This window comes from Clytia hemisphaerica, unplaced genomic scaffold, assembly GCF_902728285.1.
Source record: "Clytia hemisphaerica strain Z4C2 unplaced genomic scaffold, Clytia hemisphaerica genome assembly, whole genome shotgun sequence".
Classification (NCBI taxonomy): Eukaryota; Metazoa; Cnidaria; class Hydrozoa; order Leptothecata; family Clytiidae; genus Clytia; species Clytia hemisphaerica.
This window is the reverse complement of record NW_027104233.1, coordinates 101,883-173,971: the sequence shown is the minus strand read 5'-3', so window position 1 is coordinate 173,971 and position 72,089 is coordinate 101,883. Positions and strand designations below refer to the sequence as shown.

General features: G+C 34.1%; 3 protein-coding genes, 1 long non-coding RNA gene and 1 pseudogene across 4 annotated transcripts; 2 read left to right on the top strand and 3 right to left on the bottom strand.

Annotated features, from left to right (window-relative positions):
- Positions 1-24,716: 24,716 nt before the first annotated feature.
- LOC136815953 (uncharacterized) lies at positions 24,717-29,164 on the bottom strand. Its single transcript, XR_010847784.1, has 3 exons — positions 29,018-29,164; positions 28,548-28,808; positions 24,717-24,927 (listed from the first exon to the last, which is right to left on the bottom strand). It is a non-coding gene; the product is annotated as an uncharacterized lncRNA (long non-coding RNA).
- A 7,297-nt stretch (positions 29,165-36,461) lies between these two features.
- On the bottom strand, positions 36,462-39,111 carry LOC136815952 (retinol dehydrogenase 11-like). Its single transcript, XM_067072378.1, has one exon. It carries the CDS (start codon positions 39,033-39,035, stop codon positions 38,049-38,051), a length of 987 nt encoding a protein of 328 aa, XP_066928479.1. The 5' UTR covers positions 39,036-39,111; the 3' UTR covers positions 36,462-38,048.
- A 261-nt stretch (positions 39,112-39,372) lies between these two features.
- On the bottom strand, positions 39,373-41,119 carry LOC136815951 (retinol dehydrogenase 12 pseudogene; annotated as a pseudogene).
- Positions 41,120-50,044: 8,925 nt separating this feature from the next.
- LOC136815950 (A disintegrin and metalloproteinase with thrombospondin motifs gon-1-like) lies at positions 50,045-67,971 on the top strand. The gene is made up of 21 exons (XM_067072377.1): positions 50,045-50,196; positions 50,504-50,713; positions 51,918-52,127; positions 52,791-52,900; positions 52,986-53,102; positions 54,391-54,463; positions 55,425-55,607; positions 56,393-56,584; positions 57,407-57,544; positions 58,099-58,275; positions 58,883-59,056; positions 59,503-59,706; positions 60,273-60,428; positions 60,896-61,069; positions 61,431-61,726; positions 61,884-62,051; positions 62,592-62,756; positions 63,141-63,314; positions 63,726-63,847; positions 64,147-64,214; positions 67,868-67,971. Exons 1-15 carry the CDS (start codon positions 50,127-50,129, stop codon positions 61,643-61,645), a joined length of 2,403 nt encoding a protein of 800 aa, XP_066928478.1. The 5' UTR covers positions 50,045-50,126; the 3' UTR covers positions 61,646-61,726; positions 61,884-62,051; positions 62,592-62,756; positions 63,141-63,314; positions 63,726-63,847; positions 64,147-64,214; positions 67,868-67,971.
- On the top strand, positions 61,705-67,919 carry LOC136815976 (properdin-like). Its single transcript, XM_067072398.1, has 7 exons — positions 61,705-61,726; positions 61,884-62,051; positions 62,592-62,756; positions 63,141-63,314; positions 63,726-63,847; positions 64,147-64,214; positions 67,868-67,919. Exons 1-7 carry the CDS (start codon positions 61,705-61,707, stop codon positions 67,917-67,919), a joined length of 771 nt encoding a protein of 256 aa, XP_066928499.1.
- Positions 67,972-72,089: the final 4,118 nt, after the last annotated feature.

The following is a 72,089-nucleotide window of genomic DNA, read 5'->3' as shown; positions in this document are numbered from 1 at the left end:
CTCAAAAAGATGGAAAAACATGCAGACAAGTAATATTCGAAACTCCGAAGAAATGTAGCGCCAAGATGATTCTTAAAAAGACGTTGCCGTCCAGCTGATGTTATAAATCAAAAAAATGTAGGGTAACCAAATGTCTCAAAGAATGGGAAGATATTAGTCCAGTAATTTAACAGCTAAAAGAATGTAGGCGTCACAAGAGATTCTCAAAAAAGATGGAAAAGACATTGCAGTCCAGCTGATATTCGAAACATCCGAAAGAAATGTAGGCGTCACAAGATGATTCTTAAAAAAGACGTTGCCGTCCAGCTGATGTTCGAAACATCAAAAAAATGTAGGTGTAACAAAATGATTCTCAAAAGAAATGGAAAAGATATTACGGTCCAGCTAATGTTCAAAACATCTAAAAGAAATGTAGGCGTCACATGAAGATTCTTAAAAAATATGGAAAAGACATTGCAGACCAGCTAATATTCGAAACATCCGAAAGAAATGTAGGCGTCACAAGATGATTCTTAAAAAAGACGTTGCCGTCCAGCTGATGTTCGAGACATCAAAAAAATGTAGGTGTAACAAATGAAAAAGAATGGGAAAGATATACAGTCCGTAGGTGTAAAACTCAAAAGAAATGGGAAAGATATTACAGTCCAGCTAATGTTCAAAACATCAAAAAGAAATGTAGGCGTCACAAGAAGATTCTTAAAAAAGATGGAAAAGACATTGCAGACCAGCTAATGTTCGAAACATCCGAAAGAAATGTAGGCGTCACAAGATGATTCTTAAAAAAGACGTTGCCGTCCAGCTGATGTTCGAAACATCAAAAAAATGTAGGTGTAACAAAATGATTCTCAAAAGAAATGGGAAAGACATTGCAGACCAGCTAATATTCGAAACATCCGAAAGAAATGTAGGCGTCACAAGATGATTCTTAAAAAACACGTTGCCGTCCAGCTGATATTCGAAACATCCGAAAGAAATGTAGGCGTCACAAGACGATTTACAAATAAGACGATGGAAATGTCCAGCTGATGTTCGGAACGTCAAAAAGAAATGTAGGTGTCACAAGAAGATTCTTAAAAAAGATGGAAAAGACATTGCAGTCCAGCTGATATTCGAAACATCCAAAAGAAATGTAGGCGTCACAAGACGATTTACAAATAAGACGATGGAAATGTCCAGCTGATGTTCGGAACGTCAAAAAGAAATGTAGGTGTCACAAGAAGATTCTTAAAAAAGATGGAAAAGACATTGCAGTCCAGCTGATGTTCGAAACATCAGAAAGAAATGTAGGCGTCACAAGATGATTCTTAAAAAAGAGGGCCGTCCAGCTGATGTTCGAAACATCAAAAAAATGTAGGTGTAACAATATGATTCTCAAAAGAAATTGGAAAGATATTGCAGTCCAGCTAATGTTCAAAACATCAAAAAAAAATGTAGGCGTCACAAGACGATTTTCAAAAAAGACGATGGAAAAGTCATTGCAGTCCAGCTGATGTTCGAAACATCAAAATGAAATGTAGGTGTCACAAGATGATTCTCAAAAAAGATGGAAAAGACATTACATTATGTCAAAAAGGGATGAAGATCAGGTAAAGTCCATGTACTCATAGTTATATATATTTCGAGGACTTGAAAGTTAAAGCCAAAGTTTTTATACAAAGAATGCGATGTCAAGGTGCTGAAAACGCAAAGTTAGATTGCAGTCTTCGACGGGTTATAGTTCGTCATTTTTCAGAATTTTCAAGATTTCAACTCTCTCAAGATTCACTCGTTCGCCAGCTCTTGCGGTGAGCGGTCACGGTGTACGGGGCTTCGAACCGGGTTATAGTCCGATTTTTTAAATTCTCATTCTTTCCCCACTCTTTCCATCTTATTCTTTGAACTGTAAAATGTGTGTGAGAGCCACAGGGTTGGATAGTGGCAATCCAATCCCAGTTCCTTCTCTTCTAGTATGCTTTCTTCAACGTTGTGGCAGAAACGTGTCAAAGGTGTGGCAACTTTGTCTAGTAGAAAGTATACTTCTTTTCTCATTGTAATTTTAGTTTCTTCGGCTGGTTCCGTGTTACGTTTTAGTTTATTTTATATTATGCGCGCGTTTTATACTTTCAATAAACACATCTTTTACTATCTTTTATCTGTGGTGGTGTCTATTAACACTGTTTGGCCTACCTACACAACCCTATTTCCATCATATAGGAGGATATTTTCACAAATGGCCGAAATCCTGTGTAGGTCGAAAACTGAGGAACAGATAATGTGTTTTCTTGAAATATTTTTTGACTCATATTGAGTTACTTCTTTCCATCTTAACTCATATTGAGTTACTTTCTTCCTTAAAGTCATTTTAGATCACTAGTTTTACATTGACGGATTTCTATGTCATCATATTTTCCTTTTCTACTCCAACCTGATTGATTTTCTGTGAATGTTCATTCTAGATTTTTGTTGTATTTGTATTGTCTTTTTGTTTTGTGGGTTTTTGTATTTATTGTTTCCATTTTGAGTAGTTGAAGGTTTTATACTTCTAGACTATATATATAGCTAAAGACTTGTGTTGGTGGTACACTTTGAATCAATAGTACAAATCAAAAAATGTGCACTAACCCTGTACCTATATTTTTTGAGTATACAATTATTCAACAGTTTCATCTACTTACTGTTTTATTTTTTATTAGAACCCAGTTTATAAGAACATTGAGGCTGAAATTTGTCGAAAATTAAGAACATCGTCAGAACATGCCCAGCCTCAGTTTGGAAAAAAATGACAAAAAAATACAAATTTTTCTTCTTTTCAAGCAGTTTTAACGAAATGGATTGGGACGGGATGGATTTTCTAAAATCGATAATCAAATACTGTATTGTCCAATTTTTACCAGTTTTAAGTGTTTCTTTTTTTGCATCTTATTGTCGATTTAGAGTAGTCTGGAAAATTAAGAACACAATTAAGAACATTTTGGGCTGAAAAATGCTTTAAAAAATAAGCACATCCAGACTTTAAGATTTTAAGTGTTCTAATAAAAAAATAGTGTAATTGATGATTCATATAAACTGAGAGTTAATTGATTATTAATCATTACACGTAATTATTTAATATTTATTACCAACATTTTATTATTTTATCATTTCCATATTCATACTATTTTCGATAGTTTTGACAAGATGAAGATTGGTGAAGGATCGTTTGGAGAGGTTATTTTAAATTTAAAGGAGGAAAGTGGAGAGACAAGCTCCACGCTAAGGTCTATACCAGCTATTTGATTTTATTTTTTATTGTATTTTATTTTATCTTATTTTATCATATTTTATTTTAATTTATTTAATATTTTGAGACAAGAACTAACACCTAATGTTTTTTCCTTTTTTTCTTTTTTTTTAACGCTCTATACATTGTTTATGATTAAGGCTGTCTTTCAAGTTCAATTACAATGATTTATTTTTATGAAGGTCTTTAAAAATACGAAAAACGGTGTGTTGTTGTAGAAAAGTATCTATCACTTTTTGATCGATATAATTCTTTGTTGACGATTTTTCAGAGCGATATAGTGCATATCGCAAATTCTTACCGTAAATAAAATTAAAGATGTAATCTATTTTAAACATAGTTTTCAGAGCGATACGGTGCATATCGGAAATTCCTACCAATAAATGAAATTCAAGATGTTGTATATTTTGTACATTCCAATAAAGGCAAAATTGAAACATACTTACAAGTATCAGAGATTTTATTTACTTGGTTTTGTTTGTAATTTTTATCGATAATTGATTAAAAGAAACAAAAATTATTATGAAAATGTAGCATGCCGAGAAACATTTGATATCAATTTCAATTTTATTTAAAGAGAAACTCTCAGTCATAATTTATAATGATTTTATAACCAATAGGTCTCGAATACTTTTTTTTTAGATAATCTCTTGCATTTCTTCTATTAAATAAGAAAATTCCAACATTTACTAGTTTTCTGATTTTACATTTAATCTGAATTTAGAACTAGATTTGAAATGATGTCGTTTTAAGACTTTTTAAAAAATACTAACAGGCCTGAGGTTTCCTTTCCTTGATGATTTACTAATTTACTAATCTCTATATTTATACTATTTTTAATAGGCTATACTAAAGGCCCTCAGTTGCTTGCCAAACTTTTCCTTTTTAGACATTGCATAAGTTACACGAGTGACTTCCGACCGAGTGACCTAGAACCGTAGTTATGTATGTGCGCTCGCAAAGAACAGCGTTAGACTATTATCGAAATGGTCGTTTTGACCGATTTACGTTGGCAGCTGAGTGAGACTAACATGTCTACAATGAGAATGATATGTCGATTTCTCAGCGTAATCTATTCAGTAGAGTCAAAGTTTCACTAGAGCCGTTTTTGATCGAAGATGGCAAAGAGAGACCTGAGGAGTCTGTTGAATGTAGAGAAAGCGTCCAGCGCCTTTCCTAATGTTCACTGTGATACTGTACATTCAACATATCACATTTCGGTATGTTGTGAAACTGCACCATCTATAAACTGGGCCTTGAGGAAGTACCACGTTTTACTCGTAGACGAGGTCACCCAAATTCAAACTGACTACCTAACTCACATTATGACCACTCGGGATAGCATGCCAAACGGACCGCTCCTTGTTCTTGCAGGTGACGGCTGCCAGTTAAGATCTTTGACAACGCGTGACGGTAAGACTACTATAACAAAATCAATTTTTGATAATGAGGGTCTTCGCAGCCACTTCAGAATGATTCATATGAGTGCTCAGTTCCGTGCAGATGAAGAATATTGTAAATTCTTAGAAAATTTTCGATACAGCCGGCCGAATAACGAAACGCTAGACACACTGAACGCTTGTCGAATTCATGACAGCTTTCCTGACACTTTTTCACATTAGGTTATTTCTGCTCACCTCAATGTCACTCCAACCACAACGTTCCTGCTCTTAAGCAGGTCAGTCGAGAAATGTGTAAAAAAAGTTTGCACGCAACATTTCTTTGAGTCGTAAAAGCCGTTTGAATTCTTAGACGAAGACCTAGGGTAGAAGAACTGCATCTTCATATCAGAATGCCGGTGTGCATTACAGAAAATAAATTCAAAACTACGAGGTACGTCAACGGCACAACAAGCACGGTTCATTCAATTACTAGATACACTGATCTGGATATGCCACTACAGTTCACATTAATACAAGGTCAAACGATGGGGCATGTTACTGTAGTCTTTGATACGCCAAGAATTTCGGCAGCGGTAGGATATGTTGCTATAACACGAGTGAAAAGTTTAGACTGTTTCATAACCATGTTAAAACTAACAAAATCACATTTTATACCTAACATGTGTGAAGATGTAAATTGAGCTTTACTAATTTATCAAAAATTTGAAAAAATATGATAAGTTACATAAAAGCAACAGCGATATGATAAGATTGGAACCAAAAGGGAGTTTTCCCTCTGAGTTCAGCAAAACAATTTTAAGTAGTCCGGGGTGGCGGGTGGGTTTCACCATTCATAGTCTGCCGGGCGGGTTTTAAATCAAAAATTCATATTTTTATTTAATAGATTATGGATGCCGAAGTTTTTTTAACTTGGAAAAGGCCGAACAGTATTGCTGAGTTCGATAAATGATGTCACTAAACGCCACCAACCACGTGTTGAGCGATTCCTATCCTATGGTAATATTATGTTCCAACATCTTTGTTTTATGATTAAGCAATGTAAGGATTTTAATTTATTAATTGACACATGCGAACCTCGTCAAAATCAAAAAAAAATAATAATTAAAATTTAATAAAATCCGGGAAAGTTAGTTGCAAGGATGTTAAGGTCTCAAATAAAGGCATGTTGGTGACGATTATCGATTTTACATTGCTCCGACTCTTAAGTGGTAGATTTCTCATCAGCCTTTACTATTATAAAATTGGATTTCCACATTAAATGCAAGCTTGATTTTTTAGTTTTATTTTTAATATCATGACCATGCAATTCCACAAGAACAAAATTGACTTAACATTAAAGCGTACAAATGTGGACCAACATATAAATATATAGCCCATTCACTTTAAGCATGCATACCTGGTTTAAAATTAATTGACATTGATTGAAATCTATTTACTTATTTATTCATTTGTGATTAAGGCTGTCATTCAGGTTCAATTAAAATGATTTATTTTTCTCAAGGTAGCTGAAGAATACGAAATACCATGTGTCGTGGTGGAAAATATCTCACTTTGTGATAGATGTAATCATTTACCAACGAGTGACAAATTCTTTATGGATTCGTTACATAGGAGTTTAACAACATCATTACAAGTGATTTTTTTATTTATTTGTATATTAATTTACCTATTTATCGACCATATTAATTTGTATTTTTTTTTCATTTTAGAAACCACTCTCCATCTGATATCAAGATAGAATGTTTTTCAACTTCTCGCTCTTACTTCTAACAAAAAATATCATAGGATAAATGAAAAACAAAGCAAAGACATGAAATTTATTAAAAAATAGCTCAGTTTTTTTAAATTAATTTAAAAGTTTTTTTATTTTTCAAAAACACTCAACCATCTCCGTCTGATATTAAGATAAAATGTTTAAAATTCATTTGGATTAGACAAAAGTGTTGGGTCGATCAGAAAGAGTTGCTGAGCAAGCTTAGCAATAGAACAAGAACTTCATTTTAACATATAAGTTAGTAGCAAGGATGTGAAGGTCCCAAATAAAGGCTTGTTGGTGACGATTATCGATTTTACATTGTTCCGATTCTGAAAGTGGTAAGTTTCGCAATAACTTTTACTTTTTTTGAATTAGATTTCCATATTAAATTCAAGCTCGATATTTCAAAATATGAATATATCAGAATATTTCTGGAATATTGTTGATTTTTTATTTTGTTGCCTCGTGTAATTACTTAATTCATAATGGCCACTTTTAGATAAGTTTTCCCGTTCCGTTTCATTTTCATTTAAAATCGAATTTAATGACAGAAATTCTCAAAATATTTTTTAATTAAACTGTAACCTCAACGCCAACCTCAACCTGTCCCTTTACAGATTGTTCCTGTTGGTAAAGAAAATCAAACAAAAATGAAAGATAATTTCCGAGATTGTGGTCAACAAACAGGTATATATCCTACTCCATTTACTATTTTTCATGAGACCAATTTTGAACGGACAATGAGACTCAAAGTAATACCATAATTTTACACAAATAATAAAATCGGAGGCGTAAAATTTAATTGCCGGGTGAGTGTGTGGGTTGGGGAGGGGGGCTGAAATTATACCTCTAATACCTACACGTTTTTTTTTTATTAGAACACCTAAAATTTGGCTGAGCCTGGATGTGCTTATTTTTTTTAGCAATTTTCAGCCTAAAATGTTCTTAAATGCGTTCTTAATTTTTCAGACTACTCTAAATCGACAATATGATACAAAATAAAGAGCACTTAAATTTGGCAAAATTTGGACAATATTTGACTCTCGACTTTTGAAGATCCACCCCTACTAAATTCGGTTAAAACTGCTTAAAAAGAGGAAAAAATTGTAGTTTCTTGTCATTTTTTTTCCAAACTGAGGCTGGGCATGTTCTAAAGATGTTCTTAATTTTTCGACGAATTTCAGCCTATACGTTCTTATAAACTAGGTTCTAATAAAAAAAAATCTGTATTATGTTCATTTCAAATATTAATAATCGGAGACACTTGGCACCTAGAGTACATTTCTTTTATTTTTCAAAAGGTTGGCAGCCCACCGGAAGAGTGTCTGAAAGGCTTCGTGGAATTGAAAAGGTAACGATTCAATATAAATGATCCAGTGGAGGAAATTCAATTGTGACTAAATTGAAAGGCGCAACGATAGGCTCAATCGATTCAACTAAAATCCATTCCAAAAATTGACAGTCCACACGTTTTGATACATTACTCTTGAAGGAGAAAAGACATAATTTAAAGTAACACATCGTTGAAAAGGTTCTCTTAAGCGGGTCATTTCACCCATTTTAAGCCTGCTTTAGAAGGCTCTAACTTTTTATCCAAAAAGATATAAAATATCTGAAAACACATTTGAAATCATTACTGTTCAAAGTTTCAGAAAATGTATAAATTCAACTTTTTCGATCAAATAGAAGGAATCATTTTTTAATCTTTATTATTATTCTTTAAACGGGAAACTCAAATTTGTTCGAATTAAGGTAATTTCGATATAAGGAGGTTTACATGACATTGTTATCTGAAGGCTTCACCGTGAAGGGACGAGAAAGCTTGTTCGAATTAAGGAGAGATTTCGAGTTGTAGAGGTTCAAATAAAAGAGACTCCGCTGTAGAAAGGATGGATAGAATTTTTTGATAAAGGATTAAGTTGATATTTGATTTTGATATGCTCAGCTCCTAAAAAAATTTGTATCGTATTTCTTTTTTATTCTTAGTGTTTGTTCACTTTGTAAAAGGAGAATTTCCAAAACACGTATGTTTGTTGCGGGAGGCATGGATAAATTCAAGGAAACGCAAAAATAAGTCCTTCACATAAGTCTTTATAAAAAAGCTTTAACCTGATTTTTTTAAGAATCCTACATCAAAGATCAAAAGTTCATTATTTTTGAATCTGGACACGGGGGAATCAGTTTCTCCGATTGGAAGGTTTCCCGGTAGGATGATGCTGTATCTGTGATAAAACAGGTTAGTGTATACTTCATCGAATTCAATTATTTATTGGATTACATAGACATACATGAATACTACTACTATCCCTACTTTTCAATATCTTTACAGAGATTCCTAATCCATTACGACTGAAGAGTTCCCTGATAATTTTCATTTTTAATACTCATGGTGCACTTTGTTTTTTCTATTTAGTTTTCAGGCAGTAACAATTATATTCGAATTAAATTTTTGTTTAGAAAATGTTGAAAAAATAATTGTGTTCGATTTCTTTATTTTAGCTCGTCCTCACATTAGCAGCAGCGGGAGAGGTCCTTGAATTTGAACATCGAGATCTCCACCCTGGTAATATTCTCATTGGGCACAACGATGAGTCAATTGGACAATAGATGGGAAAGAATATAAAGTTGGTTCTAATGGAATCTCCATAACTGTGATTGACTTTACACTCTCCCGTCTCCTAACTCGTAAGTAAACTCTTTTTCCTCAATCGCAAAATCATATCAAAATTACAGTTTCATAGTTGACATCAGACCAATCTTTATTACATAACAAAAACAAATGTTCTAAATTCATGAAATTTAACTTTATCGGTAATAGACAAGTCTTGTTTGAAAGAATTGTAATGTAGAGTACAGGGAGGTTGAGTCCCCCCCTGAAGGTTCAGCCCCCCCTGAGATTTAGCCCCACCATAACCTAGGTGTATACTTCATCGAATTCAATAGTTTGTTGGATTACATAGACGTACATAATAGCTCTGCTTTCACACCTTGTGCTATAAAAATGTACCAAATGTTGTTGAATATTTAACCGTAATTTTAATCAGCTACAACGCGGAGCAGAATGTCAATTTTAAAAGAATCATCTGAAGCTCAATTTGAATGCGAATCACCATTCGAATATCGAGATGCTTGTCCGTTTCCCGACGACCCATATTGGGAATTGGGATATTCTGTAATTTTTTTTTTTTTGAATCCTTGTCATTTACATTTAGAAGCAATTATTTTCTTTAGCATATATGATATGCACACTTCTTATTCTTAAATGACCATCATAAAATGCAAGTATTGTTTTTATCAACGACATCGTATACGATGAATCACTGGAATTAGGAGAAAATGTATTTATGAAATATTAAAACCTGTTCTATTGTGCCGTTTTATTTCTTGTAGAAAAATGTCAAACTGAAATGGTTTTGTGCAACTGAAAGCGTAAGGTTGTGATTGCAATATATTTCTATAGAGCATCAGTTTGGAGTGGAAAGTATCACCTTTTCTTGAGAAGGTTGTGGAGTGATTTGGCGGAGAACAATGAGTCGTATAATGTGGATCCGGGTATATTATATTCCATTCATTTTAAGTATTCGCTCGTTCTTTGCTACATATGGAGACCCCACTTCAGTTAAGTGACGCCAGTATATTCTGCACGTGGCAACAAAACGTGTGCATATTCAAAGCAAATGAATTTTAAATCACTTACAATATTTGGCTCATGGGTCAAAGTGTATAACAGTATAAATTTTAAATATATAACTTTGAACGAGAAAATTTGAACAGATTGGAAGTGAGAAAGCTAGTCGCAAGAAGAGTGTGTTTGCAACCGGGTGCCTGTTTAAGTGTAGTGAAACTTTCTTGAATGGTTGTCATACAATACGACTGGCACTCTTTTTTCATTCCATATCAACCATTTATTTTTCTTGAAACTGTTCAATACAAAAGATTATGTCTGATCTTGTTTTGTATTTTCCCATAGTCATTTCATCTACAGATTAAGATTATATTGTTATATTTTTGCTGCTTTATTTCAGAAATATATAATAACAGCGTGGAATACAGGAAGGGAATGGGAATATGAGTTTGATGTCTGTGGCGATGTGTATAAGGTTCCGAGTAATGCTTGGGTGATAGCCATTATCAATTTCACACTTTCATGGCTGCAAAGTGGTGAGTAAATTTTACTTATTTAATATTTTTTTTTAAGTTTATCCTTACTATTTTCAGAGGATTGTGTAATATTTACGGATCTTTCTAAAGAAAAGACGCTGTTTGATGGTGGTCACTCCATGACACAGCTGATGAGAGCTGTCCGCGACGATAACGGGTAGGGAAGTAGTTTCTTGTTGTTAGCAATAAATTCAACAGTTGTGCTATACCCTATGCCGGGTGTATAAATAATAACCTATAGTGGAGGAAACTTTTTGTAAAATTTGAAAAGTATTGTAAGTATTTTTTCGATGGTAAAAATGTTAAGAAAAAGTTAAAACTTCGTGGACTCTGAAACGTCTAATTGCTTAGGAAAATAGACAAAAATACTCAACAAATGGCGAAAATAAGAACATCCTGAAAGGTTTTTTAGGTTTAATACTCAAAAAATTTGAGAACATCTAAAGGCTTCAGAATTTTTGTATGTTCTTATAAAAAACGTGTACAATATGTGTCTTTGTTTCAATGCAACGAAGTAATCAGTTCCGACCAATTAGTTTCCATTATTGACGACTTCACAATTTCAGAGCATTTAAATGAACTCCTCCTTACCTCTTTAATTGTATTTTTGTTTACTTATTGATTTATTTACTTATTTCAAGTTTCGGTGAATTCTACTCGGGTAAGTTATGGCCTGTCTGAAAAACTGAAAATTACAATGTCAGAGCATTTGAATGAAATCCTCCTTACCAATTAAGAAAACTTAAAAAGCGTAGAAGCAGCAAAATGATAAGACAGAAGATTGAAGCTTCAGTAGAAATTTTCTTTATTTTACTTGACTTTATATGCACATCTTTTTTGCAACCAAGTAAAGATACCTTCAGATTATGGTCTTTTTAAAGCATATATTATTGTTGATTTCAATTCTTAACTTCTTCTTTTTGTCATTTCAGAAATGATTGGAAAACTTTCAACCCAAAATCAAACGTCAGGTGGATTTTGTTTTTATTGGAGGAGCTGATCAAACGGTGTGGCAATACGGTGAAGTTGAAAGGTCTTTTGAGCAGACTCTAGCTATACGATTTATGCTAACAGATTCATTTTTTAATTTGTTTACTTTTTTTTTCATTCTTTTATTTGTATTTTTATTTACTTATTGATTGATTTACTTATCTTAAGTTTCGGTACTCGGGTAAGTAATGGCAAAGTCATTTCATCTACAGATTTAAATTATATTTTTATATTTGCTGCTTTATTTCAGAAGTATAAAAACAGCCAAGAATATGTTGTCATTGAGCTGTGTCATGGAGGGGATATGCTGAAGGCAGTGAATAAGAAGTTTTACACAATGACAAACATTGTCAGTGCCAACAAACAGGTATTCTCCTTATAATTTCTTACAACTGAGTTTATTGGTACTTTTCAAATGGTTTGGGAAACTCGTCTTTGCAATTGAATCAGTGTCAAGTCGGTGTATAAATGTCAAATCGAGTCAGTGTATATTGTCAAATTATCAACATCTTTTAATCTCTTTAACGCTTTATATTTTCAGCTCGTCCTCACTTTGGCTGCAGTGGAAGACTACATCGAGTTTGAACATCGGGACCGTCACATGGGGAATGTGCTGGCAGGCCATGATCCCAACAAGCCAATTCTCGAGTTTGATGTCTGTGGCGATGTGTATCAGGTTCCGAGTAATGGTTGGGTGATAGCCATTATCGATTTCACACCTTGCTGGCTGCAAAGTGGTGAGTAAATTTTATCTATTTATATTATTTTTTAAAGTTTATCCTTACTATTTTCAGAGGATTGTGTAATATTTACGTATATTTACAGTTGTGCTATACCCTATACTGGGTGTATAAATAATAGCCTATAGTGGAGGAAACTTTTTGTAAAATTTGAAAAGTATTGCAAGTATTTTTTCGATGGTAGAAATGTTAAGAAAAAGTTAAAAGCTTCGTGGACTCTGAAACATCTAATTGCTTAGGAAAATAGACAAAAATACTCAACAAATGGCGATAATAAGAGCATGCTAAGAAGTTTTTTGAACTTAAAACTGAAAAAGTTAGGAATATCTGCAGGCTTCAGAGTTTTTGGATGTTCTTTTAAAAAACGTGTAAAATATTTGTCTTTGTTTCAATGCAATGAAGTAATCAGTTCCGACCAACTAGTTTTCATTGTATTATTGACAACTTCACAATTTCAAAGATTTAAATGAACTCCTCCTTACCTCGTTATTTGTATTTTTATTTACTCAATAATTTACTTGTTTTTACAATTTGTCATCTATTTGTATTTTTATTTACTTTTTGATTTATTTACTTGTTTCAAGTTTCGGTGAACTCTACTCGGGTAAGTTATGGCATGTCTGAAAAACTGAAAATTACAATTTCATTTAGAGAAGATTTTTTCAGAGACAAGATTCACGCTAAGGTATATACCTATTTTGTTTAATTTTATTTATTTTGATTTAATTTAAATCAATTTTTTATTTTAATTTTAAGACAATAACCAATACCTTTTAATTTCTCTTCTATAATTGGTTTAATGCCTTATAATTTTTTACGATTAGGGCTGTCATTCAGGTTCAATTACAATGATTCTTTTTCTCAAGATCTCAGAAGAATATGAAATTCCACGTGTTGTGGTGGAAAAGTACGTTTCCCTTTGCGATCGATGCAATTCTTTACCAACGAGTGGTAAATACTTCATGGATTCATTGCAAGTGCCTTTTACATCATCATTACTAGTTAATTGTCTTGTGTTCATTGAAAAGACCGGATTTGGTAGAAATACTAAATGCTATTTGGGCTTTTAAATTTTTGAATGGTGGTAGTCGGCCAACGGGAGATTCCTTACTACCCTTCTTAAAAGAAGAGATTGAGAGATGCATTTAAAAAACTTTGTGTGAGTATTAAGATTCTTCTTTTTTTAATTATTGATGATTAATGAATGATTACACACCATTTAAGTAAACATTGTCGGGTGATAGTGACTTATTCATAGAAATGAAAGATTTTTTGATTTGTTTAGTTCTAGGTTTCTTGCACTAAAAAAATTGACCAAATTGTACCCACTTCTGAGATGATACATTCTTTTGATGAGTTACAGAGAGGTAAAAAATTGAACGTTTGCACAATATAAATACATGTTTTCCTTTTTTATACTATATTCTAATTTTAAAAATTATTTTAAAAATCTAAAATGAATCTGTTCAAAAATCTTCCTAGGTACTACTTTCAATTTCGATTCTTATTTATCCTTCAAAATTTTAATTCTTATTTTAAACCAGCTTGTATGGAACACCCTAGAGGTCAAAATACAACATAAATCATAGAGGTCAAACTGTCAAAAGGTCATAGAGGGCATAGAGGTCAAAATACAACAATGATTGAAACCTTTAAGGATATAGGAAAAGCAAAATTCTTTATGATCAGCTTTAACTAATACCCGTCTTAAAATATTGGCAATTTTCCAAATTAGGGTGATGTCAAAACACCTTATGGAAAGTTTGGCTTGAAAGTTCCATTCCCTCCTTTTGGAAGTATAATCTTAAAATTCAGAAGCTGGTCTGAGGTGTCGTCTTCACCTATATAGGTGAACTTTACAAAATGCAGTCTTATTAAACATTCTTAACCTGTTATCATTTTCAGGTAAATTCCACTGAATAACTAGATGCGAGGTTGCTTACTCTATGTGAACAGGATATTTCAGCTAAACTCTCAAAAGTATTAACTAAGAAGTAAGTATAGGATAGTAAGTTTTCAACATTTTTTTATTGTCTGGTTTTACATTTAATTTTAATATAGATTTATAATGATGTCGTTTTAAGATTTAAATAATACTAACATGTTTCACATTTCCTTTCCGTGATAATTTTAGAATCTCCTTAAATCATACTAATTTTAATAGTTTTGTCAAAAAGAAGATTGGAGAGTGGTCCTTTGGGGAAGTCTTTATGAAAAGGAAAATGGGGAGAAAAGCGTTATCAAGATTATACCAATTGGTTCGGAAAACGGGAAGACGAAGAAGGATGTCCTCATAGCAGAGATTGCGATCAATAAGTAAAACATTTTCATCTGCCATAATGCTTCACTTCCACATATTTTACAACAAAGCTCAGAACCCTCTTTGATGGGGCTCAAAATTTTAACAAACCAATTTAGTAAACATTGCTTACGATGAATCGCTGGGATTAGGAAAAAATTTATTTATGAAATGTTAAAACCTGTTCTATTGTGCCGTTTTATTTCTTGTAGAAAAATGTCAAACTGGAATGGTTTTGTGCAACTGAAAGCGTAAGGTTGTGATTGCAATATATTTCTATAGAGCATCAGTTTGGAGTGGAAAGTATCACCTTTTTTTGAGAAGGTTGTGGAGTGATTTGGCGAAGAACAATGAGTCGTATAATGTGGATCCGGGTATATTATATTCCATTCATTTTAAGTATTCGCTCGTTCTTTGCTACATATGGAGACCGCACTTCAGTTAAGTTACGCCAGTATATTCTGCACGTGGCACCAAAAACGTGTGCATATTCAAAGCAAATGAATTTTAAATCACTTACAATATTTGGCTCATGAGTCAAATTCAGTATAGACAGTATAGATTTGAAATATATAAATTTGAACGAAAAAATTTGACAGTTAACATTCAAAAATCAGATTGGAAGCGAGAAAGCTAGTCGCAAGAAGAGTGTATTTGCAACCGGGTGCCTGTTTAAGTGTAGTGAAACTTTCTTGAATGGTTGTCATACAATACGACTGGCACTCTTTTTTTTCATTCCATTTCTACCATTTATTTTTTTTGAAACTATTCAATACAAAAGATTATTATGTCTGATCTTGTTTTGTATTTTCTCATATTCATTTCATCTACAGATTAAAATTATATTGTTATTTTTGCTGCTTTATTTCAGAAATATATAAAAAAGGCGTGGAACACAGGAAGGGAATATGCGAATGCAGTGATTAAGAAGTTTTACACAATGACAAACATTGCCAGTGCCATCAAACAGGTATCCTTCTTGTAATATCTTGTAACTCAGTTTATTGGTACTTTTCAAATGCTTTGGGAAACTCCTCTTTGCAATTGAGTCAGTGTCGAGTCGGTGTATAAATGTCAAATCGAGTCAGTGTATATTGTCATCAAATTATCAACATCTTTTAATCTCTTTAACGCTTTATATTTATAGCTCATCCTCACTTTGGCTGCAGTGGAAGACTACATCGAGTTTGAACATCAGGACTGTCACATGGGCAATGTGCTGGCAGGCCATGATCCCAACAAGCCAATTTTCGAGTTTGATGTCTGTGGCGATGTGTATAAGGTTCCGAGTAATGGTTGGGTGATAACCATTATAGATTTCACACTTTGCTGGCTGCAAAGTGGTGTGTAAATTTTATCTATTTATATTATTTTTTAAAGTTTATCCTTACTATTTTCAGAGGATTTTGTAATATTTACGTATACCGGGTGTATAAATAATAGCCTATAGTAGAGGAAACTTTTTATAAAATTTGAAAAGTATTGCAAGTATTTTTTCGATGATAAAAATGTTAAGAAAAAGTTCAAAGCTTCGTGGACTCTGAAACATCTAATTGCTTAGGAAAATAGACAAAAATACTCAACAAATGGCGAAAATAAGAGCATGCTAAGAAGTTTTTTGAACTTAAAACTGAAAAAGTTAAGCCTATCTACAGGCTTCAGAGTTTTTGGATGTTCTTATAAAAAGCGTGTACAGTATTTGTCTTTGTTTCAATGCAATGAAGTAATCAGTTTCGAACAACTAGTTTTCATTGTATTATTGACGACTTCACAATTTCAAAAATTTAAATGAACTCCTCCTTACCTCGTTATTTGTATTTTTATTTACCAAATAATTTACTTGTTTTTACAATCTGTCATGTATTTGTATTTTCATTTACTTATTAATTTATTTACGTGTTTTTACTTATTGATTTATTTACTTATTTCAAGTTTCGGTGAACTTTACTCGGATTAGTTATTGCATGTCTGAAAAACTGAAAATTACAATTTCAGAGCATTTGAATGAACTCCTCCTTACCCATTAAGTAAACTTAAAAAGCGTAGAAGCAGCAAAATGATAAGACAGAAGATCGAACCTTCAGTAGAAATTTTCGTTATTTTACTTGACTTTATCTGCACATCTTTTTTGCAACCAAGTAAAGATACCTTCAGATTATGGTCTTTTAAACCTTTCCGCCCCGAAAGACGTATCTGATACGTTCGCCATACGTTCCGAAAGACGTATCTGATACGTTTTTAAGGTGACCTTTATATTTGGTCGGATTACGCCCCAACCGTCAGAGGTACGGTAAAACTGATTAAAAAATCGGAATCAGCGTGAAATTTCCGATAAGAAACAATCGGGGTTTGTTTTGGTATGACGCAACATTTTTCAAAAATAGAAATGGTAGACCAAGCTGTGTTGCGTGATTTTGTGAAACTGGAGGAGGCAGAAAGTTAGCTATGAAAGAAAGGGTTTATAAAAGTGTTTTAGAGTTTTATTTGGCTTTTCAAAAGTATGGAATTGTATTACCTAACTATAAAGAAACCTTCTAAAGAAAAAAGTAAGTGTTTTTATCAATTTTTCAGTTCTCTATAATTTTTTGAAGTTTTGCACCAAAAAATGACTTTGTCGCGACATTGTTTTTTCATATACCTTTTGTATGGCTTCATAATTTCTGTCCAAAATTGTTTGAAGTACTCAGTTAAACATATTTAGAAAGGGAAAGGTAGGGCTTTCCAAAAATATAAGGGTTTTTTTCTGAAGTTAATTTTTCAAAAAGTTATAACGGTTATCGTGAAAATTGCATTTTCATCAAAAAACGTTGCGCGCAGACGGGCTGAAGATATAAAAATGTTGCGCGCTGGAAAGGTTAAGGCATAGTTTAAAATTGATTATTACTCTTAACTTCTTCTTTTTGTCATTTCATAAATGATTGGAAAACTTTCAATCCACAATCAAACGTGAGGTGGATTTTGTTTTTATTGGAGGAGCTGATCAAACGGTGTGGCAATACGGTGAAGTTGAAAGGTCTTTTGAGCAGACTCGAGCTATACGAATCGTGCTATCAGATTTATTTATTAATTTATTTACTTGTTTTTACATTCTTTTATTTGTATTTTTATTTACTTATTGATTTATTTACTTATTTCAAGTTTTGGTGAACTTTACTCGGGTAAGTTATTGAGTCTAGGTAATGTTCTAGTTGGTGAGTTGGGGAGTTGCTAGTTTCGAGTTGGGGAGTTCGTAAAACTTTACGGCGACCGAAAATCTTCTAATTTAAACTAATGTAGCCCAAAAGTACAAATTTTAAATTAGCCAGTGCCAAACATATTATTGACTTTAAGATCATGAAAATGGTAAGGTGCTGGCTAGCAAAGCCAAAATACTTAGTACTGTTATGTCATTGTCATAATGCTGACAACATGACACGTTCTTGTAAAAATATTGACAAAAACTTTAAATACAATGATTGTCAAACAAATTCCCCAAAAAATATTGATCATACTGCAAGTGATGCCTGTTGTATAAAACGATATAAGTTGACAGTCTTGACAGTCATCTTAGCCTCAAAAAATTCGTGGAGATAGCTTATAGAGCTAGAAAAATAATGACACTTTCTTTTGTCATTTTATCATTGGAATTGACACTTTTTAATAAAAATTTTGATCACATTATAAAATAAAATGGTTCTAAAGTCACTTTAATCAAGAATTATATTTATACTCAATGTGATGCAGGAAATATAAATGGATATGAATTGACAGTAGAAAATAGCTTTCCATGCTCTCAGCCCACGTGTTTAAGGCAAATAAGCATATTACAGGTGGTATATGTATTATACGTATTACATGTGTTATATATTACTCTCATATTACATTTACTTTCAAAATCGTACTTTTGATGTATGTTATTCTTTTTCGGTAGCCGGTAATTTTTAACTCCCCAACTCGCGACTAGAATAGTTTCCAAACTCTAAGTTATTGCATGTCTGAAAAACTGAAAATTACAATTTCAGAGCATATTTGAGTGAACTCCTCCTTACCCATTAAGTAAACTTAAAAAGCGTAGAAGCAGCAAAATGATAAGACAGAAGATTGAAGCTTCAGTAGAAATTTTCGTCATTTTATTTAGCATATCTTTTTGGAGGCCCGGAATTCCCGAGTTATTTTTTCCGAGTTAAAAAAACCGAGGTAAAAAAAACCGAGTTTTTTTTTTTTTTTTTTTTTTTTTTTTTTTTTTATTTTTTTTTTTTTTTTTTTTTTTTTTTTGGTTTTTGGCGAGTTACCCGATAGGGTTTTTCATTTTTTAACTCGGGAATTTTTGCTTCCTTTAACTTTCCGAGTTATTTTTCATTTTTTAACTCGGGAATTTTTGCTTCCTTTAACTTTCCGAGTTATTTTTCATTTTTTAACTCGGGAATTTTTTCTTCCTTTAACTTTCCGAGTTATTTTTCATTTTTTAACTCGGGAATTTTTTCTTCCTTTAGCTTTCCGAGTTATTTTTGAATTTTCAACTCGGGAATTTTTGCTTCCTTTAGCTTTCCGAGTTATTTTTCTTCATAAAAAAACACCAGCTTTAATCTATTGATCCCATACCAACCTAAATCAAAGACATAACCATCCATTACCAACTAGAAAAACCTTAACCTGCTTAATAAAATGAAAAATCAACAAACCAGTGAATAATTGAAAAGCAAGAACTGAAGTTAAAACCTGCTAGATAAACAAAGTGTAAGCCTTTCAAAAATGTTACAGCATAAATACTGTGTAAATCTCAAAAAATACAGCAGGTAAGTGATGAGATAAGGCTATTTCAAAATTTATATTTCCTCCCTATTTCATTAAAGAATACTGTAAGTGACATGACAAGATTCTCAGAAAAATTCACTGAGTCCTTCCCCCTTCGCTGTAAAAATTTTGAATGAATCACCAACAACGATTATTGAATCTTATTCACAGACTATTCGTAGATTTTTATGAGAGATGTTAAAAAATAAATAAATAAAACTGTCCAGAGTGCACACACTCACCAAATCAACTTACAGAAAAACATTCGAAAGTTTCCCGCGCGCGTGTGACCTTTGCAAAACATTCGAATTATGAATCGAATCTTTTTGTGTCATAAGGCTCTAATTAGACTTGCGGTTAAAAAACGTTCCGGGGGTCAAATACGCTACTTTTTCAAAGTGGAATGTCTTTAAATGTTGACCTGAGGGTATATTGTTATTCGAATGTTTGCCCCCGACTTTTTATAAAAACAATTCGAACGTCAAACCCCATTCTGCGCAATGTGAAGTGAAAGATACTGGACACTTGTTCGAAACTGAAAAACGTGCGATGCAAAAATAAGAAGAGAAAACGTGTTGTGTTCATTTCATAATCTTGACTTAAAGTTTGTCGCCATTGCACCATAAAGTTTGCCATGTCGATTGAAAAGAAATTTAAAGAGAGATGAAAAATAACTCGGAAAGCTAAAGGAAGCAAAAATTCCCGAGTTAAAAAATGGAAAATAACTCGGAATGTTAAAGGAAGCAAAAATTCCCGAGTTAAAAAATGGAAAAATACTCGGAAAGTTAAAGGAAAGCAAAAATTCCCGAGTTAAAAAGGAAAAAATGACTCGGAAAGTTAAAGGAAGCAAAAATTCCCGAGTTAAAAAATGAAAAATGACGTCACTAAATTCCAAAAATGACGTCATAACTCGGGATAACTCGGTTTTATTTTAACTCGGTTTTTTTAACTCGGAAAAAATAACTCGGGAATTCCGGGCCTCATCTTTTTGCGACTAAGTAAGGGTCTTTTTAAAGCATACGTTATAATTGACTATAATTCTTAACTTCTTCCTTTTGTCATTTCAGAAATGATTGGAAAACTTTTAACCCGAAATCAAACGTCAAGTGGATTGTGTTATTATTGGAGGAGCTGATTGAACGGTGTGGCAGTACGGTCAAGTCTTTTTAACAGACTCGAGCGATGCGAACCGTCGTTTACTTACTAGAAAAGTGCAAATTTGCTAGAAGCATTTAATATTTTATTTTAGGATTCATCTCTTTGGAGAAGGGTTATGAGATTTAGTGAGGTGAAAGGAGTCATTCAGCAGTATCATATGGAGAATAACAACCATTTAAAAAATAGAGACAAGCTGCACACAAAGGTGTAAAAACCAAATTTATCGTTTACTTCTGTAGAATGACATCCTTAATCATAAACAATATCTAGGGTGTTATATTCCTTATTTTCTTTTCTTGACTGTGTTTATTAATTTCTGTAACGTAATTTAAAATTACTTATATATTTATATCTACCTAGTAAATCACTTCAGTGTCGATTTAGGTATACGATCGGTTTTTCTTCTTTCTCTCGGATATATCTTGTCTTCTTTCTTGTTTGTCTGTTGGTTTATTTGTGAAGTATGTATACCCCAAGGTCAGCGTCTTCTCAAAAGTCTAAATTTGATGCCACGAAGATAGGAGTCCAGTTTTTCTGTTGGTTTTTTAAAGACATTATTAAGCCGTATGGGGCGGCAATGTTGGAGAACAGTACTTTTGATGCGAAGTTGCAACGGATAAATCATGAATTTTTTCATAGGCCGAGGATGGCGTTGTCCATGGTGAGCGAGACATATTTGGAGAATTTGGAAAACACAAAGAAGATTAGGGAGAGTATGCCATTGTTTGATGAGTTTTTTAGGATTATGAGTGACTATGAGGATGATTTTAGGCAGTTGAACAAAAATAATACGGAGAATGTGGATGATTTTGACGGTGCGGCTGAGAGAGTTTGTAAGTTTTTGGCGGATCCAGGGCAATTTATTACAGGATTTTTGGGATTGATTACTGAACAGGCTGTCTATGTGGACTAACTCTATGGTTTATTTGGTAGGAAATATTAAGGAGAAAAGGATTTTTCATATGTTTCATGAGAACGCACCTATTCCAAATTTAAGAAGGAAGCGTTCTCTGAAAAATTTGATTAAGGATGTTACCCAAGGTGTTGCCAGTATGTCTCTTAAGTCTAGACCGTCTTCGGGTTTAACTGCAAAGGATTTGTTACAGCTTGTGCGGAATGAGGGAAGTGAGAAGTCTGATGGTTGTGAAGCGGGTTTTAGTGGGTATACGGCCAAGAGAGAGTTGTATCCTAAGTCGCCTAAACGTAAAAGGAAATTGATGTTGTCCTTCTGATTCGGAGTCTGACTCTGACGAGCCATTGAAGAAGTTATTGAAGTTGAAGGAAGATTTGGACGTAGGGGCAAACGTAGAGGTTGAAAATGACGAGGACAGGGGAAAGAGAAAAAAGAAAAAGGCCTTCAGGGTTGTCAGTGCGAGTGAGTCTCCGATCGAGGAGATCAAAGACACTGCAAAAAAAAACAAAAAAGAAAAATAAACATATCTAATATTTCTTTTAACCTTTCACTAACCATTGTGTGTTTTCCTTAACGACTGTTCTATTGTACATTTTCTTAAAAGTTCTTATTCTTCGCGTTATGTTTTGATACTAATCATTGTGTGTTTTTCTAACCACTGTTCCATTGTACATTTTCTTAAAAGTTATTCTTCGCGTTAATTTTTGATACTAACCATTGCCTGTCTTTCTAACCACTAAATGTACATATTTTTATAGTTCTTATTCATTGCGTTATTTATCTTGTGTCTTATATTTCATTGTTATATATTACTAACAGTTCGTTGCTTCTAATAACGACTGTACATACGTTGTAGTTTCAGATTATTATATTACTAACTATTTGTTACATAAGCTAACCATCTGTATAAATATGTACATGATGTTTGTTAAATTACTAGTTATTAGAGCGAATTGTTACAATGCCGGACAAAAGGTTGTAGACAAATGAAATTTCAGTGAAAAATGATGAGAAATAGAGCAAAATGACTCTTCTATGTGTCTGAAAGGGGATGGAAGTTAAGAAAAACACTTCTGAAGTCGTTGCATTGCTTTTGAATTGCTTTTGAGGGAACCACAAGCAAAAAATCAGCGTTTTGATACTGGTGTAAGCCAGTTAATCAAGCCCTTGTGGTTTGCCCTTGCGGTTAGACTGCAGTGGGTGACTTTCAAAGACTGAACAGCTTTGAATGGGTTTGGAAAGCACCCAAAGCCTCTTGGGAACTTGTTTTTGATCGATATTGAAGTATTTTGCAAATATTGCAGAAGTCTACCAACCTTTTGTCCAGCATTGTATTTTATTCATTTGTATGTTTTACTTATTGAATCATTTGCTTAACTTTTAGTTTTCCGGCATTCTAATTGGCACTTAACATAGATTATGCGTTAAGTTGATAACGCTTTTTTAACATCAGCGAATGATGTTACATTACATTATGTTATATTATGGGTTATACACTGTCTGTAAAAAACACCGTCAAATTTGAATGTGACGTGCATTTGAAAATCCGACGATTTCGCTGGCCCATACATTGCGAGCTTCCCAAAGATTATCTCATTTATTTGTATTTTTATTTTTTTAATTTACTTGTTTTTAGTTTCGGTAAACTCTATCCATTCACCTACCCATAAATGAAATTCAAGATGTTATCTATTAAGACATAATTGAGAAGAAAGGAGAAAATAGATCACAAAGCTACGCAGCAGTTGCGCCGAGGCAAATCAAGAAGAACACAGAAAACGTATGGGAAGGGAAAAACAGGAGGAACAACAGATTCAATCCAAGACATGCAATTTAATTTTTCATGGTGTTGACGAATCCACTGAAGATTCAGGAGTCAGGAAACGTTATTGAAAAATAAAAGTCCGATTTGCAAACGAAGAAGACAAGAATTGAGTGTTAAAGGCAATCACTAAAAAAGGAAAATTGCCCTTCCGGTAAGAGGACTAACACCATATTATCTTTGAATTGATTTAGATGGTAAATGATTTAGATGGTGTGGGGGCAAATGTAGAAATAAAAATCCAAGAGGACAGGGGAATACGGAAAAAAAAGAAGGCCGCCAGAAAAGTGATTCAATGCCATTTAGAGGATCGGCAAAAAAACCTTCTTTATGAAAATATGTTTGTCCGAGAAAGAGTAGCTGAACTAGCTAAGCAATATGACCAGAACATGATCTTAGCATCAAAGATTTTGGCAAAGATGTGAGAGTCCCAAATTAAAGCTTGGTAACAATAATTGATTTTACATAGAGATGTGAAGTTCTCCTTCAATTAAACTATTTATAAATGGGATCTTTCACATCGAATCCAATGTTACTTTCTTAATTCAACTTTATTTTTCATATCATGACCACAAAATCAAATTTCAAAGCAATTCCAGATCAGAGTTGGAAAAATCATCCTAAAATATTCTTACAGCATTCTTAGGTTAATATCCTAATTCAGAATAGATTTAACATTTAGTACATACGTCTTAGGCATAAAATGGCATTTTTGTGAAAGGAGTGAGCCCTTTACTTGAGGGTAATTGGCGACTTATAATTGAAAATGCTCTAAAAATCCCATTCTTAGTTTGAGTAGCAAAATTCCATGATTGTGATATTCTTAGCATTGTTCTTAATTTTTTGGCCATCTTCATCATGGACATTCTTATAGCGTGTACACTCAAAAATTCATTACAAAATGTGAAGCATCAAATGAACCAAACTTCCTCTCCGGTCAAAATATTTTAAAAACAAATATCGAACAACGACCTACCGACTGTCATATTGTCAAACAAAATAGAGACTTCCGACTACAAAATTCCTTATCTTTCAATTTCGAATGTTCTGTCAGATCATCATTCAATAAAAATCTTTTCATCTTAAATACCCTCGCACAAATGATGTCCAAAGTCTACAAAGAACAGTCTCAATCTCAAAGATTTATTTCATGTAGTATTTTTGCCTTCTTAATGTAATAATTTAGTTTTTTTCTTCTAAATTTTCGTTTTCCATTCAATTCATTTTCAATGAACTTAATCTTCATGTTGTTTCAAATCTTTCTTAATGCTGATCTTTTACTGCCAACTGAAATTCCGGTTTAAAATATTCCAGTATCTGGACTACTGTGTAACCTTATCCTTGGTTTTTGCTTCAAGACTTAACCTAACCCTATCCTTGATTGAACTATATAGCCAAACATTAAAAATCAACTCACACGATCAAACAAAATAAATTAAAGATACCGGACTCCACATGACTTCTTCTGATTTCCGGACAGACAGTACGTTAAATTCAAGGACAATTATCAACCACTTATTAAGCAGGATACCAACTAAATCATCATTTTGTACGCCACGCTACGATACGTTCAATATAAATCCATTCAATCTCGAATTTTCGATTCAGTCTTCAGACTGGTGAAATCAGCGGGTCAATGGTTATTCACACAACCTGAAAAATGTAAAAAATAACTTTTTTGAAATATCAGCATAAAAGAAGTAATTGTTATAAGAGGCCCCCCCAGCGGTTGGCGTGATGGCGTGATGGAGGGTTTTTCGTGGCGTGATGGCGTGAAATTTTGAAAAAAACGGCGTGATGGCGTGAAAATGAAGTGCCGGCGTGATCGTGAAATCTAGTTTTTTTAGGCGTGATGGCGTGAAATTTGTAGTTCTGCGTGATCGTGAAAATTATATTTATTAGTTGAATCGTATTTCTATGTCCATTTTAGCCAATTTAGAGGGTTTAGATTTCAAAATTTTCTTGGTCGGCCCCAACTATGGTAGGCCTCCTATAGGGTCTCCTATAGATCTCATTTTAAAACATAAAAGAAACGGTGCAAACAGTTCTATTCATCTGCCATTTATCCTTGTAACTTCCGATTGTTTTTAGCAGTTGCTAGCTAGTCTTCAAAATGATAAAGTCGAATGCTATGAGAGGATCGAAACTTGAAAATTTTCCCCGTCAGCGCAAACCATGGTGCGCTTCCTCCCTAACTAACATTCTCCTCTCTTTCTTAGATGTTTATTCTTATAGATGCATCAAAGATATTAGGTCTTTTATTTCAGGAAAACATACATTTGTAGCAAATCCTTAAACACAAAGAAGCAACAGGTTTATTATGAGGTGTAATTTTAAGCAGATTGATCAAAGGAATTATGTAGTGTTTAAACCATATTTTGGAAAAAGAAAGTAAATGAGGGCGATTTTAGCCATACTAAATTGAAAATTTCTCCCGTCGGCGCAAACCATGGTTGTGCCTCCTCGTTCCCCTTTTGAAAACTATTCACGCTAATTCACAATTAATGCCCATGGAACCCGTCAACGGGGGGACCAGGGGGCATGGCCCATCATGTTGCTTGTACTTTTAAAATATTTCCATTATTTTTACATGAATTATTTTTCAAATTGAATTGAAATGGGTCCTAAAATAGCACTTTGAACCCTTCAAAATTCAAAGAATTTCTCCGTTACCCAACCATGGTGGGCTTTGTCAATTTACTCAAATATACCTCAGCCCTCAAACTGGTGCCCTTTGATGTGACCAGGTGTCCAACAATTTTTGATATGCATAAGTCAAGATTACGTCATTTTTCCTATCGAAAAGACCCCAAAAAACACCCCTGTGTCAAAAATAGAAAAACAGAGGTAAAATTTTATCTAGATTTTTCGGGTGTTTTCGATAGGAAAAATGATATAATCTTGACTTACGCATATGAGAATGCCAAAAAACTGATTGAAGACCAAACACACATATATGTGGGCAAAAATTAAGTTTATATAACAAAATATGAGCGTGAAAACTAAATATTCTAGGCGTAATGGCGTGAAATCGAAAAAAATTGGCGTGATGGCGTGAATTTTGGGTCCGCTGGGGGGGCCTCTTATAAATTGAGAAGACATGGTTTCGTAGATTGACAAAGTCTTATAAAATTATAAATAATATGCTCGAGTAAACAATTTCAAATTTCTTTATGTCTTCAGATCGATTCAACCCTTCAAAACTTTTGTGGGAGGCAATAGAACGGGGCCGTTAAATAACACAAAGATTTATGGTTAAAAAGCCTTCAAAATAAACATCATTGACTAGAATTTGCAGTAAATCATACTTTGGTAAGTTGACCGAATATAATATAACTGCCAGTCAATGTTTTTTGAATGGATATATCTCACATTTTAATCCCCTTATAGACCTTATAAGGTAAACAATGGTAAACAATAACCGGTTTCATTTATTTGAGTGACAAATTTTGATCCACTTTGCACCAGCAAATGATGGGCCGGCTTTTTCCCGCTACAGGTGAAACACGCAAGTTAAGAGCCATTTTTTTTTAAAGTCTTCAGGGTGTGATACCTCACCCTCTTGGATTTTGCTTAAATTTAGACCAAACGATCTATCAGACACAAGAAATTAAGACCCTGAAAATTTCACCTTGATATCTCAAGTAGTTTTGAAGATATATCGTCTCAAAGATAGGCTACTAAGCGAAAATTGACCCCTAAAAATCATGAACTCTGGTGGGAAGCAGATTTTGAAAGCCAATGAATTTTTATTCAAGTACATTAGAAAGCTAATTTACAGTGGATTTCAAGAACATTTTGTAGGGAATCAGAAAAAATCAAATTGAGTCTTCAAAATTTTCCCCGAAAATCTTTAGCACCTCCTGTAGAGGGCTTCAGACTTTGCGTAATTTGGGTTTGGAAGCACTTTTAGCTGGCTGCTGATGGTCCTTGGGACCTTTTTGAAGCAAACTTTTGACCTGGAGTGGTTTACTGGTGGTTCTTGTCCAGAAGATTTAAACAGCATTGTTTGCAATATCTCATAAATTATCACCCTAGTAATGTTGCTTAGTTATTTAAGAATCAACAAGTAAGACTGTCAGTGTACACTAATATAGACCTAAAAAGTTTTTGAATAGGAATTGAGTACTGTTAAACCCATTAAGTTGAAGTAATCTGCTTATATCTAAGATTAATATTCACCAAACTGTGAAAGGTTGAGGTTTTTCCTGGAAATATAGGCTCTGGAATGGTAGGAAAGGCCAGATGTCAGTCTCATTTTTTTTACATATTTTGTACTTAAAAATAAAGAAACTGTCTTAAAATGTCATCTGTTGATGGAAGTGACCTGAAATCTTTTTCAGTTGTTCCCCTAATGCCAATGATTAGTTGACTAGAGAAGATCAACCAATATTTTGACAAAAATTAACCTTTAGAGCCCTTAAGTGGGCCTGATTTAGCATTTTAGGAGGGAGAAAACAACAAAGTTAAGCAAATTTTCAATCGACCATAACTTTAAGAGACTTCAAAACCCCACTGAGATTTTTTGAGGCTATAAACTAAACCTACTAAGGAATCCTTGCTGAAAGTCTCAAAAAAATTTGGTGTTGCCTTAAAAAGATACGCCATCTTGAATTTTGCTCCAGGTCTGCCAAAATAGCAATTTTTTCGGTCATTTTTGACGGTTACGCAAAGATGGAAATCCTGAAAATGTTATTTTTGTGGCCAAAACCCACCATTAAACCACTCCAGGTCAAAAGTTTGCTTCAAAAAAGTCATAAGGACCATCAGCAGACAGCTAAAAGTGCTTCCAAACCCAGATTACGCAAAGTCTGAAGCCCTCTACAGGAGGTGCTAGAGATTTTCGGGGAGAATTTTGGAAACTCAATTTGATTTTTTCTGATTCCCTACAAAAAGTTCTTGAAATCCACTGTAAATCAGCTTTCTAATGTACTTGAATAAAAATTCATTGGCTTTCAAAATCTGCTCCCCACCAGAGTTCATGATTTTTAGGGGTCGATTTTCGCTTAGGTTCGCTTAGTAGCCTATCTTTGAGACACTATATCTGCAAAACTACTTGAGATATTTAGTCTTATTTTCTTGTGTGATAGATCATTTGGTCAAAATTTCATCAAAATCTAAGAGGGTGAGGTATCAGACTTTCTTTATTCTGAAGATTTTTAAAAAAAATGGCTCTTAAGGCATAAAAGGAATATCTTATTTTCTATTTAGAAACCCAATGCCCTCAATTATGAAAAAGGCAGCCGACTATTCAGTATTCAAATGGAACTTACCATTTAGTTAATGAGGTTTTGTACGCCAACAACGAGCTTCGCGTCTGCCATGATTTAAACATTCAGGAAATATTCAAGATTATAACGGATTAAGAACGTTAGTGCTTTGCCATGGACATAATTTTTGGTTGGACATAAGATTGAAAGTTTTATTACAAAATCGTGCATTTCTCCTGGATTCCAAAATAGAGTTTGCGAGTTCAGTCGTTGTTTGGAATAAATTGTATTGATGTCACTTGTAGTAAAGTAAGAGTCCAATATCTAAAAAAACAAAAGAAAAAAATTAGGATATTTCATAAAACTCACGTATTAACAAAAAAAGTCTGTTGCTGGAGAAATTCTGTCAATCAATTTTTCGAATCCGCAGCATGAATCTACATACTTAAGAAGAACGGCCCTATACTCTATATTATATATTTTTTACATCACGAAAGTTTGTAAAGAGATACCCTTTTCTTTTAAACACTTACCTTGAGAATATGAAGCTCGCTGTGGTTTAAAGTTTGAAGCAAAGTTTGATTCAATATACAAAGAATCAAATCTGAATTTCACTTGACAAGAATTCCGTCATTTTTCTCTTCTCAACACACCTCTTTCTACTGTTGATGTGTTTTGGAATGGAGAAATTCTTTCTGTCTTTTTATAATCGCTGAACGAAAGAATATGTTGACGCTTTAAATTCCCAAGGGAGAAAAAAACAAAACTATTTATGTATAGAATAAAAGAAACATTCGACGATTGATGCATCTCAAGAGAATTGATATAATTAGAACTTTCTTATAGCTCTCAAATGACTTTTTAATAACAAAAGAGGAGTCGATTGAAATTGATTTTCTATGGATATATTTCCCGCTGGAGCTTTGTAGGCATTAATGTTTTTGTTGTTCTCTGAGAGAAAGAGAACGCCCTATAAAATTATCAAAGGCATCAAAGCCGTAGATAATCAAGTGTTCATGAAACTTTTCTCAACTTTCAGAAATGCAAAAATTGTTTGGCGACCTCTAGGTTCTCTTTTAAAAGAAATACTATATAAAAGGGGTCCCAAAAATAGACTTTGACAACCTTTAGATTTCAGCTTTAAAATTAAGGTATTCTTTTCTGGTTAGTAGTCTTAATCTTGACCTTATCTGAAAAATATACGTGGCTTTGCGAAAGAGCTATACTAAAAATCACCAAATGTCCCATTTTTTGGTTACGGGTCGTTTAACCGTATTGGCATAGTGAGGAGGCTTCGTCTACATGAAACAGGGTCAATCTCAAAATTTATGCTAAGACAAACAGAAAAATTCTTAGTTTTCTCAGGCAATAATTTTGAGATTCCCTGTCCACGCAACACAAATTAGCCGAAAAATTTGTGATAAATTAAATACTATGTACGAATTATGGACAAAGACAATACACGTTTTTTTTTATAAGAACAAACTATATAAGAACATAAGGCTTCGAGGCCCAAAAATTTAAGAACATTCTAAGGCTTTGGAGACTTAAAAACATGCAATTTCTTGGGGGTAACCAGTTCAATTTGTAATCCCCACTCCTTAACTCCCACAAACTTCTATCCCAATGGTTCCTTGGTATGACGGAAATTTCAAGCATTTTGCCCCATTTTTGACGTTTTTCATGACCCTGTGAGGGGCTTATTTCTCATTTTTTTAGCAAAAATCTTCAAATTTTGGTCTACATAACGAGAATTAATGACCACGCTTGGAAGTAAATTTTTAATATTTAGTAATTTCAGAACTCATTCAATTGCTGTTTTGACCTTTCACCCCTGTGACAGACATTCGAAAGTGTAAAAAAGGGCCCCTTATGGCTTGGACGTACCCGCCCAGCCGGCACACAACGTTATTTCAACGTCCATACAACGTTCACAACGTCCATATAACGTTAGAAGAACGTTAAAACAGCGTTGTGTGCCAGCTGGACGTACCCATTTTGCTTATGTATCCCCCGGGGATAAAGGAAAAATTTAAGCAACAGTCTTTAAACATTTTTAGAAGAACAAGCTATATAAGTACATCATGAGGGTTCGATAGCCATTTTAAGGGGGGGTTTCATTGTTGGCGGAGGAGCGGAATCGGCCCTTTTTTCGGACGGAGTGGCGGAATTTGGCGAAAATTTTGACGCAATTACGGAAATTGGGTTCTCTGACGGAGACGGAAAATTAGACAATTTTAGTGCGGAAAAACGGAATTTAACAAAAAAATTTGCGGAATTTCGGAATTGGTAAAAGATATTCAAAATTTGCGGAATTTTCGACAAAAATATTGAATTTCAAAGGAATTTTCGGTGACGGAATTTTGGTTCAATTTAAGACGGTTTGACGGAAATTGGAGAAAAAATTGACGGAATTGCGGAATCGGGTACCCCCTGAACCCCCCCCCCTTTTAAGGCTTTGCGGACTCTAAAACACTTTATTTCTTAAAAAGATGGATATAGATACTCAGAAATTGGTGAAACTTTTGAGAACATTTTGAGAGCGTTTTCTTCAGGCATAAAACTCAAAAAAAATTAAGAACATTCGAAGGCTCCAAAAGAATTGGATGTATTTACAAAAAACGCGTGTATTAGGATCAAGGATTTATTATACACTGGATATACAAGTACCTGATTTTTGTTGATTTCTCATGTTCTAGCTATGTCCGCAGTAATGATATTATTGTTCACTCTCCTTCCCTCATTAAATGATTTTTCGACACATTTTAATTGCGTTTTATATCAAAAATCATTCATCCAATTCCCAAAAGGGACTTAAAACTTTCCCGTGAGAGTCAGATTCTTCTATTTAATTGCCAATTATAAGTCGTTATGACGTTTCAAATTGTGAGAAAGGTCAAAAAGATGTGTTGTGTATAAGAAATTTAATGTTGACACCGGAAATTTTCAAACTTTAACCACAAAAAAACCACCTTGCCACCACGTGCCTCCAAAAGATTTTCATACCACAGTGACACCAAGAAGCTCAGGTCTAATGTTTGTTAATTTAAGCTCTTGTGGTAACAGTTTTGGAAAGATATTCCGAATTGAATATCTCGTGTTACTATAAGCATTTTGTTTGATTTTCCTTGTCTAATGATGTTTTTCTCACATTAGATTTCACAAATTTATCCGACTTCGTATTCTAGCCTTACTTTCAGAGTTTTTTCCCTGCAAGGTACGAAAAGAAACACACTTTTTTAAAATGAGATTAATAAACATTTTTCAAAATCAGTTACATTTGAGCCGCCATGACAGTTGTCCTTTGCGGACATAGCTACAACATCAATTGTTTTCTGAAACAAAGAAAATACAATGGTCGCTCTCCATCGTTTTATGAGTCATTTATCCAGTGTCTCTTATAATTCCTTGTTAGGATTCGTGAAATAACAAAAAATCTGGGACAAATACAGTATCAGTGAAGATATCTAATATCTGTCATTTTGTAGTAAGAGAAAAATCAATACTTTTCTCTTACTACAATATACAGGGGGTGGTTTTCACTTTTACGGTATCACGGTATTGGGCCTTTTTACCCCCGGTAAATCGGTATTACGAGAAAAAAACGACGGGATTACGGTATTTCATTTTCTACCGGTATCGGTAAATTGCCTGTTTTTTTGTCGGTATTTCGATATTTTTATCAATAAAAAACGGTATTTCGATATAAAAAAATTTTCAAAAAAGATAAGTCTCTTCCGCTATTTTAACCAGTAAAATTTTCTTGCTCGCTTCGCTCGCACAATCTAGGATGTCCTATTGAGTTATTGTCATGGTGAGGTTATTCAAATTAAGCAAAACTTTACGATAACTAAACAATTTTTGTTATTTTTCTGCGGGCGCATTTTTTTAATGACAACTTTTGTGATGCAAATACTGCATCCAGTAGTTCTAAAAGCATCTTGTGCAGCATCGAACGATTAAAAAATAATTCACATCATGATGCACATGATGCGTTTTCAGGCAATCTAGGCATTCTAAATTTTAAATTTTTTCTTGGGCGAAACTCTTAGAACGCCGCACCGGGTACGGCAGGTACGTCGCTCTCCGTACCATATTTTTGCCAACAAATGGTCAGTGTTAAATAAAATCAAAAATTGTATGACCAAACAAGGCATACTTGGCTAACAATAGCGTATTAAGGCCGTTTTTCAATAACAAAGGAGAGCGAAAATTCTCGAAAATTTTTCGCGCTCGCTTCGCTCGCGTTCTTTTTTATATTTTTTTTCTTTCCTCCGATAGGGGGGGGGGTTAAACTTTAGAATTCGCGTCCTCTAGTTGCACCACAGCACCACCTCTATGAAGCCTGTGTTGAAGTCTACGGCTTCTCAGACCATGGTTGGCCCAAACCTCGATTTTGAATTAATTCTCAATATAATAAAAGACATCTTATGGGTCTGCGAAGAAGAAATTATTGGGGGAAAGGCTTATTTTTGCATTTGCCTCCCGTAACAAGCAAGTAACTTTGGCGCGGCAGACCTAAAATATTGCTTTATGAAAGCTCAAATAGCTGTAAAAGAGGCCTTAAAAAGTGGACGATATCGAGAATAAGGTCACGAAACTAGCAAAAAACTTTATTGGCGAAAATGTTTGGTATAAGAATGGGACAAGCTGGAGTTTTTACAAGCTCTCGTTTGATTTGGTTGGTCGTTAACCTGTAATAAAACAACTTTGTTACTTTTTCTAAAGAACGCGTCATCTCTATTACTTCAAATAACCAATTAGTGAAGTCTCTTGTAAAAACTCCAGCCCATCCCATAAGAATAGGTCAATCTGTTTAAAAGAGAAAATAAAATTTAAAATTTAGCCCAATAAGGTCACAATCGTTTAACCAAAGATGTAAAAGCAAAAATGGTTTTTTTCGCGCGTGAATACGTGAATTGGCAAAAATTTGTGCGTGAATACCTGAATTGAGGGTTGACTGGGGGGCCTCATACAGTACAAAACTTGTTTGTACAATTTCTCATTTGTTACTACACAATAGATTTGATAACTGAAAATTCATTATTTTCGAGAAAAAAAACATAAATATAATATCGGTATCGGTATTAGGCTTCCTTCACCGACGGTATTACGGTATTTGACCCAAAATCTTGTCGGTATGACGGTATTTAAGACCCCTGAAACCCTCCCCCCCTATACAGATAAATAACATGAATAACGTATAAATCACTGGAACTGATAAAAACGAAAAAAGTGAAGAATATTTTTGTTAATTAACTCGCTTTGAAAGACTTTATTAGGTTAAAATTTACAAAATATTAAGCATATTAGTACTAAGCATCGCAAACTTCATTTATTTTTGTAAAAGTTATATTTTAAAAACCGCGTTAAAAACTTTCAGTGTCTTCTGGTAGGGATCGTATTTAGAAATAACCGCTGCTTTGCTAAAATGCTGAGAAGAGTACAATGAATTGTCTACACAGAGAATAAGAGGGCATTACTTGTAGAAGCAATATTGGCCAGGGGCAAAAATCTTCAAAAATAATTAAATCTGGCGGGTACTTATTTTGGCAAGTAATAGTAATTTGTCAACCTTTGCGACAACTAACTGTGTCGCAACTGTTCTAATATTTGTGAATGACAGGATAAATACACCTCTCTCTCTCTCTCCCAGTCCCGGTGGAACTTTTTTCCTCAGTGGGGATAAAAATTCCTATTGAAATCCTAATGGGGATAAAACTTGTTCCAAGGTTAAAAAGCCTAGTGGGATGGATTTGGAGTGCAATTTTTAAACATGGAATTTCGAGTGGGGATGAATTCAAAGTCGATTTCCCAGTGGGGCTGAAATTCAAGGGTTTTTTTTCTCACCGGAGACGATATTTTTGCTTAACTTTCTAGTAGGGCTGGGGTCCCAGCGGGTCTGTGACACAGGGGTGTATAAATCAGTCCTTTTCTATGGTGTCATATACTGGACAAAATCGAATGGGCGAATCGGAAATGCAGAACACCAGCTTGAAATGCAGTTTTCGTTTTGAAATGGCGCATTTCAAGCTGAATTCTGGTATATCAAACTAGAGTATTCCATTTCAACCTGATACCATACCAACTTGATGCATTCGCAAACCTGAGATATTCCGACTTGACGCATTCCAACTTGACGCATTCCGACTTGACGCATTTCTACTTGATGCATTCCAAATTGACACATTCCAACTTGATGTATTCCAACTAAAAAGTCTGTCCAGATATAATTGGCAGTGGAAACAAGAATGCCTGTAACTTTTGACAGTCAAATATAATTATGGAAATTTTTTTTGCTTGTTTTAGAGAATCAAGAGCGCTATATTTCAATGTATTTTTTGTTGAAAAATTCGCGATTCTTAACGGTTAAATTTGCGATTGCAAAAATTAAGCATTTTTTCTACTTATGCTATAACGTTCATTTTTACACCAGTAATAGTTCAACCTTAGGTTAAGAAGTTTGTAAAATTTCAAGGCAAACAGACAAGTCCTTCGGAAGATATGGGACCCGAAATCCCCCTTGGTAGCACTTTTATGTGAAATATCAAATCTCCAACTTATTACTAAAAACGGGGGTTGTGTTATCTTTTTTTAACAGTGCAATTAAAAGTTGGAAAATGTTAAGTGTTGGTGCATTGGTATTATTGGTATCATTGAATATTTCGCAACGAAGTCACAGTATAATTGTTTTTATTGAAAAGATAAGTATGAACTTGTATTGCCTTTGTTATTTTTAAGTCATTAAAGAACTTTGCTAATTCCCAAAACACTAAACACAGTTTGGCTATGAGGTCATTAAAGAGATCGTAAAATGTTTTATGATCAAAAAACTGTTTTATCAATCATATCACTACCCCGTTTTTAGTAATAAGTTGGAGATTTGATATTTCACAGAAAAGTGCTACCAAGGGGTATTTCGGGTCCCATATCTTCCGAAGGACTTTTCTGTTTGCCTTGAAATTTTACAAACTTCTTAACCTAAGGTTGAACTACTACTGGTGTAAAAATGAACGTTATAGCATAAGTAGAAAAAATGCTCAATTTTTGCAATCGCAAATTTAACCGCTAAAAATCGCGAATTTTTCAACCAAAAATACATTGAAATATAGCGCTTTTGATTCTCTGAAACAAGCAAAAAAAATTTCCATAATTATACTTGACTGTCAAAAGTTACAGGCATTCTTGTTTCCACTGCCAATTATATCTGGACAGACTTTAAATGTATTCCGACTAGACGCATTCCAACTTGACACAGTAGAAAAACCAGGACCGGATTTTCAGGTCTGGAAAATTTTTTTGTACTGGTATTTTTGACATGTGCGTCTTATTTCATTTGAAGTGCGCAAAATTTTAAAAACATATAAAACGCAGACCAGATAAAAACGGAGGGAATCTATTTTGCGACCGTCAAGTAGAAAGTTTCAAATAGGAATGCGTCAAGTTGGAATACATCGATTTGAATTGTTTCAACTTGAAATGCATCGATTTGAAATGTTTCAAATTGAAATGTATCGATTTGGAATACATCAAGGTAGAATGCGTTAAGTCGGAATACACCGATTTGAAATACGTCAAGTTGATATATCAGAATTCGGCTTGAAATGCGCCATTCCAAAACGAAAACTGCATTTCAAGATGGCGTTCTGTATTTCCGATTCGCCCATTCGATTTTGTCCAGTATATGGCGCCATACTTTTCTGCCTATAGATGAGCGTTTAACAAGAATCAGGGAAGAACTTGGCAGAATACTTTTAAAAAATCACAGATGAGAAAAAAACAAATGATGATTTTAAGAAACTTGAAGCTGTAGATAATAAAATTTTAAATATCAAGCGTCAAAACCCTGTGTCTCCAACAAATGGATCTACTTTTTATACTGGCGTTTTTTCATTTAGCCTCCATTATCTTATCTTCAAATAGCTCAAGGTTTTCGCATCAGGTTACTGAAGCAGGGGTGCGACAACAAGAAACGAATTTGACTTTGATTATTTTTTATTTCTGAAATAGTAACATAAAGGGATGCACCGACACCTTCAATTGAATGAATGAATGAATGAATGAATGAATTCATAAATCTAAGTACACGTGATTTAAACTTGATGCTCTCTGAGTCAATTTCAATAAAGGAAAATGAATTTAATAGCAAATATCGAAAGTTTTCTTCCGAAGAACTTAAGTTTTCAGCAAGAACTTAGACATTTGTCCTGATTCGCGTTCAAACCAATCGAGTCTCGCTTATACTTTTCTTTCTCAGCTCCATAATTCGATATTTACCTCGTGTTTATCGGATTAGGGAGACTTCCTACTATTCGATACGCTCCCGTATTCGATGAAAATCCGATTCCCCTTGAAAATCGAATTAGAGAGCGTCAACTGTATAGAGTTATAGCAAGCCATGGTTTGCATGCCAACAACTAAAAATATCTTCTAGGTCTTGCGGGGTAAATTTCTGATATTTGAACGAACTTCAAAACACTTATTTTTGATCGTGAAAATCGCAAAATTTCAAAGTTCATAATGCTTTATACATACTTAGTCTTAAAGGTCTTTTAACAGGCTAGAAAACTCCGAAAGAGGGAGCTAAAAGATTTTAAGGTATCTTTGCTTATTATTGAAAACAAGAGTTTTTCGAATAAAAGAATGTCGAATTAGAGAGCGTTGTATATGGAAATATATAAATTTAAAGAATAAATATTTATCAAAATTACTGATACAATAAAAAATGAAGGACGAAAGAAATAGAAAGTTAAACTTTGTATTTTGAGTCTAAAATAGACCCTAAAAACTGTGCGACGATCTATTTACTAAATTTTTGTTAAGTTCTCATTTTTCAGCTAAAAATCAGCGAAATTTTAAAACAATTTGTAAATCTTTCGCACTGAAAATTTATTTTGTTTGTAACACCCAAGCAAAAATTAAAAATTTAACGTTTATTATCTCAAAATTAAATACCCTGACCAGGTTCAGAATCCCAAATAATTACTTAAATATTAAAAGAAACAATTTCAAGATAGAGCGAGAAATCATAGTTATAGAATGATACCAATATTACAGTCTAATATCATAGTCCTTATAAAAAACTCTTATATTTTTCCTTTTTCGTTGATATTAAAAGATAAAAATCGAATTGGTCAATTTTTGATCAACTCCTCCTCTTGGGATTGGTTCAAGTTTTAATCACATGATCAAAAACTAAATCCTCAACAAGTTCAAGTAAGAAACAATGGAAAGAAACAAAAGGCTTTCCGACCGGGATTTTTACGGACTATGATTGTATCTAAATATTTATAGCATCCCATCAAAGTGCTCTGATTGCGGATCGGCGGATGTGGCAGAAAAAGTTTAATCTTTATGAGTGAGTTAGTGAAAAAGCACGAGTATGGGCGGCAAGATTTTTCAGTCACAAAAACACGAACATAAAAAAGTTTTGTCTCTTGCAAGGTTCCTTTTTCAAAATTTCTTAATCCGACTTTTTGATCCATTTTTCAGATCTCGACAGCACACCCCGTCGCCACGTAAGTCCCACTTCTCTCTCCCCCCCAAAAAAGTATCAAAACTATTTTACAAAGGATAAGTAATTTTTGTTAAATCTTCACTGATTTTCCACAACTCCTTTTGCTTCTCTACATCATAAGCCCACTTATGACTATTGATGCGTGCACAATCTGCAAAATATTCACCAGACAAATTTTCGATACCTTCTTGAACTGAACAATAAATACTGGTTTGAGCTCCATCGTTGGGCGTCTTGATGAAATATTTGAAAATATAGGGATAACCAATTTTCAAGACGTATTCCAATCTAGGATAATGACGTGTTAGGTCAGTATTGACGACTCCAGGATGAACGGCGTACGTCGTGATATCAGTATCGGCCAACCTTTTGTGCAATTCCTTGGTGAAAAGAATGTTACACAGTTTGCTTTGGTTGTAGGCGTAACCATCAGAATATTTATTTTCCTTCCACAGCAAATCTTGCATGTTGTAGTATGCCAATTTGTGACCATTTGAAGATAACGTAACGATCCTGGTTTTAGGTCCTGATTCTTTGATTCTTGTTAATAAAAGATTGGTCAAAGCAAAATGACCGAGGTGATTGACACCAAAATGCTGCTCAAAACCATCTTCAGTTAAACTATAGGGACAGAGCATGACTCCAGCGTTGTTCACCAGGATATTAAGCTTTGGGAATTCTGCTAAGAAGCTTTCAGCAAACTTTCGGACGGACTTCAATGATCCTAAATCAAGTTGACGAACATGGATTTTGTCTGGAGAAGCTCCAGTATCAGCCACAATGTCCTTTTTAGCATCTTCACCTTTGGAGACAGTACGGCAAGCCAAAATAACAATTGCTCCACGATTGACAAAGTCTTTAACTGTTTCTTTTCCTATACCAGTATTGGCGCCAGTAACAATGGCAATTTTACCATCCAAACGTGCTTTTGAATTGCACCGTCCTGGTTGGAAATACTTGACCAAAAGAACAACAAGACCAACAAAAACAGCTGCCACAGCCCAACTATTCGAAATACAGCACATGATACCCATTTTTATGAAATATTTTTGTTTACTATGTTTTTGTCTCTAAATTTGTAAAAGAAAGAGAAAAGAAAATTACATGGTTAGATCAGCAGACTAAATCATTAGATTATTTATATCAGATTATTTTTTGAAGCAATGAAGTCCGCCTAAAAATCCATCCTTAAAATGACTGTTAAAAGAGTTTTGATTTCAAGTATTAGTGAAACCCTGAAGTATCAATTAACCCTAAAGTCTGGATTCTTTTTAATACAGGTACTATTTGTATGTCATACAGAGAATCTCAAAAACCATCTGGTTTTTCCTTTTGATAAGAAACCGTGATATTAAAAACGTAACTGCTACCTTACAAGTAATGACTCTACAATCTTAAACACAGTATTACAAGAAGTGATCTAAATGGATATCTATGTTTAATTGGGTTTTAATAAAACTTCTAAGGAATCTCATAAAAGAAAATGCTAAACATATCTAAAATATTTTGTAAAATACATTGAAATACAAACAAACAAAGGAAAACACCGAGAAACACAAATATTTGAATTGGAAATTTAACTTAACAGAGCCAGTACAATCCAAATGTTTACACAAGCATCTTGATTTTTAGGCTTTCCTGAACACGCGATTTTTTAAATTAAGTTGCACGAAAAAGTTATGAAAAACAGCACAAGGTCAAAATAATATTACCCAGCCCCAACAATATCCTCCAAAAAGAAATTCTAATTCCCTTTGTACCTGAATCGATAACAAATAATGACAAAATCGAAAAACTAATAAAAACGACACCCGAACCTTACCTTTGAGGTTCTTGGTACTCTTACCAATCTTTAGCAGTCAATAGCTCCTTATAAGGGACTAACTAGTCGATTCTAGAATCGATTATAGAAGAGTTGAATGACCTTTAAGCTAACACAATGATGCGTTTAAAAATACAATAAAATGACTTTTAAAAATTCGACCCTATAGTTAACCCGAGGCATTTCTAGGTGTATTTAAGATTAGAAGTCAACCAGAAAAAAAGACGTTTTTAAAAGACATATTAAAAGGGGTATGTAATGTTGGTCATTTCTTCACTGACTTTCCACAGCTCTTGTTGTTTACCAACATCATAAGACCATTTATGGCTTCTCTCACGCGCACAATCTGCAAAATATTCACCAGAGAGATTTTCAATACCTTCTTGTACTGAACAATAAATACTGGTTTGAGCCCCATCTTTTGGCATTTTAACAAACAAATTCAAACCATATGGATAGATTATACGTAAAACAGCTTGCAATTTAGGGTAGTGTCGCATTAAATCGGTGGCTACAGCTCCTGGATGAACAGCATAGACAGTGATGTCGGTATCAGCTAATCGTTTATGTAATTCCTTGGTGAAAAGGACATTACATAATTTGCTTTGACCATATGCGTACAAATCACTGTATTTATTCTCCTTCCACAGTAAATCGTTCATCTTGAAATAAGCGAACGATTTGTGACCGAGCGAAGACAAGTTCACAATTCTGGTTTTAGGGCCTGATTCTTTGATTCTTGGTAACAGCAGATTGGTCAAAGCAAAATGACCGAGATGATTGACTCCAAATTGCTGCTCAAACCCATCCTCGGTCAGTGAATAAGGACACATCATTACTCCAGCATTGTTTACCAGAATATGAAGCTTTGGAAATTCTGCAAGGAACTCTTCAGTAAACTTTCGGACAGACTTCAATGATCCTAAATCGAGTTGACGAACATGGATTTTGTCTGGAGAAGCTCCAGTATCAGCCAAAATGTCCTTTTTAGCATCTTCACCTTTGGAGATAGTACGGCAAGCCAAAATAACAGTTGCTCCACGATTGACAAAATCTTTAACTGTTTCTTTGCCTATACCAGTGTTGGCGCCAGTAACAATAGCAGTTCTGCCATCCAAACGTGCTTTAGAATCACATCTGCCAGGTCTGAAGTAATTCAAGATATAAATGATTGCTCCAACAACAACTGCAGTCAACATATAACAATTTGAGATACAGCAGAAAAAACCCATTTTCCAGAAACTATTTTATTTTTGAGTTATCCTAGAAATATAAGCAAATAAAGATACAATATGATACAAAAAAAACAGAAGACTCTTTCTTGAGACATAGGAAATGAACATCCCCCTAGCCTTGCCTTTTTAATCTGCACAAATTGAATTACCCACGTGGACATTACTTTTTATCTAAAGTAAATTGATTTTTAAGATGTGGTAATAATCGTGTCTTTCGACGTGCTGAAGCGTTGGCGACGCAGACAACACAGCTAAAAGGAGCATTAATTTTAAATTATCTCAAATCATTCTTGAATGGGGACATTTTCTTAGATGAGTCAAAATAATGGGAGTACAATTTCCATATATCATACTCTTAGGTTCCAAATAAACGGGGGGGGTCAAATAAACGGGGGGGTTGGAAAATTTTCTAGATTTTAATAAACGGGGGGACCTAATTGCCGGGGGGTTGGAAATTGTACTTCTGAAACCCAAAAATAAGGTAAAAATAGACTAAAATCAGGCTATTTAGAGCAAAATAAGGGGCCTTCTCTTTGACAGCTGAAAATATTCTTAGAGATTAATAAATGGGGGGTCCTAATAAGGTCCGGGGGGGTTGGAAAATTTTCGAAAAATTAACAAGCGGGGGGGCTGTTTATTTGGAACCTAAGAGTAAACCAAAAACCAGCTAGAAAAAAGGGATATATACCTTTCAAATAAATGAGAGATTGGCTTTTTAATCATTGCACGTTTATATAGTTGTCATTGATTAAAGATAATTTAATTAGACATAAAATTATTAGATTGTCGTTGACTTTTTTAAAGTAACTTTGATACAATAATGACCGGTTAGTGGGCGGAGTGAAAACAGATACAGTAAATTCTTGCTACCTATGAAGCCTAAATTATGGGGTTAAAGTTTGTAGATCTGAGGGTTCTTCCCTTGTGAGCATAATGGACCATGTAAGCAACTTAAACAAATGCCAAATCAGGCGCAAGATTGGCAAAGTATGGGCCCAACTGACAAAGTTTTGACCATTTCACAAGCAAAGTTAAGGTTGTAGAGGGCTCTTACCTTAGCAGAAGACAAGGAGGGGCTGAGAGTTTGCAAAATACACCCTGTCAGACATATTCATTACAGAAAAATGGACCCTGTCAGATTGTCCAAGTATGGACCGTACAGACAAAATTTTGACATTGTTAGATGGAAAATTTTAATATTTTTTAAACCCATCATAAAAGATATGCTGGGAAAGGCGAAAAGTAACCCTGTCAGATACAACTTACCACCCTATCAAACGCCTCTATAACCAGCCCTAGCCCATTCATTTTAAGATTGTATATAGTACTTTTTTATCTCATGAAAAGCACTCTTTTCAAATCAGCATGAAATAACCAGCGTTTTATTTTCAACCTGAACTGGAAAACTCATTGTTGAAATCCTTTTTTGCGCCCAAAAAACATGGCTTTACACATCATAATAATGACATCATAAAAAAGCAACAAATTATCCAGAATCATCAACCACCAAAAATCAATTAAATTTTCACCGAAAAACTGTATTGATAAAATTCAAAATTTCTGACATGACGTCATCGAAAATCTTTTTATTAATAATGTTTTAATAAAGACAAGTTTATATACAGTATTGCTCGTACAACTTTTAGCAGTTGATATTTGTGTATCTTTGTGAACAACTATATATGTACTCTATATACACTTTTTTTTAATAAGAACCAGTAAATTTTTCCTGAGGCTTGACTGTTCTTATTTTTTTGGCACTTTGAGCCTGGAATTGTTCTTACTTTGTTCTTATTTTTTCTAAGGTAAAAAAATAAGTTTTGGCTATTTACTTTACTATTTAGAGGATTTTAGAAACCAGTGATTCTTTTTGCTATAACTCTCTAACTTCAGCCTCTCCACTGTTCTTTAATTGTTCTTATTTTTGGCATTTTGAGCCTCATTATTCTTATAACATTGTTATAAAAAAAAAAAGTGTAAGCCTTTTCAGGCTAAACACAAATGAAAACCACTCCAATTGCAGTAAACGCAATTGACGGAGTTCCCTGACTAAGTCATTATATATGTAATATTTTGGATTGCTAATTTCTGGAGTCAACACTGACAGGGATTTTGATATTCTGAAATTTGCCAAAGTTGAGTTCCTGGTGGGATTCGAACCCACACATAAAAAGTACCCTTGATAAGCAAGCTCTGTACGCTACCACTAGACCATGGAGGCAAGGCTCAAATCTGAATTCACAATTTACTTATAGTGTGTAGGTATTTTGCAGACCTATATATTATATTAATATATTATACCAATGCTACTCCCCACCCTATTTTGACTCTCGAGCTCAAACCCTGACCCTAACTGATCTGAAAAAATCTACTTTCACCCGTACCTACAAAGAGGTTAGAACCGACTAGAAAGTGTTGTACCTCTGGAAACTCCCCTTTTATTCAAACACCAAAACTTTGAGAACAAAGGGCTAATTCCTTCACATCATAAAACCTGTATACCCAGTCAAACATATCTTGACAACGGGTCCATTTTAGATAGTTGTTTTGTTTGTCTGTAAAATTGTCTGTTACTAGCCAAGGTTCTAAGCTAATTCATGAAATACACCACTGGAGAGTTTTCTAATAAGTTTTAAAATTTTCCACCCAATACGTCACTTAAACAATAGAAACAGTAACATATTGGACGGAACAAACACAGAAAAGGTGCATAATATTGTGAAGTCATTACAGTGGTGCATAATCATGAATAGCATAAGTATATCAAAGGCAAAAATGATGTATAAGATCTATTTTATTCCCAAGAGCAATTTTTTAAATGACAAAACTGTTTCTCTTAGTTTGGAACACGTTATTTTATCAAAATAATCAGGAACAAGAAATTGTCAGAGAAAGTACAGGCCATTTCAATTTTTATCTGTGGAATTCTGTTACTGTAAAACTAAAAGAGATCATGGAATTGAAAATATCTTAATGCAAAATTAAGTAAAGTTCATGGAATTCCGAATCGCCTGGATTTTTGTGCTAAAATTTATTTTTAAAAATTGATGTTGCCCATTAGGGGAGGTTTTTTTTCTTCTGGAATGGCCCAATATGATTGAATGCGATAAAACAAGCTGCAACGGGAGTTGTTTGCAATCAGGCGTTTGCATAAGTGTAGTGAAAAGTCGTAAGGTTAAGTCGGAGGTTAGACATCACGTCTGACACTCTGCTCTGGCTAGGAGTGAGTTATATCGGATCGCCCAAAGTTACCTTCATTTATTTTTTTTCTTCTCTGGCTAGTCTGTGTTATAGACCCGTTTCATGTGACGTCACATGTTTACATCGGCTCGTTGTGACCTGCAAAACGGCCCGATTTTCAGAGGCAAAAAAGACAACAACATTAGCTGGAGGCACTCAGTTTATGTCAATTTTCTCAGGATCTAGAAGGAATTTTGAATATAAATTTTAGTATGTTATCTAATACACGTTTTTTTTTTATAAGGAACCTTAACTTTGCTCTGAGCCTGGAGTTCCTTATTTTTACAGAGAATTTCAGCCTAAAAGTTCCTTATCGAGTTCCTTATTTACATAGCTGCTAAGTTTGGATTCGCAAAAATTGGATTCCTTAAAACTGGTTTTCTTATTCTCAGCCTGAGCATTTCCTTAACAATTCCTTATTTTTTGGACCATTTTCAGCCTCGAGTATAAACGTGTTCCTTATAAAAAAAAAATGTGTAACTATATAGGATTCTTATACTAAAATTTCATGAATAGTAAAATCAAAACTGCCTTTTTCCAGCGAGCACTTCGTGTTTTCTGCCTCTGAAAAACCGTAACTATTTTGGCGCATGCGCATACAAACGTGAAAAATCAAAACATTGAAACGGGTCTATAGCCCAGGGGGACGTCAATCGAACACAATCGAAATCGATTGGCAATCGAATCAATCAAATTCAATCAAACTCAATCGAACTGATCGATCGAATCAATCAAACTCAATCAAACTTATCGATCGGAGAATCAAACTCAATCAAAGTTGAAAAAACTGTAAATATTCGATTGAGTTTGATTGTCAGATAGATCAGTTCGATTGGTTCATTTTGTCTTTTAAAACCGAAAGTGTAGCAAGAGCATTTAGAAAGGAGACGCACACATCGTTATCGTTCCTCGTTCGGACTTTAGTCATCTAGCACAAAAAGAAAACTTATATAATCAAAGTCAGTTGAAAAATCTGATTGTCGAATCAATCGAACTCAATCGAACTGATTGATCGAATCAATCGAACCCAATCAACTGTAAAAAAATGTAAATATTCGATCGAGTTCGATTGTCGCATCGATCAGTTCGATTGAGTTCGATCGATTCCATCGATCAGTTCGATTGAATTCGACTGAGTTTGATTGATCCGACAAGAATTGTTCGATTGACATCCCATCCCCTGGTAAAGCTTGTTAGCTAGCTAAGCAAGGCACAAAATTGTAAAATGTTAAAATTTTGTGGATGAGCTTACCAACCAGCAAAATTCAATTCTTGCTAAAACTTGAATGAATAACCATCAGCAAAGTATCATAAAAACACATTGCTGTTTCCCATGTTTTGATCCTTTTTATATTGCCTTTTTATCTTATGGACAAAGAATCACAACTAAAAAAGTTCAAAGTTCAAAAGTTCAAAAACAAAAGTGTTCTGAATCAATATTTCAAAAAGTAAACACTTATAACAGAATGTTCTCGATATCTTTGAGCTCGAGATACTTCTATGCTAATGGCTTTGTAAGCACACTATATTGTAAACATCAACAGTTGTACACGTTTTCAACCAAAATAAGAGTTAGTTCATGTAATGTTTCCAGCTCACCCAAATAGACACTAATACGCATGCGTAATTTGCCGTTCTTTTCAACCACAAGCAGTTAATTCCCGTGACAATCAAAGAGGAATGAATCTCTAGGGGTGGAACAGTCGGGGTTGTGGATGGCGTAATATGAAATTTGTCGTTCTTTAAAAATTTGTCGTTCTTTTTGTCGCCTTTTAATAGTTATTTGTCGTTCTTTTTAGATGATCTGGAAACGTTAGATGAACACTCGACATTCACTTTCGATTTCGTCGCCTACAAAATAAGAAAACTCATTTTTGTGGTGGAGCACGAACGATTGACATTCGTGCTTGCTTTGCTTTGACATCACACCACCCTAGGGTTTATTCTTGTGGGTTTCTTGTAATAGACCATGGCCAGGTACCTCAAAACGTTTCACTTTCTTTCAAAATGACGGTGAATAAACTTTTGATATCTTTCTTGGTCAATTTGAGGGTGCTGATTCGGAATTTGAATGTTATCAAGCTTGAAAAAAAGTTATGGGCGTTTTTGTGGTAAAAAAGTGCTATAATTTTGCATAAATTATGCAGATTGTGGGGAAATTCCCTGTTTTCAATCAATTTTTGACCATAAAATCGTCTATAACTTTTGATCTAAAAAAGTTGAGACTTTGATATAATACATTTTTTTGCTCAGTTTGAAGAGCTCTATCACGTGGTATAGGTCTTTTTTGATTTTGAAGACCCCCCCAAAAACGCAAAAAATCGCAAATTACGTAAAAACTGCGGGTTTTTTTCAAGCTTGATAACATTCAAATTCCGAATCAGCACCCTCAAAGTGACCAAGAAAGATATCAAAAGTTTATTCACTGTCATTTTGAAAAAAGTGAAACGTTTTGAGGTACCTGGCCATGGTCTATTAGCCTCCGTCTCAGAACGCGGTCAGAAAATTTTGCGGATAATTTCACAGCGAAAATGCATCCAGTGAAATGTGAGTAATGTATCATGATTCAAGTCGACTGACATAATTATACACATAATACATGTTACAAGTTCTGCCTACGGATTCTCAAGCTCGGCTATAATAAAACTATTACATGTTAGTAGCAGACCCGACTGACCAATGTTATGTAGCAGGTTGAAACATGAGTTTCTGCTGGAAAGATGCAGTTTGTTTTCAAGTTAAATCTTCAAAATAAAACAAACTGTGTGGGTTTCTTTACTTCCAAACAACCTACCAATAGTTTTGGAACACTCCATAATAAAGGAAGATGGCTCTTCTTGTGGATTGGCTTTCTGATACCCCATATAAACACGATGTGACATGAAAGTGAAGAGACATGATTTGTTGGTTTTTGTTTGATTTGTTGACTCATATATCTCATGGCAAATGGGATAGCAAATGACTTTTCATGTATTTCTTGGCTCTACATATGATACCTCTAACTTTGAACACCTCCAGAATGTTGAAAAAAGCATTTTACGAGATAAGTTTCAATTATAATTTTCATGGAAATTTTTAATCGACAGATTTGGCTTTGCGTCAGTTTTGTTTGGTTGATGTTTGGTATCGTGATCATTAAAAGCAATGAAATACCACACAGTCACTCTACACATGATGCCTCCAGCCATGATTGGTATCAGAATGTTGGAAAAAAAACATTTTACGAGAAATTGTTGATAGAAATTATATTGACTTATTTTTACAATTTTGGCGGTGTGGGTTTAGTTGGTTGATAATGTTTACACTGTGGGATGGTTTTCAAAAAACTGTTATATTGATTGTTGTTTGTTGGAATTGATTACCAAAAAAAAGAGAACCTTTTTTTGATAAATACTTTTTTTTTTTTCATGAATCGAAAAAACCGTGTGGATAGTATGTCTTGTAGTAATACCAATGCAGTGTCTGTTTTCAAATTTTGAAAGCTCTATACCTACTGAATTGAAGCTCTGACTAGCTCTGTTTTTAAAACTTTGAGCCATGTTTTTTTCTTTGTTGCTATTAAAGATAGATTTTTAAATTGTCGTAATGTAAATTTATGGTAAAGTTTTAGTTTTTGAGTTTAGTTCATCAGTAGTATTTTTTTCAGTAATCTTTTCTTGTAAATATAGTAACATTTAACCAGCAGACTCATTGCAATTTGTATTTTTTTAGGACTGATAAGTACATATTTTTAAACACCAAAACAAAGCAAACAACATGCCAGTTCTTTCTGAACAAATACATATGTATATACTTTATTGTGTGCTTTGAGTTCTATTCTAATCAACCCTCTCAACTGCTGATCTTTCAACTATCATTTAGGAGTATAGAATGGGCTTCCATAGTACCATTTTCTCTAAGTATTTTGTGCAAATTTTCAACAAAGTAGACTTCTTGACTGTCCTTGTCCATTATGTTAAAGTTGTTCTGATGGGGGACATTGCTATTTTTGGTAGCCTTCACATATCAATAAGGAGCTTTGGTGTAAATGTTTTTTCTGATGAAATCATACTTATCTGAAACTATTAGGCCTTTATGAACTTTCTAGAACAATAATCTTGCTCCAATCTTGAGAAACACTGGAAAAATAGGTTAGCATTCCCTGCCATAATTTCACAGATTTCCTCTGCTTTCTGCTTGAAAACGCTGTCGCATAGCCGAAAACGAAAGTGAAACTGTGAAAACGTCCGCAAATTCAGGCCCAGTCCTCTTCCGAGACGGAGGCTAATAAATGGCATTTTATTCCGAACCCTTATTTTTTCAAAATTTATCAAAATTTCTAGGTGATTGCGTAATCAGAGCAGGTAGACGATCTTATCGTCTACACATTATCACACTGAAAAAGGGAATAATTCAGGAGGCGGGATAAATTTAAAAACGAGTTTAGTTCGGGGCGGAGTAAACATACAGTGGTGGAGGTCTCGGTGGAGGTTGTTCCAAAACTCTACCTCCTCTATTATCCCTGTAAACCGCCCTAACACCCTGAATCTGCGCATATATATTTTCCCGCGTTTACTGACCCTCTAAACGGACGACGGACGATAGCATCGCATCGTCTAGATCAGAGGTCAAAACGTGATCGTGATTTGAAAGATTTTTGAAACTGAGGCTATCACTTTGTATTTCACTATCAATATGCCGACTGCGGAGGGGAAGGTTTGGATTACATTTTGCCGCAATGGACTGTGAGTACTTCCAAATAAAGTGTTAGAAAAGTTTGGTAATAGAGTCTCTACCTTCTTTTAATTGCTGATTAAATTTATAAAGGCTCCTGATACGCATTAATGTAAGATTGAAGTTACACAGGCGTCTTTTTGGTGTATTTTATTGTTTTAAAACACCCCCTTCTCACAGACCCGGTACCTTCAGCCAGTGGGGATGAAAATAACAGACTGAAAACTCAGTGGGGGTTGATATTTCTATTTATGGCTGGGGATTTCAATTATTTCGTTTTGAGTCAGAAAATTTAGTGGGGATAGAAAAAATATTTTGCAGTGAGGAATGGTTTATTTTCATTATTTTCAGTGACAAAAATCGGAGGCTAATTTTTCACCGGGGAGGATATTTTGGACAATTTTCCAGTGGGAAGGGTTCCCAGTGGGTCTGGGAGAAGGGGTGTTTTAAAAGTGTCTCACGGATACCGAAGAATGGGTAACTAGGTTTTGCAGGGTATTAGGTAACCAAACCCTTAAAAAACATACCTTTAGTCGGAAATAGCACGGCATATAACAAAAATTTCTTTGATTGTATAGGGATTCGATTTAAATATCTGAAAGTGTGAAAAAATGACCAGTGGTATAAAGGGATGGTGCAGAAATATATCTGTTAGACCTTGAATGAATCAAACCTAAAAAAATCATTGAAAACCCGTTAAGAGGGATCTTAATTTATTTATTCTTTATTTAAATATGTGTCTTCACATGATGAATACGAAGTAAAAAGTGTAATATATTAAAAATTGAAAAATAATCCTTCTCGAAATAGAAAATATTTTTGAAATGAATATTAACAGTTTGAAGTGAAAGATAAAATACGTATTAAAAAGTAGTTAACACAATAGAAAATAAAGTGAAAAAGAAGAAACAAACGTGAGAGGTAACTGGAAGTTCATAAGAGAGAAGAAAAACGGTTGAATATACGTCTTAATGTAGGCCTCTCACAACAGGCTACTTTCAACATCAAAAAATTTAAAATATTGTGACCTAAATAGTGGAAATTCAATTTTGCTGTAAGCTTGGTACTTAACAGACCCTATAAACACAAAAATGCATTGAATTATTTGTTTAAAAATGGATCGAAAGAATTTAGGAATTGAATGTAAAATAGGATTAGCTCTAATTATTCTGGTTTTCATTCAAGGTAAGTTGAAAATGTTCCGTTTTCCATTTAGAAGAAATAACTTTTAGACTTAACATCATCAATCCTGAATCATCTCGCTTGCTTAGGGCAACCTACCAAGGGGCCCCTACCAAGTCTTCTGGTTTCTTAAGAAATTTCCTCCTTAATTTAACAAAAATAGCAATATTATTAAAGATGTTCTACCTGCTTTAAGACTGAGGTAAAAACTAAGGGGAAGAAGTCCTACAGCAGATAAATAGATAACAAAGGTAGGGATTGTAAAGTATGTCTGACCGTAATAAACATTTTCTGTGCTATATTGACACAGCATCTTATGGTTTACAATACGAATGGAAGAATTGGTCTGGTTGGTCAGAATGTAATTGTTTCCAATCCACCAATACGGATTCAGTTTGTACAAAGAATGCATCTCGATGGAGAAGACAGCAGACCTGTGTTGATAAAGATACCAATGATGAACTGACAAACTGTTCTTACATACCGTATGAAGTTGAACAGTGTGATAAAATATGTAACAGTAAGTTTGTCTAAAGTCTTTTCTTTTTGGACCTACCCCGGTGGGGTGGAGGTCCTATAAATTAACCCATGTTCGTTCGTTCGTTAGTTAGTGTGTTAGTTACCAGCTTTTCTCGAGATTGGCTCATTAGTTTTTTCTGATTTTTGGCACAAAGGTGCATGACCATAAACCCTCGAATGTGACGGAGCCCGATTTTCGAAAAAAAAAATTTTTGGGCAAATTTGGGCCAAAAAACGGCTTAAAAACGGGTTTTTTGGACTTTGTGAAAAATTAGATCATTAATTTTTTCTGATTTTTTGCATGAAAGTAGGGTACAATCTTAGTTAAAGGATGGCTCAAGCAGATTTTTGCAAAAAAATTTTTTTGGCTCAAAAATCGCATTTTTATCTATAAGAACCACTTTTAATAAGAATACATCAATGTTCTTAGCCATATTATTATTATTATTATTTCTATTATTTTTTTTTACGATGAAAATGTCACGGTGGAGGGTAATGGTTAATCTATATCTATAAGAATCACTATTTATGAGCATATATCAAATGTTATTAGCCAAATTGTTTTTTTATTATTATTTTTTCTAATAGAAGAAAGTGTCACGGTAGAGTGCGACGGTTTGACTTTTCTGGAAACCTTATTTATTAAGCTGTGCATTTTTCTGATAGTGGTTTTTATAAAGAAAAGCGCTTAATAGCTTTTTTATTTCTTTTTCAAAAATCTTTTTCAATAATAGTTTCTCTCAATAGATATGCTTTCATTTTCTTTATTTTTTTGTATTTTGACCAGTTATGTCTTATGTGTTTCATTGTTTCAATGTTCACTGATTAGTTTGATAACCAGGTAGGTCCATAAAAGTATCGCTTGTTCTTACTTATATCTACATTATCTGAGTGATCCAAAGTACATGAAGTTTAGCGTTCAGAAAACTTTTGCAGGATTAATTTTTCGTTTCGGCTCTAGGATATGTTTGGGGTCACAAACCAGCAAAAGACCTTTTTATAATTTATGTCACGTTCCGATTTAGAACTAGCTTATCTAAAAAACCCTTATCACAATCATTTCCTGAAACTTTAAGGTACAGAACAACTAAAAATCCATAAGTAGATGGATAGCCCCTACCCCCCCCCCCCCCAGATGACTGCGGTACATAATGAAAAATGAGCAAAATATTTATTCTTGAAATAAACTTTTTGTTCAATAACAGTTCAAAATAAAACAGAAACATCACCAATATGTAAATGGAGTCGAGAATGGGGAAATTGGTCAGATTGTGATTATTTGTACGGTGATTGTGGATCAGGTTATCAATATCAGTACCCAGAAAATTGCAAATGCGAAGACAAAATAGTTCAGAATAAAACATTGTGTGGATTAACTCCTATTAAAGCAAGATTTTGTTTCGACGGATGTCAAGGTAACTAGCACGTTTTTTTTATACCAAAAGGTAAAACTTGGGGTCATCAGTCTTCGAGTCGAAACTTCTTTTCCGCAAGATGCTTATTTCCAAAGTCTCTTGTACCTGTTGTCCGTTCGTGTCATGTTAAGTAGACAACTTCGAAACCAATAAACCTTCTAAGCACTACTTAGTATAGGGCAAAGTTTCGAGCCATGTCTTCGCCATTATCTTCGGACTATTTCCGTATATTTACGCATGCGTGTTACATCACTGCAAAATCATGAATATTTTCCGAATAAGAAGGGATTGCCTCCTGGCTTTCCAAGATGACGTATATAACAAAAATATGATTTTAGTAATGGAGAGAACAAAAGTGAATCAGATATTTTTCATATATTTTGCATTTCCGAATGTTTATTCTCGCAGAAAGAAACCGTGCAGGCTGTTTACTTTTGACGACAACTGAGATTTTAGTGCTGGCTTGGTTTTTAGCCTTTTCATAGGTAAAGAAATTCGCGTTTAATTTCTTTTAAAGCGTTGATGCGCGAAATTGAAGAATCATTCAAGAGAATTATTTGATTATTCTGGCGCGCTAATTTTTAGTGTTGCTTAATTCTTAATCATATCAGGTTTTATTTTGAGGATTTAAATAAAAGTGAGGTCTCGTTGTTTCCATTTTAGGTACATGTCGTGAAATAGGACATGACACCGAAGCTAAAAGATACGAACAGACCACCAGAACCACTACATTTTATAATTTGACAATGGATTTTACAAACAGAAACACACATGTAAGATTTTAATGCTTATTTAAAAATCAGTTGAAAAGTACCACTTTTCGTTCGTTAGTTTCACCTCATTAAGATTTCCTCGTAGGTATCAATCATTAGAATGGAACTATCTATGGAAGTACCATGCACCTACATTGACGTTATCCAGAAAGGAGTGCTCATAAACCAATACCTTCTCAAAGAATTCAAAAAATCACAATATGTAAGAACTTTTCTAATCAATTTATTTTCAAACACCAGTCGAATTTTTCTCCAATCAGTGCAGACCACACTGTCAGTAATTCTGCTTCGGGCTTCTTATCTAAGAGAAAGGAACCGATATTGTTCGTAAAAAGCTCTAATCTGGACTTTTAAAGGAACCGTGGTGGTGAAACAACTCACATCAAAAATTAAAAGATAAAGAAATCTAACTGCTTGAGAAGTTTTCATCCGAACCAATGGAATAGACAAAAAGTTTCTTGATTGTTTAGCGGTTGAAGAGTTTATCATTATAAGCTATTTATCTACTTCAATAATTATCATTGTGGTTCTTCAAAAATAACTATTTAATTGACTGCGTTAAATTAAAGTGACTGTATGTGGACTGCAAGAATCGTAGGCGATACGTAAAGTCTTTTTTCTTGACTTCCAAATGGACTGACCTTATTCCATCCCGACCTAAGGCGCCGCGGCACTGGGGGGGGGGTGCTTAGCCCGATCACATTTAAGGGCTCTGACCATAGTGAATTGCTGTGTATATAATGTGTTCCTCTGCCTGATGTAACCAACAAAACTATGGCATTTTATACATTTTCTGTTAGCTGAATATGAAAATTGAACAATTTTGATGAAGAAAAAAAAGGAGACATTTTCGAGGAAAAGTATTTCAACTTTGAGGACCTTATTTTCGGGGGAGAAAAACTATTTTGAAAAGATTCTTGCACTAGATGGTGTATCTTTTACCAAAATAACAATATATTTTCGGAAAACTTTTGTAAATGCTTCATTTTGTCTCAAAATCTTGAAAATAGTGGCTTTAGTGGTTCATAACGTCATTTCTTTAATTAAATTGCTAATTACTCCTGAGAGGGCTGAGAGTATAAATTCACAAACAACTTATAAAGACAGTTTATTTGGTAAAAGTGTAACGGAACTCAAAACACAAGTTTTATCTTTAAATCTCATAACCAATCTTTTGACTATGGTTAGAGTCCTTAAAAATTTAAAAGTACAAATAAAATTTACTAATCAAGCCAAATTTTGTTTGGTAACGTTAAAATTCAAAAATTGAAGAATTTTCCAACCATGGTGGCGACTCCTACGTCAGTATACCATGAAGGTCATCTCCAAAGTAGAGCCGCGATCCCTGCAACCAAGGAAGTCTGAATAGAATATCAAGGTGTCTTTACAAGTTAACATTCGGCCTACAAATATCAAATTTGCTGTATCTAAGCTTTTACTCTATAAGTTTAGAAATTCTAATTGATAATTAAAACTTTTTGACTTTCTAGGTTGAAGTATATGCTGACCAGATTAACATGACTATGTGTTTACCGTTTAGTACTATTTACTACTTTATCTGTGGTATGTATGCTTAAACTCAAGATATTTTTGTTAAATTATAGTTGTAAGAGTCCTGTAAGAGCGGATCTTGTTTTATTACATTGAAATCCTTTAAGTCGTTATCCTCAATAGGGCTAGTCTAGCATGCTAGACGACTTAATTCAGTAAAAAATAGGAAGTAGAAAACTTGTCAGGAGCATCAATAAAGTCGTCTAGAATATTTTGTGCACAACAAACTTTTCATAAAAATTCTCTTTTTTCATGTTTTTGGATAACATTTTCAGGGGGTCTTGTTGGTTTGTTTTGGTTTTTTTTTTTTCTTTCACTTAGAAATTCTCATTGGCTGAAATTTTTATTTGTTTAATTATTTTGTTGTATATGATTGTTTTCTCACCCCGCAGAAATCTGCGGGCCCTGCTGGAACTCCCGTAAGCTACGGAAACCACCTTAGCCCAGTCGTTTATTTTAACCATATCCCGACATAAAAATTTCCCGCTTTCAACAAAAACGTTATAAACGACTGGATTCCCAGTCTACAATAGGGCTTACAATAATTGAAATGGAGTGGGTTTTTTGTTTGTTTAAACAACAGTCATTCGATCGCCAAGCTAAAAAGGCATTTTCTTTCTTTGGAAAAAAGTTTCTGATAGTTCTTTAAAGTTATAAAAAAAGTTTAGGGCAAATGTTGAGAAAGAGTAAGTTTAGTCGGGGAAATTGAAAACACATTAACTCACTTAGTAGCTAGTGTGGAATGATCAGCCAATTTTTGCAGGAAGCAATCTTGGCGATCAGCCCATTCAACAATTTCGATGCAATTTGGTGGAATTGATTTTGGCGAATAGCGAAAAAAGTTCAAATTTTGCGAGAATTAATTTTGGCGGGAAGAAAATTTGGGGAATATATTCGCCAAGATTTCTTCTCTTAAGATATTTTAGTAGAACTGACCTGAATTATTTAATCAATATTTTTCATATCTTTCTAGACGCACCGACATACCGAGATCCAATAAAACCAGCAGCATGCATACGCCCAGGTATTGGGTGTGGTAAGAATGGAACAAGGACTAATATGAGAAGCTGCGTTTCCAGGTTGAACAAAGTCATTAACAATACGTTTTGTTATGGAGTAGCACAACAAGTTGAATCTTGCCAAGTGCCATGTTACAGTGAGTATTCAGTAAATTTTGACCTAGACTGGAGTCGTTTATAATGCGTGTAATACAGTAGTATAAACGTTATATGATTATACAATTATTGTTACGGGATTTAGTTTGTATAAACTTAAATTGTTCCCTCTATTACCTTTTGCTTTATTTATACTATGTCTGAATTAGTCGTCTAGCTTGCTAGAATAATTTTGACCAAAGAATCATTAGTAAAAGTGTAAATCGAGAAACAACATTCATTAAACGTTATATGGACGTTATGAATGTTAGGCGTGTGTTGAAATAACGTTAGTGCAAGCTGGCTGGGTTAATTAAAGGCCTATTACGTCATCACTTTATCTCATAATGAAACATCAAGCTGTCACTATGCTTGGTTAATGCGTACATATACCATTCCTTCATTCAAAAAAGTTAAATGAATGTGACTGAATCAAACAGAAAATATTAAAAAAATTCATAAGTGAGGGGTGACACTAACCAAGTACTAAATAGTAGCGAGATTATGTATCTGGAATTCTCTACGGCTACGGCTAAAGCAGCGAGGGAAATGGCGAGTAAGGCAAGTAATGGCGGGTGAAAGCAAGTTCGATATTTGACGTACGGCATTATGTCGACTTTGCTAATACGGTCTTTTGGTGTTTTTCCCGTACAGAGCAAAGTAGACAACGACATGTCGCCTTTGTTGACGACCAGTACAGGCAGCCCCGCAACCGTAGCCGTAGAATATCTCCGATACATAATCTCGCTATTATCTGCGCGCAACAACTGACATCCTTTTAAAACAGATTGGGGATTATGGTCACAATGTGTGGGGTGCGGTCACCGTGCTACACGCTCACGAAAATGCTACACAGACCAAGCAATAGACCCACACGCAAGTGACGAAGGAATCGTACCAAATGAAATGTGTGTTAAACAAACGAAGGATGAAAGCTCGTATGAAGAACTATGTTTCAATGATCTGGAGCCTTGTTACGGTGAGCGAGAGATCGTCTATCAATTGTAGATCTGAGGGGTGGGGTTCAAAATTTATGGAGCATCGTCGGAAAAGCACGGAAAAATCGTCTGAGACGAGTAGTTTGTAAAGTGTGTTTGAAACATGAATGGAAAGTACACTCCTCCATAATGCTCATTTTCTAAATTGCTCGTCTCAGTATAAATATAACTATTGTCAAATCAAGAATATCGATGATAATAATAATCTCCGTAATTTGTTTTGTATCCACCATCTAAAAGATTTGCCACTGCATACACAAGACACATCATTACATTGGTTAAATTCAAAATTTATTCTCTCCATCAATTTTCATAATATAAACCTTTGGTACTGTTCTGATGTTAATTAACTGATTAATTTCATTAACTTAATCGGAGACTTTTTGTGGGCTGTTTCCCTGGATTTGGGGCTGGGGTACCCTTAACGGGTAAACCCAGTCGATCACAATTCTAGATGGCGTATGGGGTTTGCGATACTTGCAATTTCGACACCGATTTTTTGGGGTATTTTTCCTCTTTTTGACTAATTTTTCGTCAAATTTGATTTTTTATGTAAGAATTCCGAAAAAGGGGGATAAAAACTTTATAATACCGAAATTTCTAAAGAAAAAATTCATGGATTTCCAATACCGAAACAATTTTAGAATTCCGAAATACCGAAGGAATTCTGCTCGATTTTCGAAAAAAAAGGGTCGCATTTCCGCAATTTCGAAATACCATACGCCCCCACAATTCCATTGTATTATCAAATTAGTGACATCCTTTCTTTAACTCTTTGAATTCTAGAAAATTTTCATTTTCAGACTTACGTACATGGACACAATGGAGTAAGATAAATGAAACGACCATGACAAAACAACGTAATCGAACTTGTATTGAGAATGGAGTTAAAGCAGTTGATATGCGCATGTGCAATGAAACAAAAACAATGGAATACATTGGTAAGTCTTCCAAGTTATGCTGACCCTGATAAACAGTTCGGCTCCATATGTTCGTGGAAATCCGATAGGTCCAATGTACTTTCGAACTTGAAGATTTTCACCAAGAGTGCCTGAAATAAACGAATTTATCCTCGATTTTCGAGCCAATAAGGTTTGATAAGGTTTTTTTGTTTCTCTAATGTATTTAACATTTGAACACCATTGATTTAAAAATAACACAATGACGGCTCTCGATGTTTCAGGCGGCTAATAATAGACTTTTATATTAGCAAATATGCTAATTAAAGGTTTTATATTTACATAATTAAAGTGTTTCCATTTCATATCAGACACATATTTCATATCAGAACAGTGTCTAACTATTGTTATATCATATATTGTTGTTTTTTTGCTTTTTCTGACCAATCTTGCTCCATATCCGTGTCAATCCAATTTGAAAAAGCTTGTAAATTAAAATTGATGAGTAAGCAAACAATATTACTCTTATTTAAAAATAAAACCTTTAAGTCCGCGAGCAAGAATCAATGTTTTGAAAATCTTATGCTCATTATTAGAAATAACATCGTGGACATATTGGACACATTGTGGTGATCCTTGCTTGAATATTGAACGAATGGAGCGAACAAGGGATTGCATATACAATGGCCAGGTCAATAACACATTATGTTCTGATGAAACCTTAGCAGAATATCGGACATGCCCTCCAAGAGAATGTATTAAAGAAGATAAAGGTACCTAAACAGCAGACTCTCTCTGATTCGAACTTGTATTATTTGAGTCTTTTCTTATATAATTCGAGCAAATGCCTTTTAACTGTCCTCATAAAATACTTTACTTCATTCAGTGGTTGTAACAGAGCTGTGGACACTGATCTGTAATTACATTGGTAATCAGATGGTTTGAGATATTTAGATTACAGAAACCTTCTGTGGTCCTTTAGTAAAACCTCAAAGTATTTTTGTGTAACAATTTTCAAAAATCGAGATATCGAAATTTGAAATTTCTGAAAATGGGTTCTTACACGGTTCTTACGTTGAAATTCTATTGTTTTTGTCCTAAAAGCCAAAAACTTTGTCACTTAAATATCCCGACTTCGGAAAATAATTGAACAAAAACATTTTGAGATTTTGCTCAGGGCAATAGAAGGATCCCATATGCCAAATATTACAAACCATCTGATTATCCCTTTGAAATATTTGATTGACCTTGGATTTACAAAGGAGTTTAAAGGTCTGTGATTTCCGTATACATACGAATAGGTTTTCTTTTTTAATGATTGTTTTTCCAATCTGGACATAAAAAGTCTTTCAAACAAGAATTTTAATTTCAATTTCAAAGCTAATTATACCATCACCATCAACAAAACTGGCTGCTCAGTATCTTGCGGTTTGGGAACGAGAACCGTTACAAAAACCTGCATTAAAAATGGTACCGAAGAAGTGTTACCGTCATTTTGTGGAATCAAAGATACAGCAACCAGTATGGAAGAATGCAATATGAAGCAGTGTGTAGGTGAGTGAGCAAAGAAAAAAAGAAGAAAATGAAAATAACTTTTTCATTTAGAAACTTATCAAACTTTTGTGATTGTTCTTATTTCCAGGATCCGTCCACGTCAATTTGTGACAAAAAGATATAGTCTATGCTAGACGTCACCCGCGTTTTGTCTACGCAATTAAGAAACGGAATGAAAAATTCCGGTTTTTGACGTGGTGCTCGCGCGCTCGCTACAAAAGATATAACCTACTGTAGTCGGGAAGATCGACTTGCGTGGGGATCAGACACGCATGCGCCGCAACTCAACTATTATTATTTGAATAACATAGGAATGGTCTTAAATTGATTGAAACGGGAAAGGGAGAAAAATTATTCTTTCTATTGTTCAAAAATGGTTGATATGTTATATCTTGTGTTAGCCGGATCGAAAATCTACCATCTTCAATGACTTCTTTAAATTTCAGACATTTTAGTTCCCACATATTCAGTGAAAATATCAAAAAGTAATTGTTCCGGCGAATGCGGTATCGGGTTCAGGAGCATCACAATAAAGTGCTTGAGAGATTATAATGGAAAGAATGAATCCGTCGATTTGGAGCTTTGTGGTGTCGATAAGAATAATCAAAATAAAACTGAAGTTTGTCAATTGTCCAATGAATGCAAAGAAGGTAAGTAGCATTTATTATTTTACTGAAATATACCGTGAAGTCGGGTAACTTGCATCAGTGGAGGGAAACTTGTATAGCCATCAAATGACTGACCAATCGAAGCAGCAAAATTTCAAAACAAAAGAACTACACAGCTCTGCTCGCAGCTCTTGTCTAACATTTTGTTTTAATTTAACTTTGTATTTTTAATAATGACCAGACAGGTCATTTATTTGAGGGGTATGCAAGTTACCCAACTTCACAGTATTATTTGTAAAAGAAAATCGACTTCGAATGAAGATTTTAATTTAGAGTTTAAGTAAGTAAATGAGCTACAATCGATACTTTCAATTAGAACCAGCAAAGATCCAAGCTTTAGACAAACAAGAAAATAAAAACTAGCTGTAGCACCTTTCATTTAACGACTCACCATTCTACTCATTCATTTGCCTGTACCAGGTCAATATCTACGGAACTAAAAATCATTGCCATTTTAGTTGGATCGATAAGTGAAAAGGCTACATTTACTCGCTAAAATTTGAAGAAACGAAATATATAAACATTTGATGACAATTTCATCAATCTAGAGTCGAAATGGGGATCATGGACGGGTACTAATGATCAATGCTCAACCTCGTGTGGTGGTGGTAGAATACGACAAAGAAGATTATGTTTGACTGGTCAGAATTGTATTGGTGATGAAGCAAGAGATATTGACTGCAATGAAAATATCCCTTGCCCAGGTAAAGAAAATCTACAGTGGAATATCCTTAACTCGAACCGCTATAACTACCCAGCTAGCACACAACGTTGTTTAAACGTTTATTTAACGTTCACAACGTCCATATAACGTTAGATGAACGTTAAAACAACGTTGTGTGCCAGCTGGGTAAGTTCCATGACTCAAATAAATTCGAGGGTATCGGGTGTTAGCCGCCCCTTCTCATTTTTCAGACCTTTTTTCCTTTTTGCTGGTTTTACGAATGCCTGAAAAACGGCTGGTCAGTTTGTTATGATTTCATATTTTCTTCAAGTAATTGGGGGGTATAAAATTTGCAAGTGAGATTAGTGGTTATAACAAAAAAAGATTTTGGTTGAAAGAAATATATTCGGTTCTAGTGCCAGAAAAATTAACCAGTACGTTAAATAAACCCAACAGCTACTAAACTAAACAGCTACTTAAATTTCCCTTATTTTTATGACTTTGTAGTTGACGGGGGCTTTACATCATGGACAAATTGGACAGTTTGTTCAACAACGTGTGGTTCTGGACTACGCATGCGTGTAAGGGAATGTTCCAATCCATCCCCACTGTATGGAGGAAAGAAATGTGTTGGAGTGACAAATGAAACAATAAAATGTAACAATAAAGAACAATGCAGTGGTAAGGAATACAAACAAAATAGAGATAACATTAATGCTTCAAATAAGATATTTCTGGGTTCAAACCCCACTCATTGCGTTTATTTCATTAGAGAACCAAAAGGGTTGGTCGTGGACCTTGTGAAAGACCAAATTTTTCAGCAAGTAGATTGATAATGGACTAATGCATACAATATCTTTTGGCACTTATGCACTAAAGTAAATAAAATTTTAAAATTGACATCAAATTGAAGCTGTCGGAGTAAAAATCAAAAGAAATTCCAACTCTGCTATAGCTCAAAATTTAGTGATAATAAAATGTCCAAGAACAAGGTTAAAAAAAGTTTTTTGCCAGACTCTAAAAACCATTATTTACCTTTAAGGGACTTACGTATCTTCTTTTGGAGAAACATGCAATCTAACCTGCGTAGACAGAGGACTCGTTTGTGTACCATTTGAAAGGAAATCTGAAATAGAAATACAAGAAATCTTCAAAGAAACTTTCAAACAAGGATGCAACAATGTGACCATACAAAATGTCGTAGATATAGAAACTTATGGCTTAGTTTACATGGATAGAAGCGGGATTGTATATTAGAGCCACAAAATGGAGATACCAATTTTTGTCGTAACGAATCAACAAAGACATTCCATAGGATGTGCAACTGTAAATCTCCAGGTTAGTTCATGTTAAATTGACTTTTACACTCCATGTTATAGATGTGAATTAGGAAGATCCAATCCCCCTGGAATTTTGCTTCAATTGCAGAGAGCTTTCCTGGACTTTTAATCAATAGGGATATGTAAGCTTTCTGAATTACAAAATTGTTTTTAAGGTGATTTAACATACGGCCCATGGACCAGTTGGGGTTCATGCAATAAAGATTGTGGCTATGGTACAAAATCACGGTACCGAACTTGTTTGAATGAAAGCAAAGAGTGTGAGGTGGATGAAACGCAGCAACAAAAAAACTGCAATGAATTTGCATGCCCTGTGGATGGAAGTAAGTAAAATTGCTTACTAAAAACATTACATATAGTGTAAACGCCCTTACCACAAACTTTACATTTGGTCATAAAGAAAACGTACTATAAACTTTGCATTTGGTCTAAACAAACTTACCACATGCGAGATACGGCGCTAAGGATTCTAACTAATCTAGCTTGGCAGCATTTATATGTGCCTTGAATAGATTGATATCTCAAATTTTTTAACATTAGATAATTTCATAACTCGTTTAACTAATTTGAAAATTTCCCATTCACTAGTTATTAAGCTTATTAGAGGGGGTTTATCTAAAGAATATCCTGCATTACTATAAATAGACAAAAAGAACGACAAACTTCATAAAAAATGACATATTTCGCCGTCCACAACCCCGACCGAAAGTGGCGGTACCACCCCTAGCGATTCATTCCCCTTCGTTTATCATGGGAATTAACTACATGTGGTTTAAAAGAACGACAAATTACGCATGCGTGTTACAATGCAGGTTTCCTCAGAGGAACAGAGTGTTAGTTTTAAGTTTTCTTTCTTCATTTAGACTGGGGAAGCTGGTCACAATGGAGTATTTGTAGTGTCACATGTGGCGGCGGAAAGCGTTCGCGCGTACGATATTGTACAAACCCAACACCAGTAAACGGAGGCAGAAATTGTCTTGGTATAAGTGAAATATCTGAGAAATGTGGAGACGATCAGATTTGCCCAAGTAAGATCTTTTTTTAGATAATTCTGATATCCAATCTCATAAGGAGATGCCACAAGAGGAGTTAGGTGAGGTGAGGTGGAACTAGTCGTTGAAATATGTTAATTCGTTATAATAATTCGTTGGAAAACAATTTGACGAGTTTTCAAAACTTTCGACAAAGAAATGCCTAAATGAAATTTTCGTTGGAGAAAAAAAAAAGGATTTGTTAACTGCTTTTTCCGATAAGATATAATATAAACTTCAAACTACATTATGAACCCTTTTCTAGGCCAGATTTAAGTAAACGCTGGTCCTTTCTACGCGGATTCTTGCTCTTGATACACAACTCCTCAGAAACTGAAGAGCCGGCGTAAAAAGGTCTGATAAGGTCAATTTCTTGTATAGTTCACGGTGGCTACGATGATTGGAGCACGTGGTCTCCATGTACACCAACATGTGGTCAAAATCGTACACGATCACGAAGAAGGGAATGTGACAAACCATTCCCAAGTCTTGGAGGATCTGATTGTATTGGACCGAGCAGGATCGAAGAACAATGTTCAAATGCTTCTTGCATGCGTAAGTTCGAGGAAAAAAGATTTTAAATGTGGAAAGGCTACATACAATCTTTCAATACTTGATGAATAATTTTTTTTTCTGTTTTTGATTTGGTTTTCATTGAGTTGTATATTTTTGATTTTGTGAAAAAGTCTTTAAAATATGAAAAATTCACTCCACGTGTATTCCATATCTTGAAGACAGCTGAAATATCAAACAACCATTGGCAAAGTAACGGCTTTTCAAGATTTCGTAAAAAATATTCAAGTATATATTCAAACTGAAAATTTTTGAATTCCAAGAGGACTAACAGCATTGTTACAACGCTAAAATGGAATTTGCCTTGACGTTTCATACAGGCTGAGTTCGACTACATACGGTGACGCCCGAACGGATGACCTAGTGTTTCTACGTAATTCCAATTCTTTTTAGCGGTCAATATTGAAGGTGAAATGGCAATCTGTGATGATGCATACAATCTTGATACAAACGACACCATTACTATGAAAAATCATAATTTGTTTATGGAGATTGAAAACCGGCTGCAAGAAAGTGTGAGTCTTGAAGTTTATCTAGACTGCAGGGGGGGGAACTAGCCAGAGAATCTGGCCCTGACTCTGGAGTCTTCAGGTCTATAAACAAACTGAATTTGTGAGCCCATACGTTCAGACTGCTGAAAAGAATAGTCTTTGAATTTTAACAAATGTGTACCTATTCTGAAACAAACTAGGTACCATTTTGAAACTCTTGAGGTGAAAATAATATATAGTTTGAATATATTTTGACCCCTAGTGCATTTGAATAATTTACGTACAAAATATTCCGAAATTCTAAAATATTTTGCATTTCTTAGATCAACAATTTCTACTCAAATTTGGCCGACGAATTCAAACCAAAAATTGTCCTACACAGCATTGTCAGGTCAGTAAACCATTGGTAAACAAAGACAAGGGTGTTTTATGATGAAAGGTTTTAAACGCGAAAACTATTATTTTTCTATTGAAGTAAATCGAGACAGGGATGTTTGTAGGCGTCAAATTGGACAAGGGTTATGAGGCAGACTTAAACAGGGGTCTTTAGAGTGTAATATAGAATTATTGAGGTAGCTTCGACAGGAGTAAGATGGGATTAATCTTTAGACAAATGAAACTGGGTTGCGTCAAATATTTTGATTGAAACTGATACAATAGTAAAGTGTTAAAAACATGCAAAGTAAACAGGGATGTGGTAAGATACGATGTTAAGATATGAATTAGACTTATAGGATAGGGAAAATTATGAGGGTTTTGTAAGGTCTAAAGAAAACCGCGTATTCCCTCTTAGGGACATGATTCCATAAGAGAATCTGCTCAGGTTGACCATGATCTTCGCTCGAATTGCAGATGTAGAACATTAAACTCGGTATACACGTGATATTTTTCATTAAGATTTTTGAGATAAATGTTAAATGAGCTTTTGAGTGTGATGGTGGTTGTCCGAAGCAAAACACTTGCATCGAAACAAAATACCATTATAAACAAAAACATTAGAACCCAGTCGCTTTGTACCGTTTTTCATTAAAAGATGACGCTATTTTGAATGTTTTGGTTATTAAAGATCTTAATTAAATTTTGTACTATAACTATTGTTTGGGCTAAAACCTGTTATTGTGAAAGCATTATGTTTAATAGAACATACAGGTTTAGTGAAATGACAATGAAAGTTGTGAATGAAATGAATGAAATGTGCTAATGAAAGTGACAAATAGTGTCAATTTTTCCCTAATTTGTTATTTTATTTTAAAATGAAAGAACACAAAAAGTACAATTGTGGTGTGCTAGTAAATTGAACGATGCAAAATAATATACTAATAATCCCGTAAAATAATTCAAAATATTATAATATAATAAATAATAATATATATATAGCTTTCATTACTCTTAGGTGCAAATAAACGCCCCCCCCCCCCCGCTTGTAATTTTTCGATTTTTTTTTTTTCCAACCCCCTGGACCTTATTAGGAACCCCCCCCCCCCGTTTATTAATTTTTGAAAAATTCCCAGCTAAAAAGCCTAAATTTAGTCTATTTTGACCCTTTTTAGGGTTTTTGAAGGTCCTTTTCCACCCCCCCCCGGTAATATGGTCCCCCCCGTTTATTTAATTGAAAAAATTTTCGACCCCCCCCCCCCCCGTTTATTCGAACGCCCCCGTTTATTTGGCACCTACGATTACATTAAAGAATTATTAAACCAAATTCTTCGGTAGCAAGAAGAGGCTGAAAAGATTCTAATCTCTATAATCTTGTAAAACCATCCGCTAATAAATGGAAAATTTCAACTAGGGGTACACAATAAAAATCAAAAATGAATTTCGTAAAATTTTGGCCCCGATTTCTACAAAATTACAAGAAAATCAAATACTGGAAAGTAGGACGAAGAAGATATTAAAATAAATTTAAATATAATGTTTTCCATTAGGTTAGGGTCATAGTCCAGGTGATTATGTTCTAGCAATATAATTATAACACTTATTACTGTTTGAAATTATTGGCATCAGTTGTAGAATTCTTCAGAGGAATCTTGGTGATCCTCACGTGAAAGTATATGGCAGACGATTGACATTCTCCTCTTCAGCATACTTACCATGTTTCTCCACAGCCATTTTTTCGCGAACATGTTGAATTCGACGGTTGTAATTTGGGCTACGTTCGCTCATCCAATCTTGTTGATCCATTGCTTCTTCATCGTTTGATTCCATTTCATCTCCAGATGGTTTTAATACCTTCAATCCTTCCCAAGCTGCAATAAGCCCAAGAACTTCACCTTCCCAGTAATTGTGGATTGTTTGCTTTAGTTTGTACACATAATCGCTCTCGTCCAACAATCCTTTAGCAACTCATTTTCCAGATTCCTTCCAATCAGTTCGCTTGGTGTCGAAGAAAAGATATGAAGAACCAAGTTTTCGTTTCCCATCCCATCTGATCCATACTTCCTTCATTACACGTGTGGCTTGATGGTTCAGCACGATCAAAAACACAGTTCGCTCTTTAATTTTTGAGATTTCGTAAACTGAGGCTTAGCATATGCTTAGGCAATGCTCAAGTTTTTCTGTGATTTGAGAGTTGATATGCATTATAAGTGTTATGCTTATAAAAAACGTGTATTACCATATATTTTATATCTTTAACTTGATGCACTTTAAAATTCTTCTTCTTCTCTATAGAGTGAAAATATCTTCTTTGGGAAACCTGTAGAAGCAGTTCATCTCTTCACCCCTGTCTCACTTCCCCACTGGAAGTTTTTACCTCAGTGGGAAAAAATTGAAATCCAAATGGGAGTAGAAATTCTATTGTTTCCAGCTCTCAAATTCTAATGGGATGGATTTAGAATGCGTTTTTTCCATTGAATTTCAAGTGGGACGAAGTCAATTTCAATTTCAAAGCTATTCTGAAATTTAAGGTTGAATTTCCAAATTCGTTCAACTAGGTGGAGGGGACACTTTTCAATTAAGTAGGTTAGTGTTGACATATTTTGATAACCCGAAATCAGTTTTAGTCCCCTGCTAGTGATAAACTAACATAAATTATAAGTAACCAATATATGTAGGGTGGGAGTGAGGTAAAACTTTTCTGACACTTGAACATCACCATCTTGAACCTTGTGTGTACTTTCAGAGTATAGCCAAAAGCGTGCGGAACCAAATACTCGCAAGGTGGGACGCCCCATTAACAACCGCAGGCGAAAAGAGTGATTTAAGACGGTTTCAACTACAACTATTGTTAAATAAACGATATTTTTTCCAACGGGGTAGACAGTTTGGGCAAACTTGCCAGGTGGGTTGAAGTTCCCAGTGATACTGGAGGTATTTCCACAAAGTATAAGAACACATTTCATACACCATCATTTTCTCTGGTGAATATTCAACATTTTTAATTTTTAATTTGCTTTTGCACTCGCTATTTTAAGCAAGGATTGGTACCTTTTAACCTTTACAGCGAACGTCAATCTTCTTTTCAAAACACCAAAATTAAAATCAAAATCTATAATCGTAAAACCAACGAACCAACTTTACAAACAAAAATTTAAAAAAATCAGAAATATTAAAAGGACTTTGAAAGCAAAGCACAACCTCTCTATTATATATCAATCACCTCAGCAAGATGACTTGACAGTTTTCTTATGACAAAGGAAAGGAAGAAGGAAGATGGAAAATAGACATTCATAGCATCATTCTTAGATGAATGTCGAAAAACATTACATGACATGGCATCTGGGCTAGATGACGAGCACTAAATTGCATGCGCGCTATTAATTTCAGGAAATATATAGTCATAAGCAGACTAGACTGTCAGATGTAATTATAACACTGTAATAATGTATTAGCTGAGTTTTCATTACTGTGTTTAATTAAGCCAACAGGAAATAATCATTACTGCATATGTTCAAGATCAATTAGTTGCAATCTGCGTAAATCTGAATCTTGCGATTCAATAGAGTGCTCTATACCAAATTGGTAGAGAGATATATCATTCAAGAATAGTGATAAATTTAATAATTCAAGTTCAATTAAATGTTAACTTTATGCTTTCTATTTCAGGCCAACAGGAAAACTTTCAGATGTTTGCAAAAAATCTAAGAAGACTGACTAAATGTTGGGACGCTTCACAAAAGATTCATGGATTTTCCTGGAGGGGACTACATGTACTAATCTTCGCGAGCGATGCAGACATATCAAGGCTTAAAATGGACCGTGTCAATGTTTTTTTTGACAGAATGTCAATTAACTTGCTTTACTCTAAGCTGCTTTTTTGTAAGAATCTGTAGTCTATAAGAATATTCATGTTGAAATTTGCCAAAATTAAGAATTAACTAAGCATACAATCAACTAAGCATACTCTCAACATTAAATTGGGCAATTGAACCTATGATGGTCATTTTTAGAGTTTTCTAACCTGCCAATTGCCAATGATAACCAAGCAATACTCAAAACTTTTACCAGGATAAATACCTTGAGAATATTTCAGGTGATTTCCCCAAAGAGTTAAGATTGTCCATACGTTATAAATGGAAAACACAATTCTTATGAAGATAAAAAAGCGTATATTTTTGAAATTATTTCATAATTTTGGCGAAATTCAAAGTCTTAAAGCAGTTATTTGTATATATTATGCTCAGTAATTTAAACATAAATATCTTTAAAATTGTTTAGTTCCTTTATATTAGTGATGATGAAGACTGAAATATAATTCCTACAATCTTGTATCTGACATTTTTCTTTAATTTCAATTAAGTGCTGCTAATCGTAACGGTTAATGGCTCAATTTGTGCAACAACTCTCCCAGTGACATTTTGTTGCCCACCTTAAGGCCGGTCTCCACTTTTGCACGAAATAAGCGAACAATTTTTAACGTTTTTGTAAGGTCGGTTGAAAAATGAAACAATTTCATTGGTCAAAATTGACATAACGGTTGAGAAAAACTTCCATCAACTTTTTTTTTGTTCGCGCAAAACTTTTTTATGACGTAATCTTTTCTTCAGGCAAAAAAGGTTAAGGAAAAAACTGTCGCCCATTTTGCGCGAAAGTGGAGACCAGCCTTTAGATAGTAAAAGTAAAATCTAATACTTTCTCCCTTTTTCATCTCACAAAAAGTCTTGCTTCCTGCCACGCTACCACACACTTCGCACTGTATTATCATATTGGGATTTTTCAAATAGAATTTGAGCTACATACGAAATTATTTGAAATTAGATTTTTGATCGAATCCTTTATTTTACGACATGGTGTGAATAGATTAAAATCACTGTATATCAATCAAACTCTGAATATAATGAAATTATCATATTTGACATGGTAATTTAATCAAAGAATTTCTTTCATATAATAAAAAATTTAGAATAATAACGAAAAGGTGAAAGCTTTTTTATAAGAACATTATCAAAAAGTCCTCAAAAATTAAAGAACATAATTTCATCATAATTTTTCTCAAAATAAACCACGCCATGAGAGATTGAATTTCAAATCCAACTACTGCATATCAGCCAGAGGAATACATAACATGATTTTAGTTCCAAAGTTTACACAGTCCAATTACTGAAAATCCTACACAGTACTTAAGGTTATAATTTTTCTTATAAAATACGTCTTTTTCAAAGTATTTTTCGAACATTTTCTGTTAGGGGCCCAAAAATGAGCGAAAAACTAACAGTATTATATAGGTTACATATACAAGATTATATACAAGTTACAGCTTGAATCTTAAAAATAACTTATGCAATCTTATTTTGAGGCAGTCTCGTGATATTTGTACTTGTATCAGAATGAGTGCCCTTCATTTCATATTACTAGTTTTCCCGATACTCCAAATGTCTTTTGGAGATATTGTTGATTTCTTTGGACTATTCACTTTTACAAATTGTGAAGAAACTTTCAAGGAAGATTGTTTAAATGCAATGCTGAATGAAGAACGAATGTTGGCACACAATATCCAAAAACAGTACAGTGAGAAAGTTCGGTTTTGTTTTCATGACGTCAAAAACAACCAAGAAAATTTGATCCAATTCTTGCTACCTTTGGTTGATGGGAAAGAATATTATGTCAAATGTAGAAATAATCAGACATTTATCCCCAATTTTGAAAGACTTTTCTTATTCACCTATGTTTCATTTGAATTGACAAAATTGGCAAGTTTTCTGGTATTACCTCTGGAAAGATTTCCTTTGATCTCAGTTACCGAATCTGAAATGAATCCTTCGTACTATTTGGATCATCCATTATCCATCTATAGTTACCAATCAAGTTTTGGTGCAAAAATGCATCGTGATGGTTTTATCCAGTTGAAAAATAATCTCAATGTAACTTACGCTGCAATTGTCAACGCCTATGACAGTCCTTCTGAACTGGAGGAATATAAACGACAAGAAGTGAGGCAATGTCAAATTGGAGATCGAGATTCTGCCTGGTGTTTGTACACATCAGAATGTCCAAACGATTGCTACAAAGAAATCAATGTCAACATCTCCAATCCAATTGAGTTAAATCGAACAATCGAATTATTACATAAAACGAATACGTCTATGATCATTCTATCTTGTAACAGTGCGTTCGTGTCACGATTTCTAAAAGATTTCTCACTCAGTGGAAGTACATATTTTTTACCATATTCAAGGAAAACATCTGCAGCGACAACTTTACAGAACTTTGAAATGACATCATATGCTAACAGCGATGTATTGTTATATTTCGCAGGCACTTTTGCAATCAATAGTCTTTTCTACTATATTTATGATTTGAGCCACCTATTATTGGAGTCCGAAAAAATTTGGGAAGGCATTATGCATAATGTAGATGTTCAAAAATTCATTAAATCACGACTACCTTGCTCTTTCATTCAAAAACTGTTCCAAAATTACAAATGCAATGAAGATTTTACTTATCAAATGTGGGTAAAGCTTCCTAAAAACTTCAAGCAACGAGTTGTAGCGTCCATCATCAAAAGTGAAAGTGTGGTGAAATCAATGCTGGTTTTCTTTAAATTGAGATTTTACAGTCAACGGATTGACTACCAGCATCTCAAAAACCAGTACTTATTCAACCCATACAAAGCTCTTAAATTTAAACCATATTGTAAAATTCGTAAGCCAAAATCCTGTAATCCAGGTTACGAGCTAGTACACTCTATTTACAAAGAACCTAATTGGGATCGAAGTAAGGGTTGGAACTGTCAAAAATGCCCTGAATCTCTTTACAAACCGTACGCAGGAGTCAATGAATCATGTATCGAATGCAAGTTTCCAAACATAACAAACAACAATCGAACAGAATGCTACGATCCTTATAAAATTAGGGTAATTCCTTTCACTGGTGTCATAAGCATTTATGCAGTATCTATTTTAACAATAATATCCATTGCTCTAACGATGGTCGTTTTTTACACGAAGAGAAACACACCTATCGTGTTATCATCGAACCGCCAGATGACTTTATTGCAGCTAACCATGCATCTAATACTGGCAACAATACCAATGTACCTATACATGATATCTGAGAAAACCATAAGCAATTGTATTTATAGACAAGTGGTTATTGGAATGAGTTTCACTGTCACCATTTCAGTCAATATTTCCAAAACACAAAAAATATTCATGATTGTTCAAAGGAAAATTATCATGTCGAGATCAGAAATTTTACTCACCAAAGCATCAGAATGGGTTATCATCATTGTTATGCTTCTCTTAAACATTTCCATACATCTTGCTAAACTATTTTACTATTCCTTCCAAGTTTCCACCAAATACCACGACTTCCCAACACTAATCAAAGAACATTATTGTAGCAATGAAATGTTAACTTTCTTACAAATTATATTTGCTGGTGGGTTAATTGTTGTTAATGGCATACAAGGTATGCGTGGTCGCAAACTACCATCGGAATTTCGTGAAACGAATCATGTCATTTATTCTTCCTTTATATCTTTGGTATTGATTTTGTCAATGGTGGGAATTTTTCTAAGCAGAACATACCATTCCGATAGAGAGATCGTTGTCTTGGTAGCAACAGTACTGTTGAACAGTGTTCATTTTCTGTTACTGTACTTCTACAAAGTTTACGTCATTTTGCTTAAACCACATTTAAACAGTCGTGATTTTATCAACCAAAATAGACTTAACCATATGCAAAACAGATTTAATAACTGAAATTGAGGTTTAATATATTACGATAGAAATTTGAAAAAGAATTGTAAGAATTAAAATATTCCTTAATCCTTAATATTGTATTTCATCATCCAAAAAATACATACTGTAGAGATTCCCAAAATGCG

Bases quoted from the DNA above. Each gene is read 5' to 3' on its own strand.
- LOC136815950 (XM_067072377.1), top strand. From the start codon at position 50,127: ATGGATCGAAAGAATTTAGGAATTGAATGTAAAATAGGATTAGCTCTA. The intron at 57,545-58,098 runs GTAAGTCTTCCA...GCTCATTATTAG, and splicing joins AAAAACAATGGAATACATTG to AAATAACATCGTGGACATAT. The intron at 60,429-60,895 runs GTAAAGAAAATC...ATGACTTTGTAG, and splicing joins TGAAAATATCCCTTGCCCAG to TTGACGGGGGCTTTACATCA.
- LOC136815976 (XM_067072398.1), top strand. From the start codon at position 61,705: ATGTGCAACTGTAAATCTCCAG. The intron at 61,727-61,883 runs GTTAGTTCATGT...ATTGTTTTTAAG, and splicing joins GTGCAACTGTAAATCTCCAG to GTGATTTAACATACGGCCCA. The intron at 62,757-63,140 runs GTAAGATCTTTT...TTTCTTGTATAG, and splicing joins AGACGATCAGATTTGCCCAA to TTCACGGTGGCTACGATGAT.
- LOC136815952 (XM_067072378.1), bottom strand. From the start codon at position 39,035: ATGGGTATCATGTGCTGTATTTCGAATAGTTGGGCTGTGGCAGCTGTT.